The sequence below is a fragment of the Gossypium hirsutum genome, chromosome A03 (assembly GCF_007990345.1).
Source record: "Gossypium hirsutum isolate 1008001.06 chromosome A03, Gossypium_hirsutum_v2.1, whole genome shotgun sequence".
In the NCBI taxonomy this organism is placed as follows: domain Eukaryota; kingdom Viridiplantae; phylum Streptophyta; class Magnoliopsida; order Malvales; family Malvaceae; genus Gossypium; species Gossypium hirsutum.
In genome coordinates, this window is record NC_053426.1 from 101,148,423 (window position 1) to 101,220,511 (window position 72,089).

The 72,089-nt window shown below is 33.6% G+C and overlaps 2 protein-coding genes and 1 long non-coding RNA gene across 5 annotated transcripts; 1 reads left to right on the top strand and 2 right to left on the bottom strand.

The window, feature by feature from the left end:
- The first annotated feature begins 9,109 nt into the window (after positions 1-9,109).
- LOC107944190 (uncharacterized) lies at positions 9,110-13,598 on the top strand. 3 transcript variants are annotated; one of them, XR_005917559.1, is made up of 4 exons: positions 9,110-9,781; positions 10,263-10,328; positions 11,418-11,501; positions 11,621-11,846. XR_005917559.1 is itself a non-coding variant. In XM_041099987.1 (3 exons), exons 1-3 carry the CDS (start codon positions 10,876-10,878, stop codon positions 13,364-13,366), a joined length of 369 nt encoding a protein of 122 aa, XP_040955921.1. In that variant the 5' UTR covers positions 10,728-10,875; the 3' UTR covers positions 13,367-13,598. The 3 variants fall into 3 exon arrangements, 1 of the variants encoding a protein (XP_040955921.1); XR_005917560.1 differs by lacking the exons at positions 9,110-9,781; positions 10,263-10,328; positions 11,621-11,846 and adding exons at positions 10,728-11,026; positions 13,295-13,598; XM_041099987.1 differs by lacking the exons at positions 9,110-9,781; positions 10,263-10,328; positions 11,621-11,846 and adding exons at positions 10,728-11,026; positions 13,233-13,598.
- Positions 13,599-18,788: 5,190 nt separating this feature from the next.
- Positions 18,789-19,740, bottom strand: LOC107886616 (zinc finger protein 5-like). Its single transcript, NM_001326728.2, has one exon. It carries the CDS (start codon positions 19,694-19,696, stop codon positions 18,977-18,979), a length of 720 nt encoding a protein of 239 aa, NP_001313657.1. The 5' UTR covers positions 19,697-19,740; the 3' UTR covers positions 18,789-18,976.
- A 2,992-nt stretch (positions 19,741-22,732) lies between these two features.
- LOC107888093 (uncharacterized) lies at positions 22,733-23,536 on the bottom strand. Its single transcript, XR_001681278.2, has 2 exons — positions 23,375-23,536; positions 22,733-23,025 (listed from the first exon to the last, which is right to left on the bottom strand). It is a non-coding gene; the product is annotated as an uncharacterized lncRNA (long non-coding RNA).
- Positions 23,537-72,089: the final 48,553 nt, after the last annotated feature.

A 72,089-nucleotide genomic window follows, 5' to 3' on the forward strand; every position in this document is an offset into this window, starting at 1 on the left:
GAGTGTCGAGCCATTATCGATAAGCACATTCGGTATTATGTAGCCCTTGCAACGCGTCGTAACATGTAGTGCTTTCACGGAGCCTCTACCGTTGGGTGGTATTTCGTCATCACTAAAAGAAATGAAATTATCCGCATTCAAGTTGTTCACCCATCTGTCCAGCTTCTCCACGGATATATTGTTTGCCACGTAAGCTTGATTCAACATCTTCAGCAAGGCGTTCTGGTGTGGCTCCGAATTTAGCAGCAGAGATAAAACCGAGATTCGTGCTGGTTGCTTATTCAATTATTCCACCACATTGTATTCACTGTGTTTGATAAATTTCAAGAACTCCTGTACTTCCTTCTTATCCACAGGCTTTTTAGTTTCTTGCACGGGTGGAATTTCTTGCTCGACTTCGGCCTCATGCATCACTGCTTTCCCTTTTTGCTTTCAGTCACTATTCTTCTTCACTGGTTCGACCTCTTTTGAATGACATCTTCCACTTCGGGTAAAATGACCTACCTCTCCAACATCTCCAGTTATGGCTTTGAGCTTTTCATCTTCCGGTGTGACGATATTGATGTCATATTTCTATGGTACGACTTTGTCGTCCTTGTACGGGAAAGGAGACGGTACTTCGATTATCATTTTTGGTTTCACCGGCTCTTTCGTCTCGTCGTAATAAATTATTAACGGTCGATCCGCGCTATAAGGGAGACCTGATGACTGGTTGTCAGAGGTGCATACTTCTCTTTCATTGGTCTCTTCCCTCTTGTTAAGGACCTTAATCTTCTTATTATCCATCTGGTCTTGAAGCAACCTTTTAAATTGCTCACACGACTGAATGTCGTGTCCTACAATTCCATAGAAATTGCAAAAACTTTGACCTTCTTCTCTGAAAATTCTATCGGGGTGACAAAGCAATCCTTTCTTAACCAGTACCTCCTAGATTTTCTGCAGAGGCGTCCTTATTTCTGAAACACATCTTCTAACTTTCCATTCGTCCTCTTTCCCCACTGTGCTCACATTCCCTTCAGCATGGTTAGGGAACGGGTTCCCAGTTGCGTTATTGGCACTATCGAACCATAGGATACCCACGTCAATGAGTCCTTGAACTCTCCTCTTAAAGGCTAGGAAATTCTCCGTGGAATGCCCCTGGTACCCTGCGTGGTATGCACAACTAGCGTTTGGATCATACCACTTTGGGTATGAAGGTTTAAGGGGTGCTATGTAATGGGGAGAAATCAGCTGTTTCTCCAGAAGTTTTGGGTACAATTCCCTATACGACACAGGGATAGGAGTAAATTGCGGTCTCTCAGGATTAGGCCTTGCTGGTCTTGGTTCGTTTCTGGGCTGGCTTTGAGCGGGTATCGTGTTTTGTGGGAATGTGGTGACGGGTCTTTGGTTATTCGTGGCGTATACGGGGTAGGAAGGAGGTGGTGTTTGGTAGTAAGGAGTTTGAGGGGGATAATAGAAATTTGGATATGGATAACTTCGAGGTCGGGGTTGGTTTGGATATAGATTAGGGGCATAACGACTTCCCATTCCCACCATGTGGGCTTCTGGTTCTTTCTTCTTCATGGGTGCTACCCTTCTTGAACTTTCTTGACCTTCCATTCTACCACTCTTGACGGCGTTCTCTATAAGCTCACCGGATATTACAATATCCGCGAAGTCCTTCATGGCGCTTCCCACTAGTTTGTCATAAAACGACGTCTTTAAGGTGTTGATAAAAAGGACAGTTATCCCTGTTTTCGTTAGTAGGGGTTCCACTTGGGCTCCCTCCATTTCTGCGCATCATTTGTAAAGTCATCCGATCAGGCACCATATCTGATACATACTTGTACTGCTCACAGAATGCCGACGCCAAGTCTTTCCAAGATCAGATCCTTTCCTTACTGAGTTGGTTGTACCATCGAAGAGCTGATCCTACTAGACTGTCTTGAAAACAATGTACAAGTAGCTTATCTTCGTTCACGTAACCGGTCATTTTTTGGAAAAACATGACAAGATGTGCTGTTGGACATCTTGTCCCATCGTACTTTTCAAAATCAGGCACCTTGAACTTTGGAGGCAGGATTAGGTCAGGTATCAAACTGAGTTCTTTAGCACCTAGTACCGAGAAGACTTCAGTGCCTTCTATTACCTTGAGTCTTTATTCCAAATTCCTATACTTCTCTTGAGCCTCGTGATCATCTATTTTCAACTTGGATATTTCGACTGGATCATCTAAATCTGGAACTACAAGATTGGCAGGGGTTGCTCCGGAATTTGACATAAATGTTCATTGCCCTAGATGAGCAAATGGCATAGGTCGTTATTCCAAGCCTGTGGATTCCCTTTGAGTATACCCTCTTTGTGCTACGTGGGCATGTGGTGGAGTGAATCCTGGGGGGTAGAGTAGATCCTGGTCATGATTAATTCTTGATTGAGGTTCCATACTGTCGGGGTTCTGCATGGGCCCTTTTTCCTTTGACCAAAACTGATATCATCTCCATCATTCTAGCCATTTGATCCTTTTGTTCAAGTGATTCATATCAAGATCTTACTATCAAATCCCTCGTTTCTTACTGTGACTTAGCCAGTTGTTCTTGTAATTCCTTCTGGACTCTTTCCATCCTTTCGATTCTTTCATTGAACTCAGCCTCCATTGCTCTAACTTGTCGACTCGTTTTATACGAATGGCGTAGTTTCAGATTTGAAGTGTTGCAACTACGAATTATATGATTCTAACCTTAGCGAATGATTATAGGATATGTATATGCAATGAATAGATGAATGGATGCAAAAAAAGACGTTGATTCCAATTCAATTTCATTAAAAGAACTTCACTAGAAGAAAAATTTCTTTACATAGAACGGATGATTACATATACGACTTCGCCCTAATGCCCAAAGTCTTAACTTTCCTAAGAAGCCAAGCTAAGCTTCGGCCTCGGTCTGATTCTGACTCGTACTTTAAGCTCAATATATCAGCCTGAACTGCCAAGGTTTGCAAGTGATCAGCTATCTCTCGAACCTGAGCTATAGCTTCGCCCATGACATAGTCTCTATCTCTAATCTGGTTTTGAGAGTGGTGAAGTTGTTCTCTGTAATGGTCGTTGTTTGTCTCAAGAAGTTCCACTCGAATTTTGCTATCTCGCAGTGCGGTTTCGAGTTATTCTATTTTCCCTTTCAACTCTTCGATCCTGCTCAGACTAGCCTTTAGCTTAATTATCGAATTATGGCTATGATGTTACTGAAGTAATCTTTCCAATTCAGCCACCCGAGCGTGAAACTTCTCCTTTTCATTTTGGGTTTCTAACAAACTCTTCTTCAGAGTGTCCTCTTGTACTCGAGCATCTTGAAATCTTTTCTCCCAATGGTCGGCTCTAGTCTTTTCCTCTTTAATCTCTTGACGCCATTGCTCCAACGTTTTACATAATCCGGCAGTTTTTATTGTTATACAAAGCTTCTTGTAATCAGTTTTCAGACTATCTAAATCTTCCTCGGCCTTGTTCTTTCCTTTCCTTAACTTCTCGGCCTCTAGCTTGTGGATATCGACGTCTAACCCCAACTTTATTTTATCTTCTTTTAGCTGCTCTATCTTCTTCCCCAACTCCGAGTTTCTTTTCTCAAAATCTTGCTTAATGATCTCTAACTCGGATGGGATGACCCGTAAATGGTCCTCTATCGGTTGTGTGTTCCCTTGATTCTGCCTAGGGATGTTGTCGTTGACTCTCCTACCCCACCACCATTCATACTCGGGGGTCGTCATCGGGCCTGCAATGAATCCTTTCATTCTTCGAGTTTGGTTCCATGCATCTGATATCTCGCGAACCCTCTTTTTATAATTGTTGTCTTTATAGGGGAGCTCACATTGTGCCAACCCTTGTGTCACCGGTATAAACTGCCTTGATCGATACTGCCTTAACACCATCAGTGAAGCGTATCCAATAGCTCCCCATATTTCAGCCAGAGGGACCCAGTCAAAGTCACCGCACCTATATAAAATCTCGTCAAGAATCAACCACGGAGCCCTCCATTCAACGCCTTCGGTCCGTAAATTTTGGAGAATAGTTATCCACCTCTCTTCGGAGATGTCGTCCCGCCTCGATGTGGCCACTAATTCTCTTAATAGGGAACAATCCTTAGAGAATACCCGATAGGAGACCTTCTCCACCTTCCAAAAATGACTGTGGAACCAAGCCAAAAGAAGCTGTGCGCAACCAATAAATCTTCCCTCCCCCGCTCTTCGGCATGTATTCAAGGATCGAAAAGTTTCTGCTAGGATTGCCGGGACGGGTGTGGTACCTTTATCAAGTCGATCGAATAAATCTGAGACGGCTTCATCTATGTGTCCAAGTGCTTTAGGAAAGACGATCAAACCGTAGACACTTAAGACAAAAACATCAACCCTTTTCTTCGAATCCGGGTGCGCAAGAATAAAATCCCTCAAATTCCTCCAAGGAATACATTTACTTTCCCCTTTTTGCTTGATGCGGGTCGCAACCCATTGCTCGCTCATCCCCGTGATATTCATCAATTTCTTTAAAAAGGGAGGGACATTAACAGGTCTTGAATAGGCCCTATCGGCCTGAATCTTCGGGCAATTAAGTAACGCCATGTATTCCTCCACCGTAGGTACTAAATCAACTCCTCAAAAAGTGAACCAACTGTAAGCGGGGTTCCAAAATTACGCGAGGGCCCGGAACAAGTACTTGTCCACCTTTATATCGAGTAAATAGGGTAGGTCGTCGTAGTTACAGTAAAAGAGTTGTTTGACTTCGCCATTCCAACTATTCCATATATCCCTTAACTCTTGCAGGTTGTTCCGAGTCACACTGATGCGAGTGAAATCCTACAACTCCGATTCATATCCCTCAGTCAAACTATCTCCTTTCTCCTGTTGCGTTCTCTCATACCACACTCGGACGGTCGCATTATCCTCCATTCTATCAAGAAATCCTTTTTCCATGCTAAACTCTTCTAATTAGTAACCGAACGTAAATCAACACCCTTTTATGATGAAATGTCATGCAAAAATGATCAAAATACAACAAGTTAGTATTATATACAAAGTATAAAATTCAAAGCAAATAGTGAGTAAATAAGCACCTAATCAGGTAACCACTAGGGTTTGGTGTGGTTCTACCTAGGGTAGGCTCCTAGGGCTCATTACATGTAGTTTGGTTCTAAAGTAAAGGTACCTGAACCAGCAGATTCCTCGATCCTCACCCATTATAGGTTCATACAGACCGAGTTCGATTCAGGGGAATACATTTCCCTACGGCTATACGGAGGTGAAAACCCCACGAAGACGCAGGTACGGATGTATCCCAAAAGCGATCCACTATCTTATACGGAGGTGAAGACCTCATAAAGGAGTAGTTTTTCACTTCCACTTAAGAGGGTGAAATCGACCAATAATGCGATGCGATATGCAAAGATACCTCAAAGAATTAAACCACTTAAAGCAAGCATATTATGAAGAGAGTTGCGAAAATAACAGACAACATGCAATGCAGTAAATTTAAAATCAATTTTCGATTTTTGAAAAAAGACAAAAAAATAATCAATTTAAGGCTCGACTCTCGAATTCCCCAGCGGAGTCGCCAAGCTGTCGAAACCATTCTTTTGAAAACGGGGATCGACTTTGTTTGAAAGTGAAAATTAAAACGGGAGTCGCCACCAATCTTTTATCAGGTGTGATCGGAACACCTTTGTTTTAATAAATCAATTTTAGTTTACTAAAACAGGGCCTTTGGTCTACGAAACTTGAGAGACTGAGTTCGGGAGTTGGTTACGTGTGAGGAAGGATTAGCACCCTCGACACGCCCAAAAATTTGGTACCGAATTGATTAGTTAGTGTCTTAATGTCGAAAATTAAAAATCAGGAAGGGACTTGAAATACGATCTTTTCTATTAATACTGATTTTAAAATTCTTGAATTAGCTTAAATCGATTGGTTTAAAGATTTCCTTATCTCGAGATATCGGAGTATCACATCCCGTAAGTTAGGACACAATACCATGAATTCCCGAGCACAAGGTCGTCTTTTAATTTAAATTGGAAAACCGTGCATTTCAAAACTCAAAATGATATTTAGCTATTTAGAACCAACAAGAGAACCGAAACCCCGTAAGTTAGGGCACAATTCTTCGATGTTCCAAAATGCGAAACATTGCCTTATTTATTGAAATTAGTAAAAACATGAATAAAAATCTTTAAAGTGATGAACAACAGAATGATATAAAATAGGCGGGAGACAAAAATAAACGAGTTGGAAATACATTGAAACAAATAATAAATATGACAACAATATTAAAACAATAACAATGCATGCGATATATTAAACGTAATAATAGTATCCAATGTGAAATAAAAACAACGAATATATACATAATAAAGATATTAAGAGTATGTACGTAAAAAATATATATATTTATAAATAGTAATAGTGTTAGAAATATACTATATATAGTGTTTGAAGTATATACATAAAATAGTGAAAATATAACTAGTAATGTTAAGATATATATAATATATACATATGTATAAAATAGATATAAAAAATGTAAATAATATAGTGTAAAAAATACACACATAATATAATTAAAATATATACATAAGATAACATGTAAAAAAAATATATATATATAAATAATATAGTATTAAAGATATGTACATAAAATAGTATAATATATATACGTAATATAGAATTTAGAATATACCTAATATATTAAAAGAATATATACATAATATAATATTAAGAAATATAATAATAACAAAAAAAGAGAGGGAGAGAGTGGGTGATTTCCGGCCACAAGGCCGGCCACCGTCCGGTCACCGGACCGCCACCGGCCATCGTCGGTGCCACCGTACACGGCAGCCGGACCTCAAAAAAAAATTTTCGGTAAAAATGGGAAAGCTTTCTCCTTTTATTTTTACTTTCGTATAAAAGAAACAAAATAAAACTGAAAGGAAAACAATAAGCAAACAAAGAACTTGAAACGAGAATAGACCAAGAAACCTCTTTTGCTTTGATATTTGATTAATCTTCAAAAAAAAACTAGCCTCTCAAAAAACTAGCCTTTACAATAACTCTTCTCCTTGATTACTCTCAAAAAACCTCTCAAAAATCCTTTACAATAACTTTCTCCCCAAAAACTTCTTCCTCCCCTAAATACAAAATTTGAGAAGGCTTATATAGCCATTTACCAAATATTTTTTATTGTTTATGTCTTCATTTGTAGGTACAAGTGATGGTGGAGCAAGTGTGGCTAATGGAGTAGGTGGTGGAGCAAGTGTGGCTAGTGGAGTTGGTGGTGGCAAAGGCTAGGATTTAGTTGATAAAAGTTTAGGTTGTGGGCTAGGGTTTTTTTATTTTGATTTGGGCTTAGGGTTTGGGCCATTGGGGTTTTGATGTAAATTGGGCTTTGGGTAGTTAAGATTTTGGGTTTTGGGTTTAATTTTGGTGGGTTAGGTAAGGTTAAATTGGGTTTTGACGTAAATGGGTTAAAATTGGCCTACAATATGAATATTTAGAGTCTGGAGCAAGAATGAAAATCTTAAAATTTGAAGTTTTCTAGATTTCTTTTCTAAGTTGTCTTTTCTCCTTTGAGTTTGTTTTGTTAGTTTTCCTGCACATTTTAAGTTTTTATGGGTTTGTTTTGAATTAAGATTGAAATTGATTTTAATTTTGAAAAAGAAGAAAAATAAAAAAATTTTCACATTAGCATATTAGGTGTAAGAAAACAATCCATGTCAGCATTTAATTAGAGATGTAGGCTCTGTTTATTTTATTGAAAATAGTTTTTAGAAAAAAGATTTATTTTTTTTGAAAATTTAATATTTTTTTGGCGTTTGGATGAATCTGTGTAAAATATTCAGATTTCCTAAAAATATTTCATAAAAGTTGTTTTCCGTGAAATAAACAAACATTTTGTTATCTTTTCATTGTTTAATTAAGTTTATTTTATATTTATAAATTTATATTTTACATTGTTTTTGTAAAACAAACACGATATAAATATATATTTTTTTATAAAATATTATAGTGCAATTTTTTTAACAATCAAAATTTATTTTATAATAAAAAATATTTTGTAATAATTGATGTCATATATAAACTTAATAATAAATAATACTTAATTAAAATTTAATTTAAATTGCATATATGAGAATACATATTGACACATTAGAGTTGTAAGGGATAAATGAAGCTAAGCATTATTTAAACAAATACTCATTTTAATATAATTAATATTAATATTTCTATATTAGGTTAAAATATGTCATAAGTCCTTGTACTCTTCGTAAATTTGAAATTTACACTACGTTTGGTTGGATGGAATTGTTATTCTATTCCGCCCAAATTCCGCGCACTACAGTAAAGCAGCTGTTTGGTTCACCGTTTAGGTGATTCCACGGAATTGCTATTACAGTCTCATTCCCTCAGCTTACCGTTTAGGTATTCAGGGGTTGGGGGTCTGAATACCTATTCAACACCACACCGTTTAGGTTTTTGGACCAAAATAGTCTGCCTCTCTTCTTCCCAAAATTCTCTCCAGATTTCTTCCTCAACATTTATCTCCAAATCAAGTCAAGCATTCATTCGCCCTTCATCTTCATCTCTGATTCACTTCTGTTTCACTTCTGTTTTCCTTGTTCTCTTCTACATTCAGCAAATGGGTGCTCTGAGGTTAGATCTTTTCCTTTCTTTGGCTTTTTATGTCCATCTAGAGTTTTAAAGGCTTGGATCTCTCTTTCATTTACCTTTTCTTTTTCGGTACATAGGAAACAAAGAGGAATTTTGACTTTTGGTCTACATTTCTTCCAATACTAGCTTTTATTCAAGGTCTACTCTCGATTTCTTATTTTTCTTGCCTAGATTTTGCTTGCTTGTTCGATTTTTTCCCCAATTTTTCCTGCTTAAGTTAAGCTTGATCTTGATGACTATCAATTCATTTTCTCTTATGTTGATTGACGAGAGCTAAAAGGAAAAAAAAAGGTAAATTATTTAATATACATATATGTATGTCTTGAACTAGATCCTGTGCTTTCTGTTGATTAAAATATTTTAAGCATGGTTTAGATGCTTTCTGTTGAAAAACGATTTAAGTGTGCTTTAAGCGAGGCTAAATAGAAAGAAAAGATTTGTGCAGTTGGCTCAAGAGTTATGCTGTAAGCATAAAAAAGGTGATGCTTGGATAAACGGTATCTGGGCAAAACTTTTCCAGATATAGGTAGTGGTTATATGAAGAGAAACCACTCCTCTTTGAACTGCGGCAAGATGTAAGAGCTAAAACTCTTCAAGGAGAGTGGGCCAGCTTATTGTCTGCTACTGTTGCCTTAATTAGCTCACTCAATCCTTTTAAGAGGTAAGGGCTTGGTGTCAGTCTTTAGTTTGCCCATTATCCAAGTACTCCCAGTACATTTCTTTCAGATATTTATTCCCTCTTGTAGATGTAATATTGTGGACATAATTTCCTTGAATGTGAATCCTCTACTAATATCCCATGATTACTGAGTTTGATTTATATTCTTGGAGATGTTTACAAGCAATCATGTTCTCGAGTGTCAAGTAAAAATGAGTTGATTTATGTACTTGGAGACTTGAAATCAGGTTTTAGAATGGCTTATTAATAATTATTTTTATTTTCGTGAATGATCGGAAAACATTGCATTCAGTGATTTCAGCTGGTATGGATTAACCGACTTGTTTGTTTGATGACTAAATATCAGGCTGTTGAAGAACCTGTGAGTAATTCATCCAATATAGCAAATCAACCAGTTGAAAAACGTGCCAATTCACCAAGGTATATATGTTTTCCTTTTGTATCTACTCTTGTATTTGTAGGATGTATTTAGGCCCTTAGCCTTCAAAATTATGTAAAGTAGGGTTCACTGACCAAGTGCTGACTGAGTTCTATCTATTTGAGTGGCATATTTAAGTACATTCAAGTAGATATGTCAATTGGGTGAGTGGGATTAGTTTTGGCTTTGGTCAATTCGTGTTATAAAATTTTTTAGTCACTTCGGTTCAGGTCAATTTCATGTTTGGATCAATTTTATGTTGGGGTCATTCCAAGTTCAGGTTATTTTGGGTTTGAGTCATTCAGGTTTGATGCTAAGGTTTTTCGAGTCAGATTATTTTCTACACTTGGTAGTTGTAGTATCACTGTAATCTGTTGTACAGCCCTTAATCAATATGTTGTTTAGTTGCATCCATAGTTTATTGAAATTGTCAAACTATCTCTTATGTGGCTAACTATAGATGAAAAATCATTGTTTCAATAGGCTAATCAATCAGAAACTATAGTCGAGATCATTGTAGAAGATGGCAAAGCAGTCAGCATTTATTCGGTTAGTATTCTTTGCTACCTTGATTCCAAATAATGTATATGGATGGATGGATGGATGGATGGGTATTGAATTGTGGATTTGAAATAAATTTGATTCTTTTTCCTTTTTCCTCTTAATTTTTTTATAAGCTTTTCTGTTTAATGTTTTGAGTTTATTTTAATCAATTTTGTATCCTTTCGATGTGGTGGTGTCGTCTCGGTATGGTGTTTAGGAATGTTTAATGGCTTGTCCTTTGCATTTTTGGGTTTCCAAATTGTTAAAAAATATTATAGTGGAGATGCTCAAATTGGGTTAAAATAATTAAATTGGGTTTAATTATTTTTTTTATAGTGGAGATGCTCAAATTGGGTTAAAATAATTAAATAAAAACTATTTTTTTCGAATGTGCCCCAATAATGATTAAATTTTTTTAAATTGGTCAAATAAGGATTAATGTATTCAAATAATGGTTTAATTTAGTTAAATAAAAGCAGTTTCAAGTTATATTTTTACTTTTTAAAAATAATATTAGGTGTATTCAACTGTAAAAAAGTATTTACCTACTTGGATGTTATATCTATGTTTGGGAGTCATACGTTTAATGGAGAAGATGGTGAAAGAGTGTATGGGGTTACTTTGGCTGGTAAAGCTTTTGTTAATGACGAACATAATGGATCTTTGGCTGTTTTTACTAGCGACAAGGCCAACATTGAAGTCTGGTAAGTTATATATTTTGGTATAATCTCAATTTTAGTCTTCAGCGGTTACATCTTATTAAAAATAAAAATAACCCCCGAAGTTCTTATAGCAAATCAATTATCACAATGTTGAGACTAATACTACTTTGTTAAACCACATTAAATTAAATTGTACTGTTAAGTTGGAATCTAGTTTATGGATGAATATGAATTAATCAACCCTTCAAATAATAGTAATGATTTTAAAAATCAAAGTTTGAAATTATGTAATTTGGATGTGGATGTATTTCAAGATTAGATGTTCATTATTAATTTCTCTTTTAATGTTCAAGATATTATTATTTGCTAAACAAAGAGTTGATTTTGTTGAATGAAATTTGATAAATATGTATTGTTCATTTTTCTTTGACAGTGCGTTATTACTTCCTTTTCTTATTTGGCTTGCTTGATTGCTTCCTCCACTCACAATTGAGCTTCTTGTACTCACTAAACTACTGTAAGTTCTTTAATCAATTAAATTCTTTGATTTTGTTTTACTTTTATTGAAATTAGTATTGAAGAAATGTGACCTTTTTACTATGATTTAAAGATATGTAACACTTTAATATCTTGCAGTAATGGCTCGTCTGCCTTTAATAGTACAAAGTGTGAGGCGTAAAAGAATTGGTCTTGCAGTGACAATATGGTTGCAACTGTGTACAGTTGCGAGTTGGTTCTTACTTACATTGGGTGCCATCCATAGCCTACATACTTATAGACCAAGGATTGGATCCTATATTTTAGATTTTTATGCAAAACGAGATTATGTGAAAAGACTTGTATATGCTAGTGACGAGACCTGTATTGAACAAGTTAGGATGAAGAGAACTATATTTTTTAAACTATGTGAGATCTTACAAACTTTAGGGGGATTGAAGTCGTCAAGGAACATGCTTATTGATGAGCAAGTGGCAATGTTTTTACATATCATTTCTCATCATCTTAAAAATCGAGTTATCAAGCATCACTTTAATAGGTCTAGGGAAACCGTTAGCAGATCATTTCACAATGTTTTAAATGCTGTCATACGCTTACAAGATGTGCTATTTAAAAAAGCAGAGCCAATTACAGCTAATTCTACAGACCCAAAGTGGAAATGGTTCAAGGTATTAAAGTGAGTTCTATATATAGCTCGTACATAATTTAGTTGAGTTAGATTTAAATATAGTATCCTAACTCAAGGTTTTATACATGTGATATAGAATTGTTTAGGTTCTTTAGATGGAACCTACATCAAGATTAGGGTTCCAACAGTTGATAAATCTAGATATCGAATGCGAAAAGGTGACATAGCAACAAATATGTTAGGTGTTTGTACACCTGATATGCAATTTGTTTATGCTCTTCCTGGTTGGGAAGGTTCTGTTGCTGATGGTAGGGTTCTTCGAGATGCCATTAGTAGGAGACATGGATTAAAAGTTCCTCATGGTAAAGTGCAAAATTAGAAGACTTTGAATAAATCTTTAAGATCATACTTTTTTGGGAAATTAATCATGACAAATAGTTTTTTTATAGGTTGTTATTATCTAGATGATGCTGGATACACAAATTGTGAGGGATTTCTTGCACCTTTTAGAGGACAAAGATATCATTTGAATGAGTGGCGTCAAGGTTACCAGCCAAGTACTCTGGAAGAATTTTTCAATATGAAACATGCTTCAGCGCGTAATGTTATTGAAAGATGCTTTGGGTTATTAAAACTTAGATGGGGAATACTTAGGAGTCCATCGTTTTATCCTGTGAGGGTGCACAATAGAATCATTATTGCCTGTTGTTTGCTCCATAATTTTATTCAAACCTATATGAGTCTTGATTCTATTGAAGCAGAGTTGGGAGAATGATTACCTAGTAATGTGATAGATGACGATGATTCAAATATCGTAAATATTCATCCATCAGATGCATGGGCTACTTGGAGGATGGAACTAGCCAACCAAATGTTCGATGAATGGCAAGCATCTAGAAATTAGTTAGGTTTAGGGTAAAAGTAGTAAACGTTAATTCGTTTATGTTATTTCATGAATCTAGTTTATGAAACTTTGGTGGTGTTTGAATTATTTTTTTGTATTGTACTAGACTTGTTGAATTATAAATTATTTTGTATTGATTCATCATGTGTTATAATTTTATAAAGTGTTCACTTTTTTATTCATAATATTGAACTTATGTTTAATTTTTTTTCCTTAAGATAATTATGTCAAGTTTTTCACAAGCATGTGTTTCTTCCCAAAATTCTCGAGGAACCAAAAGGAAATGGCTTCCAGAAGAAGATGCTGCGTTGGTTGCCTGTATGGTCGACTTGCACAATGTTGGAACCTTTAATGCTGATACGGGATTTAAAGCCGGTTATTTAAATGAGTTGGAAAAAATGTTAGAAAAAGTTTTACCCGATGCCAAGTTGAAGGCTAAACCTAATCTTGAATCGAGGATTAGGACATTGAAAAGGGATTGGTCAATCGTTTATGACATGCTCAGCGGAAAAAACAATAGCGGTTTTGGTTGGGATGAGAATAGGCAGCTTGTTGTTGCTGAAGATGCGGTGTGGAACTCATATATAAAAGTAAGAATTATTTCAAGTCTTTATTATCTTAATTTGACCAAACTTATATCTAATATGAATTCTTCTTTTTTTTTTCAGAGTCATAAAGAAGCCGCTCAATTCAAACATCGTAGTTTCCCTTATTATGACCAACTTACAGCCATCTACACAAAAGATCGAGCCACTGGGAAAGATGCTCAAACAGTCGCTGATATTATTGAAGAAATAGATGCTGAGGATGTAGCTACTACAAATACTCATGAAGAAAGAAATGATTTTCATGGATGCGAAGCTGATGTTTCTTTGGATGACATGGATCTTTCAGGCACACAACAGCAACCAGCTATAAACCAAGGTGATTCCACATTTTCAAAGAAGAAGAAAAAGACTTCTGATGCAAGTGATCATATTTCATCCACTTCATTTAATGATGCTGCCACTTTATTAGCGGAAAAGATCGAGACCGTTGGCGTTGAAATCAATAGGAGTATTGCTTCCGAGGTGCTAATTCAACAAAGGTCAGAAATGACACTTCAAGAAAGTGCTCTAAAATTATATCCAACATTATGTGAAGTAGAAGGTTTAACTGAGGATGAGCGCTATCGCGCTTTGAGCAAAATTCCAGATAATCCAACGCAAATACTCATTTTCTTTAGTTTACCTTCTTCTGTGCGATTGGGATGGGTCAGAAGATTTCTTGCTGACCATTAAAAAATTATAGTTGTGTTGATGATATTTTGGTAACTTTTTGTGTTTGTAATAGATTGGGATGGTATAATGACATGATAGAATGTCATTACAATGTTGTAACTTTTTGAGGTTGTAAAATTTTATAACATATGGATTATGACATATAAACTAATGAAATCATGTCACTTTTTGTTAATATATGAATATTATGTTTGGATGTGAAATATGATTCTCAAGTTATTTATTACTTCTTATATTTTACTTTTTATTGTAGAATAATCAAATTATTTATTTCACTTATGATATTTTAGCACATTATGTAGTGCAGTTTAAAAATAATAAAGTAGATTATATATTATTTTTATACTATTATATATTATGATTTTTTAATTTATTTAATAATAATTATATTAAGAATTTTATTAAATTATATATTATTTTATTAAATTATATTTAGTAATAATCATGTTAAAATATGATTAAATTATTTATTATTTTTATTAAAATATTTTTAATAATAATCTTATTAAAATTTAATAATAATAACAATAATCATATGGTATGCTAAATTCATTTTTTTATATCGGCAATTGTGACCTAAGACAACAGGTGAAAGGCTAGATTAAAACAAATATATTAGGCATTGAAATGTTCTTAATAATAATTTTAATATAAAATTATTATTAAATATTATTAATAATTATATTAATAATGTTATTAAAATATATATTATTTTATTAAATTGCATTTAATAATAATTATGTTAAAAAATGATTAAATTATTTATTTTATTTTTATTAAAATATATGTATCAATAATCTTATTAAAATTTAATAACAATAATCATCTACCAACAAAAATTCTGTTAAGGGTCCTTTGGTCATTTTAGCCTTTTTTCTTATGCTATTACAACATCATTCCATTCAACCAAACACAAGAATTCTATTACAGCTCTATTCCATTCCATTCAACCAAACAGTTGAATTACTGATTACAGCTCTATTCTATCACAGCTCTATTCAATTACAGCCCTATTCCATTACAGTGAACCAAACGTATTGTTAGTCTATGCACTTTTATTTTTGGCTTAGTCCCACTTTTTAGATATCAAAATTCAGGTTTAGCTATTAGCATTGTTAAAATTATTTTGTTAAATTCATGTTTATTATAATGTTATTTTTTAGTTGCATGGATACTGAGTATTTTTATTTAAAAAATTGATGTAAAAAAATTGACAAAAAAATTAACAATGTTAACAATTGAACTTGATTATCAAATCTGAAAAGTAGAGAGACTAAATTCCAAATTGTAAAGAGTACATAGACTTATGACATATTTTAACTTTTATACTACAAAACATTTATTATTAATATATTTATAATTATAATAAATATTTATTATTAAAATATTAATGTTGATTATTTTTCAATAATATATGAAGAAAATTATTTAAAATTATTGTTTTTAAAATTTATTATTAATGTAAAATTGAAATATTAAATAATTTATTAAAATAATAAATTATATTAATAAATTATTATATGATTAGATATAGATAATTAAATATGTATGCTTAATAAAATTGAAAATTATAGTATTTTATATTAATATTTTATTAATATTAAATATTTTTAAAAATAAAAATTTATTATTAATATAATAATATTAAGCTTGACTTAAGTTAATTTTTATACAAAAATAAAATCACCCATAAAGAAGCTATTTTTTGGAAAATAAATTACGCTTTTCAAAAGAATAAATCATTTTCTAGAAAAAAAAGAGTTTATTTTCCATTGACCAAATTATTTTTCATGAAATAAACACAGAAAAATGTAGAAAATATTTTATGTGAAACAAATAGAACTTAATGATTGAATGTAAAAATGCAGAAAATATTTTCTATGAAACAAATATAACCTAATGATTGAATGTAAAAACAATGTAATTATAATTTTTTCATAATTAAATAATCAAAATGAAAACAATGTAATTAATTAAATAGTTGACACAAAAACTTTTTACTCACCTTTAAAGTAATTGTTTTTTGTTAGAAGTCCTAAATATAATTATTTTTATTCCTTAAAAAATGTTTTTGTATTTAATAAGAAAACATGAAAAAATGTTGAGACATGAAATTAAAGTAGAAAGCAGACATTTTTCGATGGTCAAATTTTAATATATATTTAGAGAAGTTAATATAATAATTAATTGTATAGTAAAAACAAGTCACAAGAATACTTTAAAATTAATCATATTTGAGTTAACTGTTAAGAAAATATTATTAGATGACAAAACTGAGAGATCTTATGTAAGGAATAATAAATAGGTCCTACCGCCACTTATGGTCTTCTTCTTCTGTAAAGATAAAATTGAAACGCTACATTCCGTAGGTTTACAGGTACAGGCTCGAACTACAATACAGCCCATACTTGATGAACACATGCCACTTTCCATCTTCAAAACGTGCAAGAAATTCCTATTCTTTAGTTCAAAGCCCCACATGCCACATGCATACATGGGTGCCCAAAACTTTCCGTTAACCTCTACAATTTTGTTGAACTTTAGAACCCAACTTTTGACACATCCACTGCACAATGTGGGTGCCCAAATTCTTTTCATAGTCAAAATTCAACAGTTATTTGCACTAAAAAATCATGTCTGTTATTTGATGATGATGATAATAATATAAGGTATTTGTAGAAGTTACGCTAGGTAGCTATATATATATATATGTTAAAAGGAAAAAAATAGTTATAGTATAAGAAGTAGGATATGGAATAAAATAGAAGCATGATTAGTTTAGAAATAGTAAATTCAACATATTAAAATTTAAAAATCTGTTAAATAGGTCATTCTTTTTTGTTCGTATTATTTAATTGATTGCATATGGATATATCTAGCGTGCTTTTCTTTCTCTCTTGAGGGTTTTTCTGGGCCAACAATTCATTTATTTATTTAAATAAATATAGCAAAGGTTAACTATCATGGGTGATTAATAGGTGGGGTATGCAATTATATACCCATCTCCTTCACGTATCTAATTATATATTCTGCTGCTGAACCAATGAAATCTAAGTAGCGGATGATATCCATTTATATTAATTAATAACTCATTCGAAGTAACTTGGTTTTTATTTATTTAAACTCTACCATTTCAAATTATATGTATATATATATTTTTTTATTACCATCTAACAAATTAGGTTATGGGAAATATGTTTTTGTTTTATAATCAATATAATAAAAACAAGCATGTTTTGTGTGCTTCCTTTTAACAATAACAATCATGTTCTAAAATTTCAACTTCTGACATAACCATAAACATAATTAAGTGAAATATGTTAACAGAAGATTTAGTGAAGGAGATTGGTCACTGGGAGGAGGATAGAACTACATACCGTTCATATAAGAGTCAGGTTTTTACACATCCATTTAAACTATCCCATAAACACAACTTACAGATATGAATCCCATAACCTTGAGTATATAGTGAATCATTGACCAATTGGCCAGGTCAAAGTTATCAAGTTATTTACTTCAACGAGAAAATCCAAAGCCAAAAGATTAAACAATTTGGAATGAAGTGGGAACAGTTGGAAAATAAAATGGAATGTGTAGCTTGTTTTGTAAGAAACAGGAGACAAGTCAGTTCAAAAATGTAAAAATTCTACATAATTTATCAAAACGTAAATATTTAATGGATAAGTTGTCTACTGAATAACGACAAACCTGTATTTTGTAACAATTAATTAGAAGATGGTGATGTAGTTCAATGGTAGATAACCCTTTAAATAAAAACTTGTTTGATGGCCTAAAGGCTCTGTCATTCCTAACAAAGACCAGCTTGCAGGTAATGTGTTGTTGAATCCTTTTATCGGGGACCTTGTTCATCAGCAATCAGGGCAGGTCTAGGAACACGAAACCCACCAGAAAAACAGTGCAATTTTCTGCAAATCTTATTGCTAACTCTTCTAAAAGCAAGTGCGTGCAAGTTGTTGTATATTGACAATGACTCCAAGAAATAAATAATAGATTAATTAACAACCAGTCCACCTTATAAATAAAACTAAAATAATATTTAATAAAATTGAAATTCTGAGTTCCATATGGATTTTAGCTTGTTGGAGAATCGAATTTTGGAGTACTAGGGTTCCACCTTAAACTTTTCTACCGGCAATCTTATTGCTTTGTTCTTTGTCTGTATAGTGGCATTCTCAACCTGGGTTTCCTTCAATATGTAATTCCTTAGCTCTCTGCTCCGGTACATGTCTCAAAAGTACATACACCAAGTGTTATGTACGGACTTTTATCATCATAAAATTGAGATATATAACATGGCATGAACATGGATTCGTCGATACAATAATATATGTTATTAACAATCCATGAAAGGCATGACAATAAATTTTTTTTTATAATACTTTCTCATCCAATATACTTAATTTCTTCTAAAAACTATGAAATTTTAAAAAAAAAATACAAAGAAAGAAGAACTTTCATCTTATATTCAATCGTGTCCAGGTTTGTTTCAATTGTGTCCAAGCATATCTTTACCGTGTATGTTTCTTTTTTGATGTCTTGCCCTGCAGTTCCGGATCTGTATATGGCGCCGTATTGAAAGTGTGCTTTTGTCGGGTATGTATTTTACACGGCTAGTGGCGCCTTGCATGCTGTGTATGTCCTCCTTAGTTCATATGCATGTGCTATATACCACCTCCAGAGGAACTCTGTATCGTAGATTGCTGCAAACCAAGGCCTAATTGAAGATCCAAGGATTTACAGCTTTGCTTTGTTGGAGTGGAAGAAGGCGGCTTGAAGACAGGCCTGTTATCCCTTGATCTGTCATCTTGTATTAACGTGAACATGGATGAATCTCGCTGGAAAGGAATCATTTCAGAAGGTAGCCTGTACAAATTCGATGCATGAGAGCCATTAAAATGGCTATGTTGCTCGAATTGACTGAAACTTATTTGAGATTCTTCGCAAGGAGTGAAATCAGCAGTAGCATAAGCGGGAGAATCATAGTACCATGGAGAGCCGAAACCAAGACTGCTCTGAAAAGGTTGAAGATAACAATTGAGGCTGGCCCTCTTGGCTTGAAGTTGCAATCTTTTCTTCTTCATCCTCTCTTTCTTGTGCGCATTTTGATGACCTCCAAGCGCCTGTGAGTTGGCGAATTCCTTGAAGCAATATTGGCACTCGAATTTCTTGTCGTCCGCCTCTACCATCGAGCTTTTCTCCTTGGCTGTAGAAGAAATGGTGTTGGATGAATTCACACTTTCATCACCTTCACCACAAACTTTCATGGAGTCGCCATTGCTGTTGCTCGGGTTGAGCTCAAACCCGAACAGTCTAAGCTTTTTCTCGACAGAGAATCCAGCTTGAGAATAACCATTTTCGCAATCACATGCATCTTTTTCCATCTCTCTTGAAATTGAGGAAAGTATTGATGTATCTATGAGCCTATGACTATGAGTTGTGTGGTTTGTCTACCTTTATATAGTAACTCTCCAATCTCTAAGGTTTCCAACAATTCAAAGCATCTTAAAGTGGAATAGTTTAATAATAATCATGAACAGCATAAACGTAAAAATGGGTCAATAGCAAAATAAAAAAAAAAAAAAGAAAAAGTCAGATCGGAGAAGCCGTATGATTCAATAATATGGAAAGAAAATTGTTATTGGTTTATAAAAATAAAAATAAAAACAAAGGTGTCCATTTTGTAGTAGATATACACTTGAAACTTTCTCAATCAAAGAGGATTCAGTGTTTTCATTTTTAACGATGAATTCTATGGTCTGTAAACCAATTTTAAATTAGATAAAGACAATCAATTATGGAAGCACTTGCACATTTAAAACAAATATTCCGTTCTCAAAGACAAGATTAAAGTTACTATTATAATAATCCCTAAATTAACACAAAGTCAAAGAAAGAAGGGGACGTAATCTTCATGGTAGGAAGGGATTGTAGCTTTTCAAGATATCCCAAATCCTCTACCGTTCTTCAACCCCCCCCCCATAATATCCAAATGCTTATTTTCTTATATTTTAAATCCAACTAATCTCTCAGTGGATTCATAATGTCATAATTAATAATGCTCTACCTCATCTCCAAGCTTATCAATAACTAAATTAGCAGCACTTTGTAATTGTAGGAAAATTTTCACAATAAAAATCGAATTCAAAATTAATGCAGCTTAAACACATTTATAATAAAATAGGTATTGCTAAATCTATCAACATATATTTAATTAATGCATAAATAATGTTGAGTTCCTGTAGCACTTGATGCAGCTTCCCTGTAATTACTAATAATCATTCTCCACCCACAAAGGTGTTTTTATTTTAGTTTTAGGAAAATATAAATAAAGTTGGGGTGATATGTCTAAATTGACCAAGTTTTGAGAAAGGGATTAAAATATTAAGAGTAGTTCGCTAAATAAAGGAATATAAAGAAGTGGGGAATGATGTAAGCATATATACTATAATGAATAGGGGTCTTGGATGAGATCTGGGCATATCTTCTTAGAGCAGGGAAAGCCTATATTTTATAGCAAAAGCATATGTTTTCAGGTGAATCAAGTCATCAACCCTATATTATTGTATTACATTATAAAAAGCATTTGTGTTGGACAGTTGTTGTGGTTTTGGACCCCACTTTGTGTAGCTTTAGGGACAATTTTAGAAACTGTATTAGATTGTGTTGTTATTTCAATGTCTCCATAGCTTCTTCATCTTTCATTGGTCGAACAAGTCCACCAATAGATCTCTCTCATGCTACCCAAATCCCCACTTCTTTATTTCTTTTCTCCAAACCTATTCAAATTGCTTTCTTGCTTCTGGACATAGGCATGCTTTCATTGATTCCTCTATACTATTATCGTATATAAATTGTCAATATTGTACCAAATAAAATTAAAAGCATATAAACTATTAATTAATTCAATTCATTGAGCTTTAAATTAATACTGGTATTACTTTTATATTGAATTGTGGGTTTTTTTTTTAAATAGTTGTCATAAAGCATTCTGATTATCCTAACATGTGGAATAAACTGAGACCATTGTGAAGGTAAATGGGTTATGGTGGCAAAGTGGGTGGGTGGGTTGATTGATTGATTTCAGCTGGTTTCAATTCATTTTATCCCCTGCTTTGATAGAGGATCAAAAGGTGGCCCACCCCTCCCAAATTCCTGTTTCCATCCAATCTTCTCTTCTAGACAACTCCAAAAAGCGTTTAATTATCTTTAAAGAAACCCACAAAGAATGCCAAGATTGACCAAGGCAAACCTTGAATAAATAAAATATTCCTAATATTTAAGTTGATTTAACAAATACTTGAGCTACATATGATATTATTATCTCTAAAAGAAAATTTCCAATGTGTTTCCACCACTTAATTGAATTTTTTGATGCAAAAGCTAAGCTCACTTTGAGGAAGTTCATAATATAAGTTGCACCATCTTGGAGAAGGGACTGGTGGCTCAAAGTGGAAACTTCCCAGTAATGGAAAAGAAGGAGGGAAGCAGAGGGGACTGAGGCTAATGGTGGAGAATTGCAGGTGTGGGAAGGCACTAGGAAATTCATCCAGCTGGTGGAATACTTGAATAAACATGTAACATAAGCTATACCCATTTTTCAACTTTACTGTTATTTGTAAACTAAATGACAAGTTGAAACAACAGTGAAAGCAATAAATTAATGATAAAGCTGCCACCAAACGTAATAGAACAAACAGGAATTTCACATGTTGATTGTTTACTACATATATCAAACTATAAATCAAAGCACAGTTCTGATGGTGATAAAGACATGGCAAACTGTGATTGCTGGTTGTTGCAACATTAGTAGTTGAGGGTTACACATCCATGGAGGTACTAAATGATCACTTCCAAATTAGTGGAGCCAATATTTATTCCAAATAATAAGCTTCCTGCAATCTTTAGCTTACATGTAATTACATGTTAATTCCATTCGTATGAAATTATGGCGTTGGAATTTGAGATAAATGTGGAATATAGAAATTTATTTGATAAAAACATTTTCGATATTGTTATTTGAGATGATCAAATAAATCACAAAGTAGCATTTCAGAAGATCAATATCCTTGGTCAACTGAATTCTCTTAGACTACATCTTGGATTAAAATTGCTTTAGTAAATGTTGGAAATGAAGTGTTTTCAAAAGAATTCCACAAGTCTCTTTGGATTTTGTTTATAAGCCATAATGTGTTATTGGACTTCAAGGGCTAGTAGAAAAGAGGGGTTACATGCATGAGAATTAAGCTTGAAAGTCTAGTATGTTGCAAATTGATTGATTCCTCCCTCCCTAGCCAAATTGTTTTAATTTCCAGAAATTGATCAAAATCTTTACGAGCTGTAACTCCTTACATTCACTCGAGTAGCCGTTGTTACTTCCTTTATCCTCTCAATCAACCGTTGCAAAATAGCCATTGCTATGATTACAATTTTATTTTATTTTATATTTTGTAGTCCAAAAGGCTTATTCTGAAAAGCCACTTTTTCTCAACAAATTATGTTTGTACAAGTCCAATTTTGGGCCCAAAACCCCAAAACTCACTAAGCCAATAACCTCAAAACCTACTAAACTCAAAACTCAACAGCAGCCCAATTCAAAACCTAAAACGAAAAGAACAACAAACCCTAGCTGTTGCCTCCCTGTCCCATCACCACTTGCCTGGCCACCGTCTTTGCTGCAGCACCGCCCCATTAAGTCCACCGCCACAAGCACCTGCAATGCATTAAACAAGAATAGATAGAAAGCAAGAAAGAGGGCAGTGTAAACAAATATATAAGCAAGAATAAACAATGTAAAAGGGCTTTTTTTTTTTTTTTGCTTCCTGATTTTCATTTTATTCTCATAATGCAAAAGCAATATTAACATAAAAAACATACTCAAACACAAAAACTCAAAATCGAAGCAAAACAGATCGAGGGCCAAATCTAAGGTTATCGATTTTTCTTTTTATTTTTTTTATTTTGTTTTCGAATTTATTTGTATATATAGTATCCCTTCTATTAAAACAATACACACATATATTAAACGAATAAATATAATAAAAAAGGGGAAAAATCTTTACCTCGGGGCGATTTTCGGCCATCGTGTACGTTAGCTGGCATGGCGGACGACACAGCGGCGGACGGCTGGCTCCTCGCCGGTTTCTGGGCAAACCCAGAGAAAAAAGAAAGAAGATGAAGTTTTTTTCTTAAAACAGAATAGAGAAATGAAATTTTTTTTAAAAAGCTGACTTATATAGGGCCGGCAAACGACGCCGTTTCATCAAGCTCCCAAAACGCCCAAAACGACGTCGTTTTGGGGGCCGATCCACGACCCGACCCGTCTGCCCGAAAGATCCGCGTGTTTTTGCAAGTATGGTATAATTACTTTCGCAGTCCTTCCGATTTTTACATGTTCTGCAATCAAGTTTTTAATTCTTTTAAATTAGCCCCGAGGTTTATCGCATTTTTCAAGTTGGTCCTCCCTTCAGCGACACCGTTTCAAGGGCTCGGGTAAATTCCCTTTTGGACCTCATATGTTATTTTCACTTTCAAATTAGTCCCTTCTCTTTATTGGCATTTTAAATCAGCCTCAAAACTTAATATTTGTTTCAAATTTAGTCGCTTTCTCCTATTTGATACACTTTCTATATTATTTTTACTCTTTGTTATTTTAATATTATTCATTATTCTATTGTACCATTCTTGTATTATTATTTTTAGCATATTTTATTATTATTTAGCCCCTTTTAAATTAATACTATATATATACATATTATATATATTCTTATAGTTGTTTTATATATTATTATTGTTCCTAATATATGTTTTATGTATACATATTCAAATATTCTATTATGTACATTTTGTTATATCTATTTTTACCTCTATATTATTAATATTTATTATATATCTTTAATATATATACGTATACTTTTATATATTATTGTTATTATTAGTTTTGATATTATTGTTTTGTTAATACATTTGTGTCATATATACATACTTTTAATATATATTTATATATTATACTTCATATTATGCTCATGTAAATTAATATTATATTGTGTATATCATTTTATTATAGTTTTATATATTGTAAATATCATATTATGTTTTACCATGTATATACATTTTAATATCTCATATATTATATATATATGTATATTATGTATATTTTCCTTTTTTAATACTACGTATATATTTTATTTCTATTATTACGTATATATCTCAATGCGTCTATGTATATATCTGCGCATCGTTTTATATTATTATTATTTATGTTATCGCTATATCATCATCTACGTTATCATCGCCATTTTTATTTTGCCATGTTTTATTCATTTTCATTTATTTACTCATGTATTCGATCGTTTTATTTTCCTCATGCATTTATTTATATTTACATGTTACTAACATTTCTATTTATTCATCACTTATAACTGCTCATGTTATTATTTTTTTGACACTATCACACCTATCATTATGTTATTATACATATTAATACCCTAATTTGTTTTATATTTTACTATAAATCACGTTTTTACTTAATATGTTAAAAACGATTCTTTCATAAAAGTAATATCTCGTATTAGGTAATTCGAGATAATCGTACCCTAACTTACTGGATTTCGACTTTTATCATTTAACCTAAATAACGGAATATATTCTTTTTAAATCACTATACGAGTTTTGAAAAATGCTTATTCTCGAAGATGCGAAGTGTTGTGCCCTAACTTACCGGGTATGACATTTTGTCATCTCGAAATAAGAATTTGTTTTGAAATAAAGGCAATATTCGATGTTTGAGAATTCGAGAAAACGTGCCCTAACTTACTGGGTTTCGATCTCTCTCGTTTACTCTAAATAATCGAATACCCTTTTAATAAAATACACAGATTTTATAAAAGGCAAGCTCGCTCTCGAAAATTCAAGATGTTGTGTCCTAACTCACTGGATGTGACATTTTATATTTTGAGTTGAGAAGGTCTTTAATATTTAAGCATTCATACAAAGAGGGATTGTGTTTTAAATTCTTTCAAGTTTTCGAATCTTCGACACTAAGGCACTAATTAATCGACTAGGTACCAATTTTGGGCGTATCGAGGGTGCTAATCCTTCCTCGTGCGTAACCGACTCCCGAACTTATCGTTTTGATAAATCTTAACTTTTATTAAAATGACTAATTTAAGGTGATCCGATCACACCTCATCAAAAAAGGATTGGTGGCGACTCCCTTTTTTTTCGTTTTCATTTTCAAAATTTAAGTCATTCCCGTTTTTCAAAAAATGGTTACGACAGCTTGGCGACTCCGCTGGGGATACCACAAAAGAGTCAAGCTACATGTTGATTAACTTTTGTCTTTTTATCGAAAATTGAAAATTTGATTTTGATATACGATCCTTTCATTGCATTTCACCCGTTTTCTTGCGGTTTTCATCATTTTATTCCTATTTTCTTTAATCGCTTCGAGTTTTTATGCATATATCCTCGCACATTGCATTGCATGACCGCTGTGGTCACACCCCTTTAAGTGGGGGTGAGAAACTACTCTTTCGTGAGGTTTTCACCTCCGTGCAGGATAGTGGATCGCTTTCGGGATACGTCCATACCTATGTCTTCGTGAGATTTTCATCTCCGTGCAGCCATAGGGAAATGTATTCCCCTGAACTGAACTCGGTCTGTATGAGCCTATAATGGGTGAAGATCGAGGAATCTGCTGGTTCAGGTACCCTCACTCTAGAACCAAGCCCCATGTAGCGAGCCTTAAGAACCCACCCTAGGTAGAGCCACTCCGAAACCTAGTGGTTACCTGAGCAAGTGCTATATTTATTATTCTTTGTTTGCTTTGAACTGTGTATGAATTACTGACATGCTTTGTTTTACTTTAATTGTATTTGCATGGCATTTTCATCATAAAAGGTGTTGATTCGTATTCGGTTCTTAAATAGATAGCTTATCATGGAAAAGGGTTTTTTGATAAAGTAGAAGACAAACGCGGCTGTCCGGATATGGGCTGAGACAACACAACAAGAGAAAGGTGACAGTCTTATCGAAGGGTACGTGTCAGAGTTTTGGAATTTTACTCGGATCAGCGTAACTCAGAATAATCTCCAACATATGAAAGAAATTTGGGGTCAGTGGGATGACGAGGTCAAACAGCTATTCTATTATCATTACGGTGATTTACCTTATCTGCTAGATGTCAAGGTAGATGAACACCTGTTTCCACCCTTGCCCAATATTGAAATTCTGCTTACAGTTGCTTCACTTTCGGGAAAGTAGATTTGGTACCTACTATAGAAGAATACACGACCTTGCTCCATTGCCTAAAGATTCAGGTTGACAGAATTTATGCCAGACCTGCTAACGTCCCAGCATTTTCAAAAAAGCTGATGAACATCACAGGGATGAGCGAACAGTGGTTGACAACCCGGATCAAACAAAAATGAGATTGTAAATGCATTCCTTGGAGGACCCTGAGGGATTTAATCTTAGCGCACCCCGACGTGAAGAAAAGGGTAGATGTCTTTGCCTTGAGCGTTTATGGACTGGTCATTTTCCCCAAAGCTTTGGGGCATGTAGACGAGGCTGTTGCCGACCTTTTTGACAGGCTTGGTAAAGGAACCACACCTGTACCCGCAATATTGGCTGAAACTTTCAGATCATTGAGTGCTTGTAGAAGAGCGGGTAAAGGGAGATTTATTGGATGTGCACAACTCTTGATATCTTGGTTCCACAGCCATTTTTGGAAAATGAAAAAGGTCTCGTGTCGTATCTTCTCTGAAAATTACTCTCCGCTGAAAGAGTTAGTAGCTACACCGAGGCAAGATGATGTTACAGAAGAAAATTGGATGACGGTTCTCTAAAATTTGCAAGAAGAAGATGTTGAATGGAGAGCCCTGTGGATGGTTCCTGATGAAATATTATACCGATGCGAAGACTTCGATTGGGTTCCCTTGTTAGGAGTATGGGGGGCAGTCGGGTATGCTCCTCTGCTTGCATTGCGATAGTACAGATCCAGACAGTTTACACCACAAACATACGGGTTAGCCCAGTGCGAGTTCATGTTCACAGGGAACAATTACAAAAAGAAGGTTCGCGAGATATCAAATGCCTGGAACCAGACTCGTAGAATGAAAATATTTGCTGCCAATCCCGTGACTACTCCTGAGTACGACCGATGGTGGAATTAGAGGATTAACGAAAACATTCCTACATCAGATCAAGGGCATCCTCAGTCAATAGAAGAACACTTGAAAGTAATCCCGTCTGAGCTAGAAATCATCAGGCAAGATTTCGAGAGAAAGTCTGGAGCTAGAAAAAAGGATCGAGCAGTTGGAAGAAAAAAAGATGCAGTTAGGGTTAGATGTCGACGTCCAGAAACTAGAAGCTGAAAGACTCAGAAAAGGGGAAAACAAAGCTGAAAAGGACTTGGTCAGTATGAAAACGGACTATAAGAAGCTGCGTAAATCAATGAGAACCGTTGGGTTAGGAAAAACATCTGAACAGTGGCGACATGAAGTTAAAGAAGAACAAATCAAAGCCAACCAATGGGAAGAAAAATTTCGAGATGCTCAAGCTCGAGAAGGTGCTCTGAAAAGAAGTTTGATAGAAAGCCAGAATGAGAAAGAAGGGTTAAAGATCCGGGTATCAGAGTTAGAGAGGTCATTGTATTAGTATCGCTCGCATAACTCTGCAATCGAGTTGAAAGCTAGTCAGAACAGAATCGAGGAATTAAAAGAGAATATAGAAGAACTCAAAACGACACTGCAAAATCGTGAACTTCAGATTGAACTTCTTGAAGTAAATAACCATCGATGGAAGGAGCAACTTCATCAATCTCAAGACCAAGTCAGGAGCAGGGACTACGTCATGGGCGAAGCTTTGACTAAGGTGCGAAAAGTGGCTGATCACTTGCAAACATTAGCAGTACAAGCCGATGTGCTGGGTTTAAAATACGAGTCAGAATCGGGCTGAGGCCGAGAGCTAGCTTGGCTTCTTAGACAACTCAAGGCCTTAAGTATCAGGGCCAAGCCTTATATGTAATCTATTTTATGTAAAGAAACTTGTTTCTAGAAAGTTACTCTAATGAAATCGAATTGGAATCAACGCTTTTTTGCGTTCATCGCATTCATTGCATTCATGCATCAGCATTGCATCACACGCACTAAAACTCACAAAAAACCCTAAAAATCATGGCAGTTACCCTGGAACATCGTTACGGTACAAGAGGAAAAACAAGAGCAATGGATCAAAGGTTAGAGAGATTGGAACAAATGCAAAAAGAGATGCAGGATCAATTACAAACACGTATGCAAGAACAGCTTGCCAAAATCCAGCAAGATATGAAGAACTAGATGCTGGAGTCCCAGAAAAACATGATGGACCAATTAACTCGTCTATTGGCTGGTGGATTAGAAAAAGGGAAAAGCCTTTTGATCAATGCGGGAGAAGATAATGAAGATCCTACCTACCCTCCGGGTTTTGCCCCAGCGGACGTTCAGACACAACCTGACATGTACCCAAGAAGGCCATCGGTCACAATTAGGCCCCAACCATTTCAAGCAGGTGCTTCGGCACCGATGAATTATCAGGCCTGCTAGGGCTCTAATCCAGGGGACAACCCAACCAACCCTGTGGTCCTCAATCTCGATGAAGTAACAGAAGCGGAAAAGACAAGAGTAAAATTCCCGAGAGAGCTTGAAGAAAGGTGTAGATGGTTGGAAGAAAAATTTAAAGAAATGGAAAGCACCGACTATCGTGGTGGAATCGATGCTAAGGAATTAAGTTTGGTTCCAGACCTGGTACTCCCTCTTAAGTTCAAAACTCTGGAATTTGAGAAATACAACGGGACTAGTTGTCCCGAAGCTCACATCACTATATTCTGCAGACGAATGGCAGGCCATGTCAACAATGACCAGCTATTAATTCACTGTTTCCAAGAAAGTCTGGTTGGGGTCGCTTCTAGATGGTACAACCAACTGAGTCGCGCCTAGATCAGTTCATGGAAAGATTTAGCACAAGCCTTCATGAAGTAGTACGGTCATGTGGTAGACATAGCCCCTGATAGAATCACTTTACAAAATATGGAGAAAAAGCATAATGAGAGCTTTAGGCAGTACGCCTAGCGATGGAGAGAGGTGGCCACACAAGTTCAACCCCCTCTATTGGAAAAGGAAACCACTATGCTCTTCATCAATACCCTGAAGGCACCTTTTATTAACCACATGCTGGGTAGCGCAACCAAGAGTTTTTCGGACATAGTAATGTCTGGAGAAATGATAGAAAATGCCATAAGATGTGGGAAAATAGAGGCTGGGGAAAACGCCAAGAGGTCAACACCGAGAAAGAATGAGCACGAGGTGAATAATGTGAGCTCATATTCGAAATCGATCACCGTAAGCCAACCAAGGTCTACAACTGCTGGACAGCAGGGCCCACCCAGACAAGAGCCTAACACAAAATAAAATAGGGAAAAATTCCAATTTACGCCCATTTCAATGAGGTACAAAGAGTTATACCAAAGTTTATTTGATGCATATGTCGTGTCTCCCTTCTATTTAAAGCCAATGCAACCTCCATACCCCAAATGGTATGACGCAAATACCCAATACGAATACCATGCGGGAGCCACAGGATATTCGATAGAAAACTGCATCACTTTCAAGAAATTGGTTGAAAGACTCATTAGCATGGGGATTGTGAAATTTGATGATGCACCCAGTACAGAGAATCCATTACCTAACCATGGGGATAAGGGAATAAATGCAGTAACCAAGAGTTCGGGGAAAGAAATTAAGACGAATGTTGCCGAAGTGAATACCCCGTTGAAAGAAGTATGGAAGAAAATGATGGAAAGAGGGTTGATAGCACAGGATTCAAGGGTCAGACCTCAAGAAGTAAAGAATTATTGCGAGTTCCATGATCAAGAGGATCACAAGATTCAGAAATACAGTGAATTCAGGGCTCTGTTAAAAGGATTGATGGATAATAAGGAGCTGGAATTCTTCGAATATGTCGGGAGCCCAAAAGAAGCAGATGTGTGTGCCTCCGAAGAGGGGTCGATGAAGGATGTTTACAAAGTCAACCACTCAGTGGTTATCATATCACGTCTGAGAATGAACGAAGTCGGGGCACAAGTTGCTCCAAAGGTCGTAATCTAGAAGCCCGTTGCTTTCCCTTACAAGGATAGCAAAAGGGTACCGTAGAACTATAGCTGCAATGTGACATTCTTGGGAGAGGAGACCCCGATTAATGCATCAGAGGAAGTTCAAGATAAGGGTTTTTATATGCGCAGCGGAAGGCGTTATACCCCAAATACAAAATTCGAGCAGGTTAAAGAAAAATCATTAGCAATTGAGCAAAAGAAAGAGAAGACGGGAGGGCCTGAACCAACTGTTAATGAATCAGTTATTGAAAAAGAAGCCAAGGAATTCTTAAAATTTCTAAAGCACAGTGAATATAGTGTTGTAGAACAGTTGCACAAACAGCCAGCGTGTATATCAGTACTGGCCTTACTTTTAAGCTCCGAAACCCATCGCAGCGCATTGATGAAGGTGCTGAATGAAACTTATGTTGCTAACGATATCTCTGTAAACAAACTGGACCGCTTAGTCAACAATATAAGAACCGACAACTTCATATTCTTCAATGACGATGAGGTACCGCTAGGGGGCCGAGGATCAACTAAAGCTTTGCACATCACGACTCACTATAAAGGGTACACGTTACCGGGGGTATTGATTGACAATGGGTCTGCACCGAATGTCCTACCCCTATCTACGCTGAGTAGGTTGCCAGTGGATAGTTCCCATATGAAGACATGCCAAAATGTAGTGAGAGCATTTGATGGCACGGAAAGGAAGGTGATGGGAAGAATTGAAATACCCTTCTTAATCTGGCCGAGCACGTACGAGGTAGATTTCCTGGTCATGGACATTAAGCCTTCGTATAATTACCTATTGGGGAGGCCATGGATACAATCGATAGGGGCAGTCCCTTTATCGCTGCACCAAAAGTTGAAATTAGTGACTGAAGGTCGGTTAGTAACGATCAATGCTGAAGAGGACATCATCGCGACAATAACCAGTGACGCCCCATATCTGGAGGCAAATGATGAAGTAATCGAGTACTCTTTTCGATCTTTGGAGTTTGTGAACACGACGTTCATCACCAAAGGAAATAAGATTCCAATGTCCAGGTTATCTGAGACTACAAGAATGGGACTACGGCTAACTATTGGAAAATGGGCTCTACCCGGAAGAGGACTCAGGAGATACCTCCAGGGAAGGATTAATGTACCAATGATAAAGGACAAACAAGACCGTTTTGGGTTAGGGTTTAAGCCGGACATGAAACAAAGAAAGAAGGAACATGAGAAGAAGCGAGAAAGAAGGAGAGCACGATTGAGTGGGGGAGAAATCAATTGGAACCAATGATCTTCCCCCATATATCAAGACTTTTGTGTCTAGAGGGGTCATTCACTCCGAGCGAAAGATGTCGGGAAAGGAAATCGTAGAAGGAATGATGGAGAGTTTGGACATCAACGCCACATATGAAGAAGGAACTGGCGTAGAGAACTCGTCGGGCATTCGCCCCTATGAGCCGGGAAGCATTCTGAATAATTGGACTGTAGAAGAGATTCCTATAGTCTTTAGAACTAACTCAGAGTATTGTCCAGAACACACTTATTGCTCTAGACCTAGGAGTAATAAGTGTCCTTTTGTGAAATAGGCTTACGTTCGAAATCGTTATTTCAATAAAATGCATCCTTTTGACTTATTCTGTGCAAATATTTTTTTATTCTTTCATTCATGATCATACCATAAATATCATTGTTCTTAGATTCTCTTGTTCTTTGTATATTCCTTCGCACCACAACAGGTCTCCGGATATCAATGATGTGAGAGACGTTGCTACTAATTCAGAGTCTTCTTTTGAGCGGGATATGTGTTTAGAGGGATCTCAGGACCTTGAGGATGACAGAGACTGTAACTTATCCCCTGATTTGTTAAGGATGGTAGAACACAAGAAGAAACAGATTCTACCCCACAAAGAGACCGTAGAAGTCGTAAACTTGGGAGATGAACTAGAAAAGAAAGAAGTAAAGATCGGAGCTTGCATTGCCACAGAGACAAAGCGGGACCTTATTGAGTTACTCCAAGAGTTCAAGGATGTCTTTGCATAGTCATATTAAGATATGCTTGGGTTAAGTACTGACATTGTGGTACACAGGCTCCCCATCAAAGAAGAATGCAAGCTAGTTAAGAAAAAGCTTCGAAGGATGCGGCCCGATGTTTTGTTGAAAATAAAAGAGGAGGTCAAGAAGCAGTTTGATGCTGGCTTCTTACAAGTAATTAAGTACTCGGAATGGGTAGCCAACATCTTCCCTGTCCCTAAAAAAGATGGAAAAGTACGGATGTGTGTAGACTACAGAGACTTAAATAAGGCCAGCCCGAAGGATAATTTCCCGTTGCCTCATATTGACACCTTAGTGGATAACACGGTAGGTTACTCACTCTTCTCCTTCATGGATGGTTTCTTGGGATACAATCAGATCAAGATGCATCCTGAAGACATGAATAAAACCACATTTGTGACCATATGGGGAACCTTTTGCTATAAGGTGATGCCGTTCGGATTGAAAAATGCGGGAGTAATAAATCAGAGAGCCATGGTAACCCTATTCCATGATATGATGCATAAAGAAATTGAAGTCTACGTCAATGACATGATCGCCAAATCTCGGACTGAAGAAGAGCATGTGCAAGTTTTGAAGAAATTATTTTTAAGGTTGAGGAAATTTCAGTTGAAACTCAATCCCGCAAAATGTACCTTCGGGGCCAGGTCAGGAAAACTGCTAGGATTCGTGGTCAGTGAAAAAGGGATTGAGATTGACCCAGATAAAGTCAGAGCCATACAAGAGTTACCCCCACCAGGTACTCAGAAGGAAGTTCGGGGATTCCTAGGAAGATTAAATTACATCGCTCGGTTTATTTCACAACTAACCGAGAAATGTGACCCCATATTCCGTCTCCTTAAGAAACACAACCCTGGTGGTTGGGAGGAAGAATTCCAGAAGACTTTCGACAAAGTTAAGCAATATTTGTCTAATACCCCAGTGTTGACACCACCTAGTCCAGATAAGCCACTAATACTGTATTTGACGGTATTTGAAAATTCTATGGGATGCGTGCTTGGCCAACACGATGAATCGAGAAGGAAAGAAAGAGCGATATATTACCTCAGTAAAAAGTTTACTGAGTGTGAGACGAGATACTCGTTCATTGAAAAGTTGTGCTGTGCCTTAATCTGGACAACCCGAAGATTGAGACAATACATGTTGTACCATACAACTTGGCTGATCTCTAAAATGGATCATCTGAAATACTTGATGGAGTCGACTGCTTTGAATGGGAGAATGGCCCGATGGTAAATTCTACTTTCTGAGTTCGATATAATCTATGTGAACTAGAAGGTCGTAAAAGGGAGTGCGATAGCAGATTTCCTAGCCAGCAGAGTCCTAGAGGAGCTCTGAACCTTGACTTCCTAAATAAAGATCTAATGTGAATAGCAACCACTGAAGAAGACCCTCAAGAAGGTCATCCTTGGAAGCTAAACTTTGACGGAGCATTAAATGCTGTGGGTAACGAAATCGGGGCAGTTCTGGTGTCCCCGAACGGAGAGCATTATCCCTTTACTAGTAAATTAGATTTCGACTGTACAAACAACATGGCAGAATACGAAGCATGCATTATGGGAATACGCGCGGCCATAGAGCTTAAAATCAAGGTGTTAGAAGTGTATGGAGATTCTGCCCTAGTGATTTATCAACTCAAAGGTGAATGGGAGACGAGAGATCCCAAGTTGATCAATTACCGAAGTCTAGTCCTTGAATTAATCAAAAAATTTGATGATATCGTCTTCTGCTATCTCCCTTGAGAAGAAAATCAGATAGCCGATGCCCTAGCAACTTTAGCCTCTATGATCAAGATGAACAAAAAAGAGGATGTGAAACCGATCCAAATGAGTATCTATGAGGCTCCAGCTCATTGTTACAACCTCAAAGAAGAAGAGGAGAATGATGATCACCCTTGGTACCACGATATCCTACGATACGTGAGGAATCGAGAGTACCCCGACCAAGCTACTGAGAACGACAAGAGAACGTTGAGAAGACTGGCCAGTGACTATGTCTTAGACGGGGAGATCCTATACAAAAGAAGAAAGGATCAGGTACTGTTAAGATGTGTAGACGCCGTTGAGGCTAAGAAAATCTTGGAAGAAGTCCATGAGGGCATTTGCGGGACACATGCTAATGGCTTTACAATGGCTAGGCAAATTATGAGGTTTGGTTATTATTGGTCCACCATAGAAGGAGACTGTATTAACTACGCCAAAAGATGTTATAAATGCCAAATCTATGGGGACAAGATTAATATGCCTCATTCACCTCTGCATGTCATGACTTCTCCATGGCCTTTCTCGATGTGGGGCATGGATGTGATTGGGCCAATTTCGCCCAAAGCTTCAAATGGGCATCGATTCATTTTTGTGGTCATTGACTATTTCACCAAATGGGTGGAGGCCACTTCATTTGCTAATGTAACTAAATCGGCAATTAGCAAGTTCCTAAAAAAGGAAATTATCTGTTGATATGGAATGCCAGAAAGAATCATATCTGACTAAATCGGCAATTAGCAAGTTCCTAAAAAAGGAAATTATCTGTTGATATGGAATGCCAGAAAGAATCATATCTGACAACGCATTGAATTTGAACAACAGTACGATAACGGATGTCTGCAGGCAGGTCAAGATTAGACACCACAACTCGTCACCGTATCGCCCAAAGATGAACGGTGCGGTCGAAGCAACGAATAAGAACATCAAGAAGATTGTGGGGAAAATGACTGAGACTTATAAAGACTGGCATGAGAAATTGCCATTCACCCTCTACGCCTATCGAACGTCTGTCAGAACTTCCACCGGGGCAATGCCCTTCTTATTGATCTATGGAATGGAGGCAGTTTTACCTATCGAGGTCGAGATCCCTTCCCTCAAAGTTTTTTCAGAGGTAAAGTTGGATGAAGCAGAATGGATCCAGTCCCAATATGACTAGTTGAATTTGATTAAAGAAAAGAGGATAAGGGCTATTCGCCATGGTCATATGTACCAAAAGTGAATGATGCGAGCTTACAACAAAAAGGTTCACCCTAGAGAATTACATGAGGGAGACCTAGTATTAAAAAAGATCCTGCCCATACAAAAGGATTTTAGAGGAAAATGGATGCCGAATTGGGAAGGACCTTATATGGTGAAGAAAGCCTTTTCTGGCGGAGCATTGATATTGGCTGAAATGGATGGCAAGATTTTACCCAATCCTGTGAATTCAGATTCGGTTAAGAAATACTTCGCCCAAAAAAAAAGGGAGAGGCCAGGGTGAAAACTCGCAAAGAGCACCTTGAGACCAAAGGGATTTTGAATTGAAAACCCGTAAAGTGCGATTCAAATTTTGATCAAAGGTGGGGCATGCGATGGTCTTATGATACCTAAATTGACAAGGAGGAGAGATGTTACATTTTGGGACATCTGCAAGAGTACTCTAGATCCCCTAAACACATATTAGGCAAAAAAGAGTCCTCAAGAAGTCAGTACAGATAAGCTCACACTGCGATATCTAGGGCGCCTATTCCCTTTTATTCATTTTGTATTCCAGCAATGTTTGTTGACTGTGATTAATCTATTCCCTTCAAATCTTGTTTCTGATGAATTTCAGTTTGTCATTGTTATAATCTTTCGCAAGCATTTTGCATTGAAATGATAATTAATAGACTAAAGCTATTTTCGTAAAAAAGAGTTCTGTATATTACTCTGAAAGTTTCTAAATAGTACAGGAACATAAAACAGGACTATTATTTAGAAATAACCAAACTCAAAGATTGGAAGCATATGAGAAGAAAGAGTTTAAACTGGGACCACCTCTTCGGGTTTTCTGTTCAAAATTTGAGCTGAATAAGAAGACAGAGTACCATTTCAGTGAAAGAACCTTGATGAACAAAGAGCAATGGCAACAAAAAGGGATTCACGCTCACAACATGTTGCACCCATACATTCATAGATCATTCATAATGCATCTAATTAGGAGCATTTGATTCATTTTGATCATAGCATCCTAATTCTTTGGTATAAGCATAAATACATGAAACTGATTCTACAGGTCATGTTCTTAGAATCAATAAATTTACCAAACTTTAAATCCCTAAGCAGTAGGGTAACACGCTGAAGATTTACGGATCTTATCACCCTAAGTAGTAGGGAAACAGATCGAAGATGATGAGCTTTAACCCCCTAAGCAGTAAGGTAACAAGCCAAATTTACAGACCTTAACCCCCTAAGCAGTAGGGTAATAGGTTGAAAATTACAAATCTTGTCCCCCTGAAATTGCAGTGGAACAGATCAAATCCAGCGAATATTGTCTTCCTGAAGTTGCAATGAAGCAGGCTGAATTTGCAGATCTTAACCCCCTAAGCAGTAGGGAAACAGATCGAAGATGACGAGCTTTAACCCCCTAAGTAGTAGGGTAACAAGCCAAATTTACATACCTTAACCCCCTAAGCAGTAGGGTAATAGGCTGAATTTACAAATATTAACCCCTTAAGCAGTAGGGAAACAGATCGAAGATGATGGGCTTAACCCCCTAAGCAGTAGAGTAGCAAGCCAAATTTACAGACCTTAAACCCCTAAGCAGTAGGGTAACAGGTTGAATTCACAGATCTAAACCCCTAAGCGATAGGGAAACAGATCGATGATGACAAGCCTTAAACCCCTAAGCAGTAAGGGTAACAGGTTGAAAATCAAATGTCTTCTCCCTGAAGCAGCACTGGAGTTGACCCAAGCCACAACAGATCTTCTTGAAGTTTCAGTAGAGTTAGTTGAAGTCACAGGTCTTATCTCCCTAAAGTTGTAGCGGAGCAGACTAAAGATAGCAAATCTTACTTCCTTGAAGATGCAGTGGAACGGAGTGGAGCTAAATGAACAGATCTTATCTGAAGTTGCAGTGGATCACATTGAGGATACCTGGAGAAAAGGAGCGCTAAACAAGTCCAGACATGGTGAGATCGGGCAAAATTGGTCATTCTTAAGTCTTTGCTCTGTTCTCGTTACACGACAACAAGCAAAGAGGGGCAACTGTACAAACCCAATTTTGGGCCCAAAACCCCTAAACCCACTAAGCCAATAACCCCAAAACCTACTAAACCCAAAACCTAACAGCAGCCCAATTCAAACCCTAAAACGAAAAGAACAACAAACCCTAGCTGCTGCCTCTCTGTCCCATCACCACTTGCCTGGCCACCGTCTTTGCTGCAGCACCGCCCCATCAAGTCCACCGCCACAAGCACCTGCAATGTATTAAACAAGAATAGACAGAAAGCAAGAAAGAGGGCAGTGTAAACAAATATATAAGCAAGAATAAACAATGTAAAAATAGCCTTTTTTTTGCTTTCTGATTTTCATTTTATTCTCATAATGCAAAAGCAATATTAACATCAAAAACATACTCAAACACAAAAACTCAAAACCGAAGCAAAACAGATCGAGGGCCGAATCCAAGGTTATCGACTTTTCTTTTTATTTTTCTTATTTTCTTTTCGAATTTATTTGTATATATAGTATCCCTTCTATTAAAACAATACACACATATATTAAACGAATAAATATAATAAAAAAAGGGGAAAAATCTTTACCTCGAGGCGATTTTTGGCCACCGTGTACGGTGGCTGGCACGGCAGACGACACGACGGCGGACGGCCGGCTCCTCGCCGGTTTCTGGGCAAACCCAGAGAAAAAAGAAAGATGAAGTTTTTTTTAAAACAGAATAGAGAAATGAATTTTTTTAAAAAAAACTGACTTATATAGGGCCTGCAAACGGCGCCGTTTCATCAAGCCCCCAAAGCGCCCAAAACAGCATCGTTTTGGGGGCTGATCCACGACTCGACCCGTCCACCCGAAAGATCCGCGTGTTTTTGCAAGCATGGTCTAATTACTTGTGCAGTCCTTCCGATTTTTACATGTTTTGCAATCAAGTTTTTAATTCTTTTAAATTAGCCCCGAGGTTTATCGCATTTTGCAAGTTGGTCCTCCCTTCAGCAACACCGTTTCAAGGGCTCGGGTAAATTGCCCTTTTGGACCTCGTATGTTATTTGCGCTTTCAAATTAGTCCCTTCTCTTTATTGTCTTTTTAAATCGGCCTCAAAACTTAATATTTGTTTCAAATTTAGTCGCTTTCTCCTATTTGATACACTTTCTATATTATTTTTACTCTTTATTATTTTAATATTATTCATTATTCTATTGTACCATTCTTGTATTATTATTTTTAGCTTATTTTATTATTATTTAGTCCCTTTTAAATTAATACTATATATACATATTATATATATTCTTATAGTTGTTTTATATATTATTATTGTTCCTAATATATGTTTTATGTATACATATTCAAATATTCTATTATGTACATTTTGTTATATCTATTATAGTTGTTTTATTATTATTTAGCTTATTGTTTTGTTAATACATTTGTGTCATATATACATACTTTTAATATATATTTATATATTATACTTCATATTATGCCCATGTAAATTAATATTATATTGTGTATATCATTTTATTATAGTTTTATATATTGTAAATATCATATTATGTTTTACCATGTATATACATTTTAATATCTCATATATTATATATATATGTATATTATGTATATTTTCCTTTTTTAATACTACGTATATATTTTATTTCTATTATTACATATATATCTCAATGCGTCTATGTATATATCTGTGCATCGTTTTATATTATTATTATTTATGTTATCCCTATTATCATCGTCTATGTTATCATCGCCATTTTTATTTTGCCATGTTTTATTCATTTTCATTTATTTACTCATGTATTCGATCGTTTTATTTTCCTCATGCATTTATTTATATTTACATGTTACTAACATTTCTATTTATTCATCACTTATAACTGCTCTTGTTATTATTTTTTTGACATTATCACACCTATCATTATGTTATTATACATATTAATACCCTAATTTGCTTTATATTTTATTATAAATCACGTTTTTACTTAATATGTTAAAAACGATTCTTTCATAAAAGTAATATCTCGTATTAGGTAATTCGAGATAATCGTACCCTAACTTACGGGGTTTCGACTTTTCTCATTTAACTTAAATAACGGAATATATTCTTTTTAAATCACTATACGAGTTTTGAAAAATGCTTATTCTCAAAGATGCGAAGTGTTGTGCCCTAACTTACCGGGTATGACATTTTGTCATCTCGAAATAAGAATTTGTTTTGAAATAAAGGAAATATTCGGTGTTTGAGAATTCGAGAAATCGTGCCCTAACTTACTAGGTTTCGATATCTCTCGTTTACTTTAAATAATCAAATACCCTTTTAATAGAATACACAGATTTTATAAAAGGCAAGCTCGCTCTCGAAAATTCAAGATGTTGTGTCCTAACTCACTGGATGCGACATTTCATATTTTGAGTTGAGAAGGCCTTTAATATTTAAGCATTCATACAAAGAGGGATTGTGTTTTAAATTCTTTCAAGTTTTCGAATCTTCGACACTAAGACACTAATTAATCGACTAGGTACCAATTTTGGGCGTATCGAGGGTGCTAATCCTTCCTCGTGCGTAACCGACTCCCGAACTCATTTTTTGATTTTCGCAGACCAAAACTTATCGTTTTGATAAATCTTAACTTTTATTAAAATGACTAATTTAAGGTGATCCGATCACACCTCATCAAAAAAGGATTGGTGGCGACTCCCGTTTCTTTTTCGTTTTCATTTTCAAAATCTAAGTCATTCCTGTTTTTCAAAAAACGGTTACGACAATGTTCATGAAATTAATCAAAATCTATTAAGTATGGGTCAACTGATCGAAAAAGGCTTCAAAGTGATTTTCAAAGACAAACACTATAGGATCAAAGGTCCAGCTTGTTAGGAGATGTTCAGAGTCATGATGAGGGGCAAAAACTTTTCTTTGGACCCGATGGAGAATAAGCAGGTCAATATGGTAAGCAAACCACGTTGCCATTTCCTAAGACTACTTAGAGAGCAAGCCAGAAGCTATAGCTAGTTCCTACAGGTTTGTCTGTGCCTTAAAGAACACCTGCCCTCAAAGGTAGCCTTTATTACATTGCATTAATTGATGATTTAACTAGAATGTGTTGGATTTTCATTTTGAAGTTCAAGTCAGAAGCAGTTGCAAGATTCTAAAGTTTAAGGCATTAGATAATGGAAAGGATTATACTTCAGAACATTTTAATCTATTTTGTGAGAAGGTTGCTATTGAACACTTACTACCTCCCACTCCACAGCAAAATGGAGTCGATGAAAGAAAGAATAGATCCATCTTGGAGATGACCATGTGCATGTTGCCTAAAAAAGAATTATCAAGGAAATTTTTGGGCTGAGGCTGGAAACACTATTATATTTCTTCAAAATAGGCTTTCCACTAGAGAAGTGAATGATTAGACTCCATTCAAGGCTTAGTATAAGTATAAACCTTCTTTGAAATTTCTTAAAAGTATTTGGATGTTTGTAATTTACCTATGTGCCTCAAGTTAAGCAAGACAAATTAGATAAAAAGGGTATTCCAAGCATTTTGTAGATTTTAGCACAATTTGCTTTTTATCCTTAAACAAGAAACCTTTTTAATAAGCAGAGATATGCATTTTATGAAGAATGAGTAGTAGAGCTGGAAAGATTCAAATGGTGTCCAAAATATAAGTACTTAGCCAAATTCTATTGAACTAATGGATGAACCTCTTGTCAAAGGTACATGGTTGCTTTCTAATTTCTATCAAAAGTGCAATGTTGCTGTATGTGAACTTACAGAGTTTGATGAGGTAGAAAAGGATAAAAAATGGATAGCTGCAATGTAAGAGCTATCCTTGATTGAAAAAAATATTACTTTAGAGTTAATTGGTAGACCACAGGATAGAAAAGTGATTGAGAGTAAAATAGGTGTTTAGAACTAAGTTGAATGTTGATGGCTCTCTCATTAAGCACAAAGCTATGTTCGTAATTGTCACGTCTCAAATCGAGGCATAACATACGTAACACATCTATGAGATAAAATCTCACAAACATGCAATATTAGCTGCAACACCCCTAATCCGTATCCGCTGCCAGAATAGGGTTTCGGAGCATTACTACCATTTACAGATCACTAAAAAAAATTTAAATACTTACCGATTCAATGCATCATATAAATAAATATATTACCATTCAATCAATAGTTTGACACTTGTATAAGCATCAAACAGCAACATTGTTAGTATACTTGCACATATCTCATATAAATTCAACATTGATATATCTATTTTCTCGACATATCGCACTTGAGTTTAATAATAGTCTCAACTTACATAATTTCCTTGTATCAACATATCAAAGATAATCATATATGTACATGTCATGAAACATATCATGCTCTTAGCGTTTCTTCATAAGCATATATCATTCATTTCATTATATCAATATTTCATGCTCCATCATTTCCATATATTTTATGTATATTTATTCCAGTAATAGCTTATATCAAACTTAACATAAATTATATTCCATGTACTTATACTTATTTCGTTTATCTATCTTGATAATTATTTCATATAACCATTCGTCATCTGATACATATTACCTGAATATCAATTGTTCAACAGATGTTAGAGCGTCTCCCATCCACGGTCTTATTTATCTTTGACATGATGCCATAGTGTCTTTCAACTATGGTCTTACTCATTTTCTGTCATGTTGCCATGGTATCTTTCAACCATGGTCTTGTTCATTTCATATCACGTTGCCATGGTATCTTTCAACCATGGTCTTACACATTTCATATCAGAGAGCACACTCCCGCGAACCTCATCCTTACAGTGGGATTACCAGTCCAGGCTAAATCCCCTGTAATATAAACTCATAGAGTATTGTCGAGATTACCAGTCCAGGCTAAATCCCCTGCAACGACAATTACTCTAATGAGCTTGGATCTGAATTACCAGTCCAGGCTCAATTCAGACCCTAATTCGGATTACCCTTCCGGGCTAAATCCATTTTACACATATTCTTCGGAAGGGCTATATCAGGATAGGATCACCCGTCCGAGCTAAATCCTTTTTACCGTCAATTCCTTTTCAGAGATCCATCGAATTTTCCTTTCATTCAAACGGGATTTCTTCCCATTTTATCAAATATATCAATGTTTCATAAATTTCCATCTAATGAACATTCAAATCATATTCATATCAAAAACATGCATTTCAAGCATTTAAGAATATAATTCAAGTTACACGAACTTACCTCATTGCTTGTTTGTGTTTATAATTTTATTAATCCGATATATTTTCTTTTCCACGATCAAGTCTCATATTTGAGTCGTCCAGATCTTTATAAATAAATTTGATCATCATTTTCATTCATTTCATCTTCTAATGCATTTAATTAATGCTCTAGGCAAAATTACCATTTTGCCCCTAAACTTTTAATTAATGACGATTTCGTCCTTAGGGTCAGGAAAATAAAATTCTTGCAATTTAATCCTTATTTCCAGCTATTATTCTCATATATATTGATAACAATCCATGAATTCTATAAAATATCAGAATTTTCCATAATTTCAACACTTTTCAATTTAATCCCTAAAACATGTTTTCCCCCGATCTTGAACTAAATTAATAATTTCATTCAATTTTGTAATTTAAATAATAAAATAATCCATTTCATGCAATTTGGTCATTTCTGACATTTTTACAAAATTACCCATAAAGTTTTACTTTTATTCAATTTAGTCCCTAAGCCTAAAATATGCAAATTAGCCATGCTTAATGAATATTCATATATGTTTTCCTCCTCCTCCTCTCCATTCCACATCCTTGATGTATGTAGCACACTTGTAAGTAACATTATCTATAATCTTTATTATTTACTTTTATAAATATTCAAGTTGTCCATCTGTGTCATAGTCACTAAATTATTTATATCTAGAGCTATAGAACTCCAAATTAATATCCGCTATTTTCCCTGAAACTAGACTCATATATATTTTTACCATAAAATTTTCAGAATTTTTGGTTTAGTCAATAAGTAAATTTTATTCTTTAAAGTTACCCCTATTCTGCTGTCTGACAGTTGTGACCCTTCTTCACTAAAAATTAACTATCTCCTTGTAAAGAATTTGAATGATGTTCATATTTGTTTATATTGAAAATAGACTCATTCAGAATTCTAAACATATAAACTTAAGCCCCTAATTATTTTTATCCAATTTTTTTATGATTTTACAAATTCAGAATAGGGGAACCCAAAATCATTCTGACCTTGTCTCACAAAATTCATCATATCTCATGATTTAGAATTCCATTGCTTACATAATTTCTTCTATAAGAAACTAGACTTAATAAGCTTTAATTTAATATTTTATTCATCCTATAATTATATTTCTACAATTTTTTATGATTTTTCAAAATTAGGCTACTGCTACTGTCCAAAACTGTTTTAGTACAAGATATTAATTACCATGTTATAACATCCTTATTTTCTTTTTTTACACCATTTCTCATCACTTTCTCTTATTTTTTTCTTCACTAACATATCAAGAACATAGGACCTTATGAAAAAACTCTACTATAACATTATTTCCATGCTTTATCAATAATAACAAACTTAAAAACATATTGAAATCTTGATGTACTTACCTTTCCTTATTGACTTCAATCTTTAACTTGATTTTTCTCTATCCTCCAGCTTCGATTTCTTGAATCCAACTTGATATTATTGCTCCCCATCATCTCTTTGCTATCTTTCTCTCTTGATGGCTATGGAAATTCTTTCAATTTTTAGGTGAAAATAATGAATTTTTGGTGGAAGGACTAAATTGTAAAGAAAGCAAACTTCTTTTCTTCTTCTTATCTTACGTTTGTTTGCATGGGAAAGGAAATGTGTTGTTAATTCTTCATCTTTCCTTCCTTTTATACTAAATAAATAATAATATAATAATAATAAACATCTCATAAAATATTAATAAAATAATATTTATCTAATTAATTAATTTAAAATATCATCAACATAATCATTACATTCTAGAATTCTCTCTCTTACTAATTGACCATTTTGCCCTTCATGATCTTTTAGAATTTCATCCTTGAGTCATCACTTAATTTGGTAAAATTACGATTTAGTCCCTCATTATTTTTTTACCTATTCAATTTGGTCCTAATTCATCAATTTTTCTTGGTTTCTAGATCATTACACCCTTAAAATATTTGCACCATTAGTCCTTCAACTTTTTATATTTACACTTCAACCCCTTAAATTTTGAGTATTTACTCTTGTGCAACAAGACTTTTCTCATCTTTACAATTTAGTCCTTTCTTGAATTAATATATCATAATATACTTCTCAATATTGACATCGCTCAAAAATTCCCTTTTTGTCACTTTATTTCCTTATTTTACTATATCACGGATAATATTTTACTGTAAAAATTTTCGGGGTATTACATTAGCACTAAGTAACAAAGCTGGAATAAGCCAAAACATTTAACATAAAAATCATAGTTATAATTTCATAAAACAATTATAAATTTTTATTTTGAAAATAAGCTTCGAAATATGTAGGAAATTAAGAAACCTTAAAATACAACTTAAACTTTTAATCATATAGTAGTATTGAAAATCTACAACTTTGAAATGTCTTGAAAATTCTAAAGAGATGCAATAATATCTTTAATTATCACACTTTAAAATCTGAATCTATAAAAATATTAAAAAAGAGAGTAAGTACTACTCAGTAACTAGCATTCCTTTTAGTTGAGTTAAGCAAGTACGAAAACATTTAGGCTAAATATTTTATTGAAAATACGTAATTGAAAAATTTATGGGTAATCCATGATAACATAATTCCAAACATATTTCTTGTAAAAGAAATAATTAAGACAAATTAATAATTTCTAAATTCACCTTTTTGTCACTATGGTACCCTTAACCTCGGTTACAAGGGTAAAAACCACAATTAAGTTAGTGGCAATGGGTTGAAACAAAAATTAATTCACCCCAATAACAATGTATTCTGAAATTAGTATCACGATTGAAACTAGTTTTTAAGCACAAAACACATTTTGCCATAACCAATGTCTAACCCCATTGGCAGGGTTGGAATATGGCATTTTAAGAGCAAATTCAAAGTCAAAAAATTAGATTACTTGTAATGTCTCAAATATACATAAAACATATACTTCATATATAAAGGCATAATTCAATATTATACTTTTTGAAAACATTTTTTTTATATATATACCAAAATATAACTTGAGTAGCATAAGTATACCGAAACCACAATAATCATAATAGCTTGCTTTACCCAATTTTTATAATAACATGGACAAAAATATTATATATTACATATATAACATAAAATATTGAGGACCGATTTTGGGAGAATTAAACACTAAAAGTGTAGGGCCCAAAATTTGCCCTGCCCAAACTACTAGAAACCAAAATCCAACAAAAACAGACTCAAACTTGATTGAGGAAAAAAGGCTATCCGTCAAAAAAGGCTATCATGTACATTAAACTTGATTGAGGAAAAAAGGCTGAAGGCTATCCGTCATAGTCAAATGTACCAGAAGCGAATGATGCAAGCTTAAAACAAAAAAGTTCACCCAAGAGTATTCCAGGAAGGGGACTTGGTTCTGAAAAAGATGCTCTCTATGCAAAAAGATTTCAGAGGAAAATGGATGCCAAACTAGGAGGGACCTTATGTAGTGAAAAAGGATTTTTCTAGAGGGGCACTGATACTAGCGGAAATGGATGGTAAAAGCCTTCTTAACCCGATAAATTTAGATTCGGTCAGGAAATACTTCACCTGAAGCCAAGGCAAAAAGCCGCAAATGGCGTTTTGAGACCAAAGGGGTTTTTAAGTTGAAAACCCGAAAAAGGAAAACTCAAATTGTGATCAAAGATGGGGCATGTTGCAACCTTGTTTCTACCAGAATTAACAAGAAGGGGAAACATTACATTTTGGGGCATCACTGAAATACTTCTGACTTCCTAGACACATATCTGTCTCCCAATAGTTTTCGAACAGTCTGAATAGAGAAGCTCACGCTGCGATATCTGGGGCACCTATTTTCCATCTTATACATCTTTTGTACCTTAGTAAAATCTGTTATCTTGATTAATTTTCTACTTCGAGCTTCGCTCTAAATAAAGTTTCATCTTATCCATTCTGATAGTCTTTGTCAAGCATTTCCTATTGAAATATTGATTAATGGACTAATAACACTTTCACAAAATGAGTTCTGCATATTACTCTAGAAGCTTCTAAGTAGTGCAAGAACCCGAAGCAGGTCAATTATTCAGAACCTACCGAGCTTAAGGGTTAGAGTTACGTGAGAAGTAAAAAGTTTAAGTTAAGGTTATTGCTTCAGATGTTTGTTAAAGAAATCAGTTGAACTAGAATAAATACGTCAATGACAAATAGTGAGCAATAACAGCCTAAACATTAAAGGGCATTCTCATGACAATTTGTATCCATACAAATGTCATTCATGATACATCTAGTTAGGAGCATTTGATTCATTTTTTATCATAGCATCCTAGTTATTTGTCATAAGCATTACATTCTAGTTAGGAACATTTGATTCATTTTGATTATAGCATTCTAAGTATTTGGCATAAGCATAGGAAATCGATTTTACAGATCATGTCCCTCAGAGGACAGGGGCATCGGTCAAGACAGCGAGCCTTAACCCCCTAAGCAGTGGGGTAATAGGCAGGAAAATACAGACCTCCCCTAAACAGTAGTAGAGAAAATCGAAGATAGCAAGCCTTAACTCTCTAAGCAGTAGGGTAACCGGTTAGAAAATACAGATCTCCCCTAAACAGTAGTGGAGCAGATCGAAGTCAGCAAGCCTTAACTTCTTAAGCGGTACGGTAACAGGCTAAAAAAAATACAGATCTCCCCTAAACAGTAGTGGAACAGATCGAAGTCAGCAAGCCTTAACCCCTTAAGCAGTAGGGTAACAGGCTAAAAAAAATACAGATCTCCCCTAAACAGTAATGGAACAGATCGAAGTCAGCAAGCCTTAACCCTTTAAGCAATAGGGTTGTAACGACCTGGATTTTACCGTTACCGAAAAAGTGTATTTTCGGGTCACCGTTTCTGAAAAACAGATTCGTAAATATTTATTAAAAATATTTACGAAGTAAAATGAGTAGTTAATTAGAGTTTAATTAAGTGAATTTAATTTAATTAAGAGTAATTAAGAAAAAGGACTAAATTAAATAAAGGATGAAAGTTAAATTGTAGATTAAAAGAAAATGAAGAGGACCAAAATGGCAATTATGCCATTTGTCCTAAGTGAGGCGGCATAAACATAAAAATCTGAGATTTTTATGTGTTAAAATATATATTAAATTATTATTATTAAAAGTAAAGTAAATAAAAAGGAAATAAAGGAAAGAAACAAAAGAATAAAAAAGAAGGAAGGAAACAGAATAGCAGGAAACGAAACAGAGAAGAAATAGGGGAGAAAGAAAGAAAGAAAAGAAAAAGGGAAAATAGGGTTTTAAAGGTTCCAAGTTAATTTGGTAAGTCAATTTAGCCCCTTTTCTTATGATTTTTGAGTTTTTTGGAATCCTAGAGATAAATAGTACTTGTTTTAAGTAGAAATTTTGAAAGTCATTAGATTTCTAAGTTTGGTTCATGTTGAATAAAATGATGGAATTGGGGGTTTATTTGATAGAAATTTCGACTGGAATTGAATAAAGGATTGAATCGTAAACTAAGCTATAAGTTTTGAGTTTTAGGGATTAAATGGAAATAAATTCGAAATTATGAAAATATGCTGGAAATTTAATAGTTAAGTATGAGTTTGGACAAAATTTGAATAGAAATAAAGTATGAATTAAGATAGAAAAGTAAGTGAATTTAGTTAGGATTAAATTGAAATTAAAGTAAATCAACATTTTGTACTAAGACTATTTTGGACAGTAGCAGTAGTCTAAGTTTGAAAAATCACTAAAAATTGTAGAAATTGAGTCTAGTTTCTTATAGAAGAAATGATATAAGCAATTGAATTGTAAATTATGAGATATAATAAATTTTGTGAGACAAGGTCAGAATGAATTCGGGTTCCCCTGTTCTGACTTTGGAAAATCACCAAAAATTGAAGAAAAATAATTAGAGGCTTAAAGTTATATGTTTAGAATCCCTAATGAGTCTATTTTCAGGAGAAATCAACGGGAATATTATCCGAGTTCTGTAATGTGAGATAATTAATTTTTAGTGAAGAAGGGACGAAACTGTCAGACAGCAGAATAGGGGTGAATTTAAAGAATAAACTGTACTTAATGGCTAAACCAAAAATTCTGAAAATTTTATTGTAAAAAGATTTGTGAGTCTAGTTTCAGGAAAAATTAGCGGATCTTAATTTAGAATTCTGTAACTCAAGATATGAATTAGTAATGTATTAATGATTATGAATTGTATTAATTTCGTAGTTAATGTGGTACCGGAAATCTCGGCTAAGAAAGGACAAGACAAAGTCAACGGGAGTTAGCTCAAAAATTACGGTTTGTATTTCTATAATCCGAACTTAGTTATTATTTGTTATATTTATATACATATGGCAATTGTTAGTGTTAGAATTATGATGTTTTACAATTGGAATGGATTGATTTTGGTATGCGATGAATTTATTGAATTTATATTGATTGAAATTATTTTGATTGAATTTATATTGATTGAATTATATAATATATATGACTTACGTAGAAATTTGAATATTGAATAAATGTTATATTGAAAAATATATTGATTGGAAATATGAGGAAATTGATATGAATATATGAGATTGTGATATTTGAATATTTGGTATTGAAAAGTGAATTGAATTGTATTGAATTATGAATTAATGTGCATAATTGAAATATATTTGTTGAATTGAATGAAATTGTATGAATTGTGAAAATGGGTAAATATGTGTAATTATCGGAATGAGATATTGATGAAAGAATTATTAAATTGAGAAAGTGAATGAAAAACCCTATTAACTAGTCGGGCTGAGTCGGATATAATTGGCATGCCATAGGATCTGGAAGTGTACGGGATTTGCCGGCTTTATCGATCAGGCACTTTATGTGTCGTATTTCAGGCACCTCGTGTGTCGTACCAGGCACCTCGTGTGTCGTTTTAGGCACTTTATGTGTCGTATACTGATCAGGTACTATGTACCGTTTTAGGCACAATGTGCTGTACTGGTGTGTTTGGGTTGGAATCCATGTATCCGTCAAAGTCCGGGTTTGTTAATAGGGGTAAATAAGTGAAATATAAATCGAATAAATTTGATTGATCAAGCTATTGAAATGAAACGAGAAATTGAATTGAGAATTGAAAATTTAGATATGAAATTGAAAATATGAACCAAAGGTTCATGAAATGATTGGAGTTCGAATTGATGATATATGATGCCACTTGATGGATTGAAATGTGATTTGAGATATATGAATCGTATGTATATACTGAAAGTTATCAGGGATAATAAGTTGATATGATATAAATGAAATTGACTGTTATTGAAATGAATTAAAATGGAATTTTATTGATAAGTGTATAGTTGAATATAGTTTAATGATATTGAATTGTGAATAAGTTAAGGAAAGCTATACCGAATAGTAAGTGAAAGAATAGAGTAAATAGTAATGGATTTATTTAAGAATTGAACAATTATGTTATTGTGTTTATTATATGAACTGTATAAAATTTATATGGTAAGTAGTTGAAATTTATCTATGAATAAATAATTGCATAATTGTAATTGTTATAATGATCTTAAGTATTTGTTATATTATTAATTGTTCGGATTATAGAAATACCACTGAGTATACCATACTCAGCGTACGGTTTGTTTCCGTGCGCAGGTTAAGTAAAGAGAGTAGGTTGAATCAGCATCCCAAGACGATCTCGAATTCATTAAGGTAAAGTATGTTGAGTATTGATAGTGGCATGTACCCAGGATGTTTAATGAGAGTCATTTAGGTTGTAAAAGTATTGATGAAATGAGTAAATTATGGTTGGCAACAGTATGTAGTATGAATTTTGAAATTTACTAAAAATTCGTAGTGATTCTAAATTAGTCCCGAATTGAATTTACTGTTCATATTGAACCGCGAGGGCCCATTAAAGGGACGACATCTTAAAACTAGGATGTGTGTGAATATTTATTTTAATTAATGACCGAAATTGGACTGTACTGACTGGTAATGTCTCGTAACCCTATTCCGGTGACGGTATAGGGTTAGGGGACGTTACAAGGGTAACAGGCTAAAAAATATAGATCTCCCCTAAACAGTAACGGAGCAGATCGAAAACAGCAAGCCTTAACTCTCTAAGTAGTAGGGTAACAGGCTAGAAAATACAGATCTCCCCTAAACAGTAGCGGAACAGATCGAAGACAGTAAGCCTTAACTCCCTAAGCAGTAGGGTAACAGGCTAGAAAATACAGATCTCCCCTAAATAGTAGCGGAGCAGATCAAAGACAATAAGCCTTAACTCCCTAAGCAGTAGGGTAACAGGTTAGAAAATACAGATCTTTCCTAAACAGTAGCGGAGCAGATCGAAGATAGTAAGCCTTAACTCCCTAAGTAGTAGGGTAACCGGCTAGAAGATACAAATCTCCCCTAAAAAGTAGTGGAGCAGATTGAAGACGAGTTCCTATAACCCTAGAGATGCAGTGGGTTAAAGCAAAGCTACTTGAAGTGGCCAAAAGAAATCAGGACTCGACAGGTCCAGGCAATTTTGGCCCTTTTGAAGTCTTTGCTCTGTTCTCGTTACACGACAAAGAGCAAAGAAGACCAGCTGTGGGGTCCAAAATTTGTCCGGCCCAAACTACTAGAAACTAAAATCCAACAAAAACAGACTCAAACCCAAAAAATAAGACCTTACCCCAAACCCTAAATACCTATTTACAAATACGGCCCAATTGGCCCACAAACCCAAAACATTTCGACAAGGGAAACCCTAGTAGCCCCTTTTGCGCCGTTTGTAAACAGCAAGCCTCTAGGCGCCGCACGTTGCACGTCCCTTCGCGTCGTGCGCCTCTCCACTATGCCACGTCAGTGGCACGTTCGATCACGAACCTACAAACATGTAAACAAGTTGTAAAAGAATCAGCTATAAAACAGAATTGAAATAAGTGTAAAAGGGATCTTGCTTTTTTTGTTTTTGGAATACAATAGCAGAAAATATATTCAAAACTCAATAGCAACTCAAAAAACTGATCTAAGGCTTGAAAGGTGCTTTTTGATTCTTTTTTTTTCCCTGGGATTTCCTTTTGATTCGTGTTTTTTTTTACTTTTTTTCATTTCGTGTTTTTACGAATGTTTTTTTAAATAAAAACTAAAGGAAAGGAGGGTACTTGGGTTTATTTCTGGAACCGACATCGGAGGCAGAGGCGCTGAAGCGCCGATGACCCTCCAATCTGGCTCCCCAAGGCAGGGTCGAAACCCAAGCAGAGATGGGTGGAGTATTTTTTTTCTTTTTTTTCCCTAAGAAATCGAATGGCCAAATGAATTAATTTTAGCCTTTTACCACCAAACAGCACCGTTTGGTGCTGGGCCTATATGTTTGACTCAAAATGGGGGATTTGCGCATTGAGTCCCCTCTTTTTGCGCTTGCATTCAATCAGAGCATATTCAAGTCTTTTTAATTCTTTTAAATTGCCCCTGGATCTTGCACGCCGTTCCGATTTAGCCTGCACTTGGGCACTGCGTTTTGGGGATTCGGGACATTTGCGTTTTCGGTCCCGCGCATTTGCGTGCATTTATGTTTTGGTCCTTAATGCATTTTTCTATATTTATTAATTATCCCTTTGAGTCTGCTTTTCTTTCAATTAAGTTTTATTTCGCTAATCCTAAGGTTTTAATTTATTTTATTTTTAATCTTTTTATAAATACTTTGAATTATTTTAATGGTTGGGCCTTATGTTAATTTGCTTTTTTATTTTTATTTTCTCCCTAACTATTTAATTATATATTGTTTTTCAAATTTCTTTTACATAATATTATTTTAAAATTTTTGTATAATATTACAATTAAATACTCTTATATTTGTTGTTATACCTATATAATTTATGATAAAATTAGCTCTATTCTATATACATTATTTCTTTTCTTTTCATATCATTTTTTTGTAAATACTTTCTTTTATATTTGTTATATATACATATTTTTTCTTTTTAGGTTTATTATATATATATGAATATTTTCTTTTTCCCTTTTAAATTCATTTATTCATAATTTCTTTTAAAAATCTTTTTTTTTTCTGTATATTTTGATTATTTTGAATACTTTCATATAATAGTGTCTTTGTATATACATTGTTTGCATTATTTTTTTATCTTTTTATTTGCATACATATATCGTTAGACAAATGAATTGGCTTTATTTGAAATTATGTTATATGTTATTTATTAAGAATTTCTTTTTGCATATTATATAATTTAATGACCATTTATATTTTATCAGCTGTATGTACAAATAAGGTATTTCGAGCTCTAGCGTGTGTTATCCCTTTGTCAATTTTTTTCCATATAGGTTTTAAATGGTTTTGTGTTATGTTGGTTTCAAGTTTTCATATTGCTTTGTGCGTTATGTGTCATTTTTGGTCTTCATATGGCATTCACATTTTATTGTTTCATGCCTGTAATTATGTTTTATTCCTTGTGATTGTATCGTGTTTTCAATTCCCACATTCACTCGATATCAATTGTCTTTTATCCACAAGCAAACCAAACAAGCATATTCTGACTCGTCTTTTATCATCGTTAATTTGAACCCTCTCAACTTAAGGAATTATTTCGTGTTTGAAGGTCCGAGAAATCGTGCCTAATCGTGTTGGGTTTCGATTTTTTCGTTCAGCTAAAATGCGGAATATCCTTTGGAAATTTTGTCCATTTTTTTTAAAATTAAAATGAGGCAATATTTCGTATTTGGGGAGTTTGAGAGATCGTGCCCAATCGTGCTGGGTTTCAATTTTTTTTCATTCGACTAAAATATGGAATATCCTTTTTTGAAATTTCATTCAAGTTTTCTTAAACTAAAACGAGGCAATATTTTGTATTTGGAAGTTTGAGAGATCGTGCCCAATCGTGCTGAGTTTCGATTTTTCATTCAACTAAGATACGAAATATCCTTTCAACATTTCATCCATGTTTTCTTAAATTAAAATGAGGTAATATTTCGTATTTGGAAATTCGATAAATCATGCCCAATCGTGTTGGGTTGTGATTTACTGTTTGGCCAAATAACCAAATATCCTTTTGAAATTTCAAATGCACGAGTTTTGGAAGTTACGAAATGATCTTGTATTGAGGATTTGAAATATTGTGTCCAATCGTACTGGATATGATATTTTATTCCTTTTGAACGAGAGAATCTTGGCATCTAATTCAAGTAATCTAAACGTTTTTTAAATGAATTGAATTTCAATATCTTTATTAAATTTTCGACATTAGGACAATAATTGATCAATACGGTACCAATTTTGGGCGTTGCGAGGGTGCTAATCCTTCCTCGCGCGTAACCGACTCTCGAATCCGTCTTCTAGTTTTTTCGTAGACTAAAAACGTTGTTTTAATAAACCAAAATGTTTTATTAAAATGATCGACCATAAGGTGACCCAATCACACCTAAACAAAAAGGATTGATGGTGACTCCATATCTCGTTTTAAAGTCGATCCCCGTTTTTCAAAATAAAAATGGTTTCGACAAAAAGAATACTAGGTTACTTACTTAATCTATTGAATAGATACTTGAATAACGAATTTTACAAATCTCTTAATAGCATAAAATTTAATAATAGAACTTTGAAAATCAAAATTCGATTAATAAATTAAAATCTTAAAAGATATAGGTTTCATGATAATACTAAAATATTTCGGTTGTATGGCAAACCTCGTCAAACTAAGACATAATTAAATAAATTAGTAAAAGCTTAATTCATGATTTGGGTTTTAAAATATATATATTATTTTGATACCTAATTTTTTTTTCAATTAAATACCAAAACCTTATGAATTTAGTCCTTTATTAAACAAATGCTAAAAATAAGGTTTAGCGAATAAAAATAACAGCATGGCACATTCTTTCCGAAAAAAGTAAAAAATAAAAAAAAAGTTTCTTTCTAAAACTTACTCTTTCTCTCTCCATAATTTCCTTTGATCATACCCTTCCTCCAATCAATTTCTTTTGTTTCATTCCCTTCCACCTTTCATAATTTATTTTCCTTTTCCTTCTTTCATCTTCTTCACTGCAACTCTAGCGCCATTTTCTTCACTACAATAGAAATGTAAAAACGCCATGACTTTGGAAGTAATCATAAACATCCAATGTTGAAGAGTATTTCCATAAAATTCATACTGCAGTTGACATCCAAATCCTTTGGAAATAAGTTCTCAATAGCAACCTTAAAATATTTTCAAAATTACAGATGAGAGCCCCAAAACCCTACTGCAATATTTATTGATAAAAAGTAAACAGAGCTAGAAATTCATAAATCAGGCAACCTCCAAAAAAAAAAACCTTAAAATCTCAAACTCAAAACAAGTAATGATTAACAATTTATGGAATTAAAACCATTTAAGCTCTCACCTTAACTGAGAACAGGGCAATCAAATTCACTAAAATAGATAGGCTAGGAGAAAAGTTAAATTCTTTTCAACAAAGATTGAAATTTGATGATAAAAAAGCAACGCTTAACCTTTAAACATATCTGGGTTTGCGAAGTTTGGCCAAAAAAACAATAATTTAATAGGAAATGGTATAAACACATGATAATAAGAATGTAATACTGCAATAGAATTGTATTTATAAATTAATGATTATTAAAAAGAGAGCTCACCCTTTGGCGCTTGTTCTACAGATTCCAAGCAAAGTCAGAGTATATATATAATTAAAAGGAAATAGTAATAAATTTGCAGCTGATGAGAGAAGACTTAATGCTCTTATTACCAAAGCCACCAAGGTTTTCGTTGAAGAAGTTTGAAACTGCTCTATGTTTATTGTTTATGTTTACTTTCAATTTTCTTTTATCTTTTCAATCCTAGCACTGTGTTCATTGTTTATTGTTTGGCAGCTATGGAGTTGCAATGAAGAAAATGGCTATGGAGTTGCAGTGAAAAAGATGAAAGAAGGAAAAAGGAAAAAATATTATAGAAGGTGAGGAGTTTAATTGATGGAAGGGAATGGAACAAAATAATTTGATTGGAGGAATGATATAATAAAAGGAAAAAATGGAGAGAGAAGGAGTAAGTTTTAAAAAAATATATTTTTTATTTTTTTCCGGTCAAAATGGACAGGATGTGCCATGCGATATATTTTTATTCACTAAACCTTTTTTTTAATTTCCCTTTAAAAAAAACTAAAAATCATAACATTTATATATATATTGTGATAAAACAAACAAAATGATTACTAACTTCTAATCTAAACTAAAGGAGTATCTTTGACTAAATGAAGACCCTTATTCCTGTCAAAAGCCATCTTACTAATATAATCAACTTCAAAATTCATTTCGCAAGGAATATACTCAAGCTTCCATTAACCAATGTCTAGCAAGTTCTGTTGAATGTGTTGGATAAGTGCTGAAGAAGATATCTTGTAGAAGGATTCTTGAATAGCTCGAAAAGCTTCCTAACTCTCTGTTCTAATCAACAATCCATCATACTTTCAGCTTTTTAAAATCTTCAAGCCATCAAGAATGCCCCAAAATTCTACATTAAATACCGAGCACCAACCCAAACTCCTATTAAACCCAATGATCTAACCTCCATTACGATCCTTTAATACCCCTCTAGTCGTGGCCAACTTAGAATTTAACTTCACAACTCCATCTGTATTCAAAATGACCCAATTACCTTTCTCAATAACTGACATCTCGGTACTCAGCCCATAGAATGCGGTGCCTTTTGAGAAGAGGTATATTGTAAGGCCCAACTGTATGAAGTTTTGATCATTTCACCAGTACTCCACTGAATTTCTTGAAATATGAGAATATTTCGATTCTTCCAAATATGCCACACTATTAGGCCAAAGAAGCACTGCCAATCCACATCCCTTAAGGAAAGTCTATATCGATTCCCCAAATTGGATTCAAGCCATTCTTGTAAGTTTTCTGAAAGAAATTGTCATGTATTTCCACTGATATAAGTCACGACCACACTTCTTTAGTTGGAGAACAATTTCTAAAGGCATGAACAACAACTTCAGGTGCATTTCCACACACTGTGCAACACTTCTCATACCCTAATCCTTGCCTTACTCGTTCCACCTATGTGAGTAACCTCTCTTTAAAAGCAAGCCAAAGAAACAACCAAACCCTCTGCGATTGCGAAAATTTCCACACCATCTTCCAAATTGTAACAACCCGATAGTCATGGGTAATCGGAAAGTGTATATTCGGGTCTCCGTTTTCATAAAACGGATTCGTAAATATTTATTAAAAATATTTACGAAGTTAGTTGTATGGTTAATTAGGTTTTAGTTAGATAAATTTGCATGAATTAAGGGTAATTAGGTATAAAGACTAAATTGCATAACGGGTGAAAGTTCAATTATAGATTAAAAAAAAGTAAAGGGACTAAATAAGAAATTAAGCCCTATTTAACAAGTGTATGGTAAAAATAATTACATGTGTAAAAATAATATACATTTGTATATAATAATGTATGTAATACTTAATATTTAAGTATATATATTATATTATATTATATTATATTGTTATAATAATTATAAAAGAATAAACAAATAAATAAAAGAAATGAAATAGAAAAAGGAATAGAAACATAGAAGTAAAAACGAAAGAAAAAGAAAGAAGGAAAAGAGAAAGAAAAATGAGAAAAAAGCTAGGGTTTTCAAAGTTCAAAGCTCAATTGCTAACGTAGTACTGGAACCCTCAACTAAAAAGGGAAAAGATAAAGTTGATGAGGAATTGCTCGAAATTTTTGGTTTGTATTTCTATAATCCGAATTTAGTTGTTAATTATTATAATTTAATTTAATGTACATGGTAAGTGTTGAGGTGAGAATTATTGTGTTTTGCAATTGAAATGGAATTGATTTAGTATTTGATGAATTTATTGAATTTATATTGATCGAATTGATATACATATATATATACACATATTGAATATATTAATTACCTGAAATGAAATAAATATCGATTGTATTTGAAAAGTAAATTGAAAACCCTATTAACTATATCGGGCTGAGTTAGATATAGATGGCATGCCATAGGATTGGAAGAGTTCAGGGAATTCTTCGACTTCGAGTAGATAAGACATTGGGTATCAATTTATTACTTCAGATTAATTCGATGAGGCACTCAGTGCCAATTTACTTCGGTTTAGCCGATGGGACACTGGTTGTCAATTTATTACTTCGAATTAACTGATGAGGCACTGGGTGCAAACTGGTGTGTTTTGGTTAGATCCATGTATCTGTCCGAGCCCGAGTTGTGTTAATAGGGTTAAATGAATAATAAAGTTTTATGATTAATATTGAAATGGTATGGTATGAGAAATGGAAGTGAAATAGTGAATTGAAAATAAAATGTGAAATATGTTGCAAATATATGGAGTATATGAGTTATATACTCAAGAAATGATTATGGAATGGATAATGCAATTGTATAATGAAATGTGAAATGAATTGTGAAAAGCTATTTATATAGCAAGTATGAGAATTGAGATATTTGTGAAATAAATGAAATATGATATGGTTGTTGTAAAAATTAAATATTAATATGTGTTTATATTTCAATTGTATATTTGTAATTTCTTATCTTTAATTATTCGAATTATTGAAATACCACTAAGTTTTTACTCAATGTACGTTTTTGTTTTCCATGCGTAGACTAGGTACAGTGATTTTGAAGAGTTGTAATTGAGGTTGTGAGCATCCATCTCATCACATCTCCAAGTGCCAAGAGGGTATGTTTCAAAAATTTAAATAAAATGTCATGTACTTAGGAAGATCAAGTGTGTTCCAAGTAGTAGGGACAAAAATATAAGTTATGAAAACTTAAATTTTTTTTTAGATGTTAAAATATATTAGTGATTAGCCAAAATCACTTTGGCACCAAATGTAATATTCCTATATCAGGTTCCTTGGATCGAACCAGGTATAGGGGTGTTACACAAATATAATCTCTTAAATAACATGACCCCTCTCTAAGCATCCGATAGGCACTCTGTACCAAAAAGGCCCCATAAACAGACCCACCCCAAGTGATTTTATCTAGTCCCACAGAAGGCTATGGGGGAGGAATACTTACAATGCATTTGGTGATTTCATTAGAGAGTCAAACACGAAACATATCCATATTCCATGATCTATTCTCAATGACCAACTCTTTGAGGGAACAGTCTAAATCAAAGTTGGAATGAGAAAGAATGTGATTAACCAAAGGGCTAACCACTGGTATCCAATTATCCTTCCAACATCTAATGCTTTCCTTGTTACCTACTGACCAAAATAAATTGTCTCAAAGAAAAGGCCAAATTCTAGAAAGAGACCTCCAAAGAAAGGAACACTTATTACAATATATGTCTTTTGGAATGTCTTCTGAAATGTCTTCTTTAACCCTATACTTAGATATGAGAACTCGCACCCATAAGGATTCCTTGTTAGATACCATATTGAAACCCAATTTCAACATAAAGGAATTATTTTGGTCTTTAAGTTAGCGAAATCTAAGCCTATCGCAAGCCTTTGGTTGATAAGTTGTTTGCCAACTAACTAGTGATACCTTCCTACTTATCCCATTCATCCCCCAAATGAACTTCCACACTAGACATTCGATTTCTTCACTTAGCCCTTGAGGAATCATTAAGGACTGCATGAAAAAATTGAGGATAGATACTAGAACAGATTGGGCTAGAGTAACCCTCCCGGAAATAGACAATTTCTTAACATCCCAACTCTATAACTTGTTTTGAACCTTGTCCACTATAAACCGCAAGGAACTGTTCGTTACCCTTTCATTAAATAAGGGAACTCCAAAATATTTTCCTAGATTCCGAGTCATTTAAAATCCAAGAGTATCGTACAACTTCCTTTAAAATTCCTCATTCACCTCATTAGAGAAAACCACATTGATCTTAGACACATTGATCTGATGCTCTGAAAAAGCATAAATTTCATCCAAATTTTTTTTAATCAAACTAACCTGTTGAATGTCAGCTTGACTAAAAATGACCAACTCATTTACAAAAAAAAACAAATGAGAAAACGCCGGACCAGATCGGGACAAATGTATAGGACACCATTGCCCAGAATGAATATTAGACTTAATGCAGAATCCAAGTCATTCCATGCATAAGACAGACAAAAATGGTGAAAGAGGACATACATGCCTAACTCCTCTTGCCAGACGTAATTTTTAGTAGTTGCCCCATTCCACAGCATCTGCATAAAAGAGCTTGTAATAGTTGACATAATAATATTTTTAAGAAATACAAGAATACCTGTAGCCTGAAGAGAAGCGTCAATAAAGTCTTACCTAACCCAATCGTAAGCTTTTTCCAAGCCTATTTTGATGGCCATCCACCTTTTGTTCTTTTGTTTGATTCTTATGGAATATATTACTTCGTGAGCCATAATGATGTTATTCGTTATATTCCTGGCTGCAATGAACCCTACTTGCTCCGATGCTATGATTTTAAGGAAAACCACCTTGAACCGATTGATGATGATCTTTATGACCAATTTACAGAGAATCGAATATAAGCTTATCAACCTAAATTCAGCATAACTCTTAAGGTTAGGAACCTTTGGTAAAAGGACAATAAGCGAATTATTGAGCTCAGGGTCAATAGCATGTCTTGCCAAAACCCTCTAAACCCACTTACAAACTGCACCGCCGACCAAGCCCCACTGATTCTGGAAGAAAAATGCATGAAACCCATAACTTTTCATAGCTTTTAAGAGGGCCTTGTCAAACAATGTAGCCTTAATATCTTCCCTTGAAACCTTTTTCCCCAGAAACACAATGCCATCCACTGCTCGTGTGTCGTTTGATGAGTTCTTTGAGGTGCAAGTCAGTGAGTTAGACGGCCTAACACACGGCCTGACACATGAGCGTGTGGGGCAACTCAGAGAGTTACACGACCTAGTAGAGGGGTGTGTGACACGGCCATGTGACCCTACTCAAAGAGTTACATGAGTGAGGACATGGGTTGAGACACGTTCGTGTATCTCTAGTTCAATTGTTACACGACTTGGCCACACAGCAATGTGACCCCTATTTTGCAAATTTTGTATCTTTTTCCTAAACTTCCCAAACTATTTCAAATTGTTTCCAAGTTATTTTTAGGGCCTCAAGGGCTCGATTTAGTGATATGTGTATGAATATTTTATGATGTGATTATAACAATGAATGACAATATGTTTAAGTGGTTCTAGTTATTTAGTAATACTCCGTAACCCTAATCCGGCGACGGAGGCAAGTTAGGAGTGTTACAATAAAACTTTTATATTGTATTCAATTGTTGTTATGATTGAATTATTGAAAATTTTAAATTGAGTTATCTGTTGAATGCCGTAACTGTTTCGTTTTGTACTGTAGCTTTTCGTAGTTCAGTGCCGACGATCGAGACAAACTAGGGGTGTTACATAAACTGAGGTCGAGGATACCGAAGAAGATTGAGTGGTCGAAAGCTGAGAACGATTTAGCTCTCCTCGTACAAAACATAAGTATGATCCAGCTAAATAGATTTATTGTTGTAAGCATCCCAAGTAATTGGTTTTGAAAGAAAATTTTTTAATTTTCGCTATTCATTATTTCAATGTTTTCAACATTATCTTCTTTAAGAGGGTTAATATCAAAAGAATAAAATTGAAAAATTCTTATAGTTTAACAACCTAGGAAAAGAATCTCTCAAAGATCGATCATCTATCCATTTGTCTTCCCAAAAGCTAACACTCGATCACCCATCTACTTGGTTCCTAACTAACAACTCCAAACCCTCATGATCATTAACTTGTAGAATATATTTTGACATGATGGATATATCCTGCACATGAGAGCAATTAGGGGTCCAAGAAGTCCCATTGCCCATCTTTTTTCCAAAATCAACATCCTCGATTAAGAGTTGTTATCCACTCCATATCTCCACACCATTTGCAGAGAGTTGCCTAGTTTTTATTGACAGTTTTAGAGATGACCAAACCATCGAAAGCCCTTGGGTTGAAAATAACCTTCCATCTTATTTTCGACATATAGCATTTATCATCCCCTCTTCTCATAGAAATTGCCTACAAATCTGTTCAAGCTTCTTTAGTACAACCTTTGACACTTTAAACACATAAATTATAAATAGGTAACGCGTTCAACAAAGATTTGATGAGTGCAATATGATCACCCATCAATAAGTAATTTCATTGCCAAAGGGCCAATCTTTGTCTAACCTTCTAGATGATAGGTTTCCAGGTGCTGATTCGTCTCGAATTCGCTCCCATAGAAATCCCCAAATAAGCCAGAGGAAAACGACCCAACTCACAACTAATGATACTAGCTACCACAATAGCTTTACTCTCTTCAATTCCAACAGGATGAATTTTTTATTTAGACAAATTAATATGCAAACCTGACACCAATTCCAAAAATTCCGGGACTACTTTACCACAAAGTCTGATCCTCTTTTGCCTCAAAAAATAGTATGATATCATCTGCAAAATACAGATGTGAGATGCAAAATCTAGACTCAAAGATCTTAATACACCTGAAGTTAAAGCATCCACCAGCTCTCTAGCTGTAGCATTAAATGAAATGATTCAACAACTAAAATAAAGAAGAAAGGGGAGAGGGGATCTCCAAATCGTAACCTTTTAAACATTTTAAAATTCTTAATAGGGGATCCATTGACCAAAACAGACACCCATGCCAAAGAAACACACTCGTATATCCAAGCAACCAATTTATGCCCGAAGCTCACTCCTCCATCACATTGAAAAGGAACTTCCATTAGAGACTATCATACGCCATCTTTAAGACAAATCCTCCATCATTGCACCTCTTTTTCTTCATGCTGTCCACTACTTCATTTGCAAGTAAAAATCCATTGAGAATTTGTCTACCTCTAATAAAAGTTGTTTGGGTATCTTTTACACGAAAATCAATGACTCCTCCTAGCATTCTAGCCAAAAAAATTTGCAATAATTTTATAAAGAGAAGAGACCAAACTAATCGGTTGATATTTGGATTGTCTACCTTCGAAATGAGCAGAAGGAACGTAGAATTAACAGCTTTATCAATTCTGCTTGAAATAATGAAATCCCTCACAAAGTGCAGCAGATCCTCCTTGATGATAGCCCACGAATGTCTGAAAAAGTTGAAATCGTACCCATCGGGCCTTGAGGCCTTTGATTCATCACAATCCCATATTTCTCCTTTGATTTCCTTAATAGATACCATATGTTCAGGCTCCTTTGGCTGTTATTTTTGCAATTTCCTAAAACTGAATCCCTTAATAAAAGGTCTTTCCCAATCATCATTTGAAAAATACTTTCTAAAATAGTCCCCCGCCACATTTTTTATCACCACTTCTCAGCCCCTCAATAACAACTCTTTTAGCTCGGATCTTCGCTTTGCACTGGAGAAATTTCGAGAGCCATTTGACTCCAGATTTCTGCTTCCATAAAGCCTCACGTGCATGGAACAATCTCCACAAATCACCCATTCTAGACTTCCTTCTAATACAGTTCGATTCTGAAAGGAGGCCACAATCACCTTTGTTATCGAGATTCTCGATCTGAGCTTCTACTTCCAAGATTCTTTGAGTTATATGATAACTTAAAACCGGTGATATATATGGTAATAACTTTTGAGTTAGTAGTTGCACCAAAATTGATAACTATTGTCCCATTGTGCTTAACTCAAATTTATACAAGTAAGCCTCTTCTATGTAATCAAGGACCCAAGTTTTTAGTCAACCAAAGCAAACAAAGGCTAATTAATCTTACCCTCCTTTCTCTTTAATTATCTCCAAACTAGGATCTTTTTTACACGGAAAAGGAAATATTCCTTAACTTGGGCACATGCATGATTAATCATAAGGGTCCCTTCAAACAGTTGCAAATTTGTAATTAATAGTGATATTAGTAGGCCTAGAAGAAAAGGGGGGGGGGCGGGGGGGAGGGAAAAGAAAATGATTGATCAAAAAGGCTAACAGTTAAATCAGAAGGTGAGGTGAAGTCAACCTATTACATACAATCGGCATTTAGGCAAGGGATAAAAGCAATAGATACAGACAAAATATGCCATATTCATTGCATTTGGAGTTCTAGAGACAAAAAATGCACAGGAAACCCCATAAAAGAAGAAGCAAAATTATAAAAAGGAAGAAAGTAGCATTCAGAAAAAAAAAACAAAGTAATGCCCTTCATTTGATATGTCAAAACCTTAAAGTTATATATTAATTGCAATGACAATAAATATATATTTATATCACCAACAAATATTGGGTGTAAAAATAAAATTACAAATGCAAATATTAAAAATAAAATTATTGAAAGAAATAATTACAAATCTTTATAAAATGTACTTATAGAATACCAAATATATATTTATGCCATTGTTTCTGATCAAGTTAATTACATTGGAATAAATATAAAATAATATAATCCAGTTACATATGCATAAACATAGAGTAATGGTGATCTACATTCAGATGGAAACATAATTAGCATCATTATATTAAATGTATAATCCCTATTGGTAAGCTAAGCTTGCCGTCGGTACTTGGTAACACTCCTGCTTATTTCTCATCAACATATAAAAATCAATGCTATTTTGATTCAATAATTTCTCAAATTCACCGACAATGGTAAGAATAGTGTGTTGTAGATATAATAGTTGAAATTTGATCCAAACAATCTCATTTGTCTCCCCTAATTATAATAAAGAAATTTGTCAAATTCAATTTTTTTTCATTAAAAACGTCAAACCTATATTAATTAATATGTCCAAAATGTTAAATCTAAATAGGTTAGAGGAAATAAAAAAGATCATAGGGAATAAATATATTCAAATCACAGAAATGATAGCGTATATATAGTCATAACCCTAACTGAAGAGATCGATGCACTAGAGTATATGAAATATATAAAATCTGTGTAATAAAATTGCTAAAAGAGATCAGTAGTTGAACTGCTCATCTGATCAAAGAGCAATCTTTATTGTCATATAAATCGAAATACATATAAAAGCAGAAAGAAATTACAGTACTTAGAATTGTTATAATATTCAAGACAAGAGAGAGAGGGAGAGAGGTTTGATCAAACACATACATGGTATACAATATTAACTCAAACCATCTTCAATCACCTAAACCAAAGGCAAACAAAAGTCTGCTTTGGAGCATAGATAAGATCTCAGATGCTGTAAAATCAAAGAAAAATCCATACAGAAAAAAAAAAAGGAAACAGCTCCCCAAACATGTGCAGCAGTAAATATATGGTATAGTATTAGGTTTTAGTTGATATGTAGCATACAAATCGGACCATGATGCTTCATTTCCCCAAGAAAGAAGAGAAAAGAAGAAAAGATGAAGTAAAATGAAAAAGGCCTTTGTTCATTGATGAAGAAAAGAGAGAACCCTTTAACTCAGTGAAGAAGGCATGCAGATGGAGGAGGTAGGGTTTCGTTTCTTCTTCTTGAGAGAAACCATCTTCTTCATCTAAATTCTATTCTTCCTTGTCTTTTTTCTTTTTCTTCTTCCTTTTCTTGGTGTTGGGAGCTGAGTTGGGTAAGGCGGTGAGTTTTGTGCGGTTGGTAGATAACAAAACATGGAGTGGCGATGATGAAAGCTAAGGGTTAATGATGAGAGGAAGCAGAGGGGAGAGGACATGATGATTGCTGCACCTTTTTTTTTTTTTTTTGGTTTCACTCTTTTGGTTTGAATTCAAGATAGATAGAGAGATAAATATCACAAAGATTTGCGTGCTTAATTAGTATTTTACCAGAGAGGTTTTGTGCTTTGTTTCCTTGTTTCACATGGAGATAATTATCATGGACACCACCCAAACTACCTTTTCTTTAACCTAACAGATTGAAATCTCTCTACATTCTGCATATAACTTTTTTCTTAATTTAAAAAAATAAAATTTATTATGGTTGAAAATATAAATAATTAAAATATATAAGTAATTTTAATTTTTAAATAAAATAAACTAAAAGACATAAGAATCATTTATATTTTATATATTTTTAATTTCATTAATTAAATTCTTCTGTAGGTGTTACTAATTCTTCGCCAATATTCTACTTGGTTACTTTTTTTTTTCACCAAAAAGCAAGTTTTATTAACTTGTTACTTGTTCTAGTTAGTTAGTTGAGCTGTGTTTACTTTTAATTAGGTTAAAAATAACAGTAGACATGAGATTAATTATTATAGTGATTGCATATTGTAACTGTGAGATTAAAATCAGTGATGGAGTATATGTTTGAGTGGTAAAAATAAAAAATAATTATGATTAAGAACAATAGATAAAAATGGTACATAATAGAAAATTTTATTTTATGAAATTATTAAAAATATGTGAATTTGTAATTTTATTTAATAAAATATTAATATGTATTTTTATAAAATTCTAATTAATTATATAATTATTTTAAAGTATTTGTTATATTAAATGATAAATATTTTTAATTTTTTTATAGTTAATTAATTTCATTATAAGCATGTGAAGTATTATTTTTATTAATAATGACATCATACTTGAATAAAATTTTAAAATATCTACGTTATATTTTTAATACGTATCACAAATTTTTAGTGAAGGATATTTTTAAAGTATGAGTTTTTTTTTTCAAAAAAAAAAAGAACATTTGATTCTCACCGTGGAACCACCGGAGCTTTTTGCTGTCGTCAAAAAAAGTAGCAGCAGTGGATTTTGGAATTTTTCATTGCACTGAGATTGCTTCAGTGCGTTTGATATTGAAATGAGGCTGAAGGGCCCTTTTTCTTGACAAAAAGAAATGGTGTTAGTATCCACAAAGAGTTTGATATTAACAAAAACTTCACTTTCCAATGAATTAATATTTATGACATAACATTTCTTGACGTCTTAAAAATTATTACTTTCACCAAAAATAAAAAAATCATTACATTTCTTATTTACCAAAATAAAAATCATTAGATTTCTTAAAAATGTAATTAACTTTGTCATGTAATTGAAAAGTCAAAAAAAAAAAAAACCTTCTTAAAAGATTTACCTTTTTTTTTCAATTTTTATTATATTTTATGAAACAATTTTCTAACTACGAACGAAATGATTAAATAATTCCAAATTTATTTTAAGTAATGTTAAATTAAGTTTTAATTTATATTATAATTTTTTTAAATAAAATTATTTTTATTTAAAACAAACAAACAGATATTATTTTAAAAATAATTACGTTAAGTGACACATTTTGTTAATAAAAAGGTAATTTTTAATAATATTAAGTATAATTGAAAATATTAAAACTAATAATCTGTATATTATTTGGTATTTTATAAATAATAAATTATTTTTTATTGATATTAAATATTATTGAAAATATTAAATTTAGTAATTTGTATTTTATTTGAGGTGGGTAATTTTCAAAAATTACAAGGCAAATCTAGAGGGGGCAGGAACCTTCCCCCTGCCAAATGGAAAAATTAATGGATTTTGATTCATTTATAAATGATAAAATTAGAAATTAATATATAATAAAATTAAGTTAAAATAAAATGATTTTTATTTATTTTTTAAAAATATGAAATTTATAAGTTAATAGATGATAAAATTTATAAAAGAAATTATAATTTAATTTCTACTCTTCAAAATATTTTTTTAGCTTCAAGGTTAAAGATTACCACCACATTTTTAATAAAATGTTTAGTGAACCAAAAGTGTTAATACAACATTGTTTAAATTTTTAGTGTGTACCAAATATTATAATGTTTATTTATCCTACTATTATTTTTTTGTTTTTACTGTTTTTAGGACGTGGTTAGGGAATGTGAAATAGAATACGGTGAGTAATAATTGTAGTCCCTAGAATTACGCCATGAATGTCTTCAAAAATGTAGCTAGTAAGATATCGAGCAAGGATCATTGAAAACCAAAATATACCACAGCCTAATTTTAACTGCTCCCTACGAAGTAGAAACACATTTTCCTGGTGATTTGGACTTTTGGATTTCAATGGCTCCAAAACCTCAATCAAAATAGCATATTCATAACTTTTTCACACACACATATATATAACCTTAATAAGATGATAGCAAATATAATGTTCAAACTTTTTTCATATAATTTCCATAACATACATATTTGACTTGATGAGGTATTCAGGTATTAACAAAATTTGATTTAATTTAAAAAAATAAAATAAAAAAATTAAATTTTGAATTAATCGAATCGAGTTATTCAAATCAACTTGAATTAATAATTCAAGTTTTGAGCTTAAGTCGAGTTAAATTTTACAATTCGAATAACAAATTGCTGTAAATATCTTTTTGGTTTTTGTCAATTTTAAAAATGAAAAAATTCATCTATCTCAGTAAAAGTTAAAAAATAATTTTCAAAAATTCAAAATATTTATAAAAAATTCAAAATTTATATTTTTTTATAAAATTTAAAAAATATAAAGAATTTTAAAATTTTAAAATTTTTCTAAAATAATAATTTTGGGACATAAGTTAATTAAAGATTCAAGTTTATCATAAGTATTTTTTTTTTGCTTTTAATTTTTTTTTAAATATATATGGTTTTAAATTTATGTGCTCCAACATGAAATTAATTATACTATAACAATATTTTAATTTAATATTTTTAATTTTTTTAATTTAACTCTAATAATTTTACTCAACTTTTCAAATTATATTAAAATAATAAAATAAAACTTGATTAACTTAAAATTCCTTCCACTCAAATTGATTTTATATACGCTTAACCCTATGAGTAGCTTTGATGTAGTCCATTTAACTGGAATTATGGTTTAAATTTGATAAGCCATTTCACATATTTCAAAGCAATACGAGCATATATTGGTAATGCGAAAACTGGGGAAGGGAAGATTCCTCTGCTTTTCAACCATATTTTTAAAGCTGTTTCCTGTTTGCAGGGACCTCCAATGAAGAGATCTTTTTTGTTTCAATAGTGAGGGTGAGATACGGCGCGCGGTTTATTTTGTTTGAAAAGCTATTATGCAGCAGATACGTTATTCATTTGCATTGTTCTACCTCGTTTTGATATTTTAAAATTGTTGTTTTACTCACATATATCATACAATAAATCTTAAAATATTTAAATGAGATATTTATAAATAATTATTTAATAAATTATATATGTCAAATACATATTAAAATCATTATTAATTGAGTAGGGCAAGCTATATGATGTAGAACATGAAGATAAATTTGACAATATCTATTTTGTTCCGTTCTATTGTTATTCCTAATATAATAATAATTTTTTATTTAACACGTATAAATAGAGAAATCCTAAAACTTAACACACACATAAATTAGATTGGATATATACATTATGTATAGCCCATAGTCATCACATCAGTAATCAACCGGTTTGTATATTCGGACAATGACTTTCAATTTTGTTTTAATATTTAATCTTAGGTGATTGTTAATTTTCTTTTTAAAATAGAATATAATTACCTCATACGATTTTTTTCTGTCAAAATAAATTTTATTATTGATAAAAAGGTTTCAAAAATAAACACCAATAACTCTTAAAATAGAAAAAAAATATTCATTTAATTCCTTTTATAATTTATAAAATTTTAAATTAGTAATCGTAAAATTATACTTTGAGCTATTAAAAAATGATAAAATTTTGATTTAATCCTTTAAAAATTATAAAGATATAAGCTACTAAAATAGTGAAATTACATTTTTTACTATCATAAAAATATATACTTTAATTCTAGCCCCTAAAAAAAATTTCTCCCTTCACCCCTCTACCTATTAAAATTCGATAGCAAACACATATGTATTTAATACACAATTGAGATATGATAAAATAATTGCAACAATAGTTATTGAGATTTAAAAAGCTTAATTTTTTATGAAAGGGATATGGTTATCCTTGGAATCTTGAAATTTAATCAATGTGGACCTAGTTGAGTACAGGTTGAATAATGTTGATGTTAAACCTTAAAATGTCCCCCCAGGCCCTTGCTAGGTTGCACTGTTTTGTTTTTGTTAGGCAAGATAATTTCTCTGCAGATTTAGTTACCGCTGGTGTTTCTCGGTGTACCAATATAATTAATTAAGATTTCTCACTTTATAATTATTGTAATACAATGTCATGAAATTACTAAAGATTAATTTGTAAAACACGCATAAATTCCCCTGGCTAGATTTCATCATCATGACGGCTGGTTGCAAACATGATGGTGATGATTATTGTTCATGGAGATCTAGATTTGGATGACTAGATCACGTCGAGAAGAGTTCATGTAAGGCAATGAAAGCTGTGGTGAAAATGCAGATAAGCTTGCTAATTTCAGGTTAAATTGTTCTCCTTTTTTTTCTTTTTTCTTTTTTTTTTTTTTGGGGGTGGGGGAGAATATAAGCAATCATGTGATTATTGTTCCTTGACATGTTGGAGGCTCTATCTTTTAACTCCCATGCAAAGATTTCGTGAGGCACCATGATGAGATGAGGCATTGGATTCTTCATTTTGTCAACACAGCATTCATTGTTGTCTTTTGTCCATGCTTGCACCTTAAACCAGATTAGCTTGAAAACTAATCCACATGTATTGCGTCAGGAAATTCAAACATATATTGATTAAAGCTTAGAAGGTGATTAAGCGGAGACAAGATATAGAACATGATTGTGGGTTGAAAATAACCTGTGAAATTCCAGGAAATGTTAAGAGAGAGAAAAAGAAAACTGATGTCCAACGTATTTAGCACTGAATGAAGACAGACTCACAAGCTTCCAAAACATGTTAAAGAAACCATATATTCTAGTTAGCGTTATTTAAGAATTGTTTTTAACTTTTTAGTAAAGAAGATCACAAACATTGATGATAAAATGGCAAAGGCAAGTGGGGAATGAATCTACATTTTAATCCATTTCTTGATAACTTTATGGTTGACCCTCATAAAGTTAGGCACTTTAAATGGACTTAACTTTTACAAAATTTTCTCTTTTGCTCTAGTTTCTTTTGTGTTCAATATCAGCAATTTTAACCGATTAATTTCTTTATATGGAGGTTAAACTATTCATAAACTCCTAAATTTCAATTAATTAAATTGAAGTATATTACACACTTATTCACATTTAAACTCGTAGCAACTATGGCATACTCGATATATATCATAGTACCCCATCGCAACTATCGTTGAAATCTCTCTTTTATCAAACCGGCATATGATTTCACCACCGAGAAGTGGTTCTGTCATTTCAAAGAGAAAAAGGCATAGAAAAAAAAATGATCCTAAACAAACCGCGATCATCTTTTGGGCTGAGTGGGGATGGAAGCACAATCCTTTTGAAAATTTTGAGAGCCACTTTAATTTCTTTGGGGAAAAATGCCAACTTTATAAGCTTGAAAGAGTGTTGTGATTCTGGCCGTGTTTAAAACTCTTGAAAATTTTGAGAGGGGGTTTGTTTCGAAAATATGGTCCATTTCGAATGCTCAAAAATTTAAAATGTTGGTTAGTGAGAAAAAACAGGATGACGTAAACCGGTTTTCTCCACCACAGTAATCAATTCTTTTAACCTTTATGTTCCACCGCCAACAAATTCACCAGCTTTTTACCCAAGTTACCTGACCTGCAAGACTTTGTCAAAACTCCCCCAACATTCTTCAAAGTAAATTAAATTAAACTAAGGGAAAAGAAGAAGAAAGAAAAGCAGTGAATTTTCTTGAAAAGTTCAAATCCGAGGACCCCCCTCCCCTCCCACAATGTAAGGAGGGACGATGATCGAGGAAATGTTGGGTGAAAAAGCGCAATATATCAGTGTTGCATTAGAAGAAAAAGTCTGAAACCACTGTATAAAGTTGACCTGGGGCTAACAGTTTGCTAAACATACTTTCTTTTTACTAGGCTCCTGTAAAAGTGCTCGAAAATATTTTAAATTTACCAGTTTAAGGGAAACATTTTCAGTTAAGGTGAAATGTAGAAAAATACTTCTAACTTGAAGCGCTTTCAGGTAAAATATAGAAAAACACTTCTTATTGGAAGTACTTTTAGGTGAAATATAGGAAAACGCTTTCAGTTGGAAATAGTTTCCGCATGTTACCAGTAAAACGCTTCTAGCTAAAAACATTTTTCCCCATATTATATTAGGGTTCAAGGTTTTTAAGATTTGTTAGGGTTTTAAAGTAGGATTGTGTTTAGGGTTATTTTAGGGTTTTTAATTTTAAATTTTAAATTGATAAAATATTTAAAATAATAGTAATTATAATTATTGAATTCAATATTTAAAATATTTGTATTTACACTAATCATATATTTGAATTTTATTTTGTAAATCGATTAAAAATAGAAATTGAGAGTACTCAGTTCGGATGCAAAACTAGTTTTAAAATTTTTTGCCTTATTTTTTGTTTTAGTTTGATTTGATATTTCAGCAAAAAAAAACTTATTCAGTGCATTATTTTAGACAAGATGAGCTCTAAAAATATATCTCAGGAATCTCGA

What these genes read in the sequence shown, in the direction of transcription:
- LOC107944190 (XM_041099987.1), top strand. Translation starts at nt 10,876, where the DNA reads ATGTTATATCTATGTTTGGGAGTCATACGTTTAATGGAGAAGATGGTG. An exon ending in AAGGCCAACATTGAAGTCTG is followed by an intron (nt 11,027 to 11,417) that starts GTAAGTTATATA and finishes TTTCTTTGACAG; the next exon opens with TGCGTTATTACTTCCTTTTC. An exon ending in CTTGTACTCACTAAACTACT is followed by an intron (nt 11,502 to 13,232) that starts GTAAGTTCTTTA and finishes TTTTTCCTTAAG; the next exon opens with ATAATTATGTCAAGTTTTTC.
- LOC107886616 (NM_001326728.2), bottom strand. Translation starts at nt 19,696, where the DNA reads ATGGAAAAAGATGCATGTGATTGCGAAAATGGTTATTCTCAAGCTGGA.